The sequence below is a fragment of the Eriocheir sinensis genome, unplaced genomic scaffold, assembly GCF_024679095.1.
Source record: "Eriocheir sinensis breed Jianghai 21 unplaced genomic scaffold, ASM2467909v1 Scaffold1596, whole genome shotgun sequence".
NCBI classification, from domain to species: domain Eukaryota; kingdom Metazoa; phylum Arthropoda; class Malacostraca; order Decapoda; family Varunidae; genus Eriocheir; species Eriocheir sinensis.
The window spans coordinates 1-52,702 of NW_026110957.1; the positions used below are offsets into that span (position 1 = coordinate 1).

The following is a 52,702-nucleotide window of genomic DNA, read 5'->3' on the forward strand; positions in this document are numbered from 1 at the left end:
CGACTGTACTCCCTTGTTGTCACAATATTTTCGACTTTACTCCCTTGTTATCTCAAAATACGTACCTTGGTAATAAGCAGCAAATGGGAAGTAAGAACAGGTCGTTTTGAAGCCGCAGTTGAAGGCGGCTGCCTTACAATTGGCTGGCAGTTCTGAGAACACCCTTGTGATCCACGTGCTGTCGTCTGCTAAAGTAAGGGCGGTCGCTCGCGGTCACCCGTGGGACAGTTGGACAAACCTATATTTTTCTGGTAGTTTTCTGTGTGTTATGAATTAATCTGCTAACTCTTTCTGTTAAAAATCACGAAATCACTAATATAATGATTGACTTTTCAATGCCCATTGAACGTCAACCGCTGCCGCCGCTGTAAAATAGCTCGCAGACAGATTCAACTTGCTTTCTGTTTCCATATTTCCCTCACCGCTCACAAAGATCACAAGCGGACAGACTAGAACAAAACCAGGCGAATTAACACTTTTAATGCTGGTATTCCCACAGCGCGCATGAGTGGTGGACATCAGAATGACTAATTTCAGCGGGGAGATATTTCTCGTGACACCGGCCAGTGTAGTGGACCTCCTTCTTCTTCTTTTGACCTGTAACACTTTGTATCGCTCCTTAGGTCCTCCTTATCCACACTTTTATACTTCACAACATGCATTAAGGGGCGCTTTCACAGTCATTTTGTTTGTTTTGATCGTTACCAATGGCGGCGATCGCCGCTATGGTATTTTCACTTAAAACTGGCCGATGGGGTAGTGGCGGCTGCGGAGTTAGCCGCCACTACCCCATCGGCCAGTTTCACGTGAAATACTAAGCGGCGATCGCCGCCATTGGTAACGATCAAAACAAAGTGACTGGAAAAGCGGCCCTTAGTTACTTAACAGTGCGCACTTGTACACTTCACCCTGAACTTGGGTGTTTTTCTGTCCTTTTCTTTCCCTGAATTTGCTTTTCTATGTCCTTTTGCTATTTTTTCACTATTACTTTTCACCGTCGCTGCCATGCATTACAGGTCAAAATAATAATAATAATAATAATAAGAAGAAGAAGAAGAAGAAGAAAAGGAAAACAACACCGAGAGTTCTACAATTTTCATAGACTTGAGAAAAAGTTTTTTTGACAGTGGTTCCACAGCACCGGGTGTTCTCTTATCTTGTTAATCAAGTAGTAAGCAAAGCAGCTCTGCCAGTCCACTTTACGAGTCTCTTGTTGGGCCATCTTCCACTGCTCCTCACTTCTCAGAACCTGCCGTCGTCTGTTTGTTTACATGCAGCCGTTCGGTACCCACGTATCCACGCTCGTACTCACAACCGTTTTCCATTCATAAGGACAACCAATATCTCGCTCCCGGTTGGGCATACGGGCAACCGCGGTTGCCCATGGCCCCAATGGTTGGACACCGCCTTTTAAGGCAGCACGCATGACGCCGACGGTAGGTAGACGTGACCCGAACATGTCAAAGCAACGCGAAACTCGTGGCGGTAATGCGCGAAAGTCGTGGTGGTAAGAATTCAGGACTAAGCGCTAAACTCGAGGATCGCGAAACTCGGATAGCGCGAAACTCGAGAGGGTACTGTACATATATATATATATATATATATATATATATATATATATATATATATATATATATATATATATATATATATATTGCATTATACAAATATATACCATGTAAACATTTTTTTTAACGTTTTTTGCTTCGGCGCCGGTAGGCTTACTAGGAAGGGCCTGATTGTCGGCCCCAGCCCATTGTGGTGCAGGCAAGTGTTTATAGTGACGCCATCTTGCATCTTGCTGGTCTTATTCATTATGTTCAATACACCAATCCAATCATACACACTAGTCCTCAACGACAGACCGACTTGGTCGGCTCAGCTGACGTCAGCTGATAAGAGTTGGTCTGTCGGCACCTTGCTACGGGCTGCCATTGTCAAAGGCCCGTGCTCCTCCCTATAGGAAGGGAGCAATCTTTGAACAACAATCAATCCAATCCAGTGAATAAGTACTTGACACACCGAAACCAAACTAAGCAAAGCTGAGTAATGATCACTTCAAAATGCTACTATTGCTTAAGGAAAAGAAAAAAGTAATAATACAGAGGTAAAATGTTGTTTGCTTTAATATGTGGAAAATCGTATAACAATGTGGAACCATTTCTTGTAATAAAATATATATGGTAATAGTTTTTTGTGTAACATTTTTTTTTAATAAAATATATGGCAACAGTTTTTAAAATTTTATTATTTAATCCATTAAGTCCCACCTATTCTCACACTAAGACTTTTGCACAGGCTAGGTAGAGGGAAGTACCGCTGGTACTTTTCAATAGTTATAATGATATCACTGTCTTCGATACAATTTTTGGCAAATACTGTTATCGGTACCACCAGTACTTTAAAAGTACGCTACTACTGGCCTACCCATACTGTGGTGTCCCCTAGGGCAAAGTCTTATCCCCAATATCAATCACCATATACACACGAGACATCCCCAACCCATGCATATACGTATGCACATTTATATATAATTAAAGTATTTGGTGAAAAACACAAAAAAAATAATGGCACAATATTCTTTTCTTCATCCTACTTTCACATAGATTGGAATGTATGCAATATTTCTAAGTTTACTAAGTTTTACTCAGAGTGTGATAAAGTGATAAATGGTGACCATATCAAATGGCACCTGTCAATCTAAAGAGTTAAAATTGGCCTCCCTTATTAAGCTAAAAAATCATCTGAATTATCATTATTTTAAAATTATGTAGTACTGTATTATCTTGGCTGTTCTTAATTATACACTTATCTATAAAGGCATAGTTGATGCAATGTGAGTACAACAAAGCTTTGAAAAGAAATGTTAATGATACAATTGGATAATTATGATTAGCTTAATTTGACATGACTACCAAAATTATAATATAATTAAAAATAAGTATTAACACTTTTACTTTTCCTAATGTTTATTAGTGTTCAACAATCACCTGCTTGTCATACTGTCTTGGGTTTCAGTACAGCGTTTTGCCACTCTCTGCAGGAAAAAAATTTAAAGTTATCTAATGTTCATTTATCATCATATATGTCAGGCTAACAAGGCGAACTATAATTGCTGTCAAGTAATTACTATGTACATATTCATGAACACAATGTTTGTGATTCCCTTTTGTGCCTTCTGAAGTTCATAATATAGCAACTAATACTTGCTATAAAACTATAAAATTCATCATTACTAATAGAATATTATGTGTAAGGCATAGATACATGAATCATCAGGAATAAACAAAGTATGCTAACAGAAAATTAAGTAAAAGTGTCATCATATTTTTTCTATTGAAAGAATATTCGTATATAAAGCAACTGATAATGAGATACAGGGCAGCAGCCCAAAAGTACGATTCAAGCAGGGTTTCATATGTCCATGCAGATTTATTGATTGATTACTGATTACAAGTAATATTTGTTAAGTTGTTAGGTAATGTTAGCTATTTCTCCTTAAATCTAAGAAAGCAACAAAAATATTCTTGCAATCAGATATTTTGAAGAATTTAAAATAGTATATGGATGTCGAAAAAGAACATAATGGGACACAGAAGTAAACGTTTGGGAAGTTAAGCTAAACTAAAATATATAAAACTTTGTCATAATTTCTAAGAAACACAACAAAAACATATATGAGTTATATTATGGAGGGGTTTAGTCACATTATTAATTACTGTATAGTTGAATAATTGGGCACTACTTGGGTTCAAGGGTAGCCTACACAAATATTTCTCACTTTTTATCATAACTAAATTGTTTTATTCACTATATTTTAGGCTTTGATTAGTGTCATAATAAGTCCACATCAGAAGTGAAAGTAAAATAGCATCTTATGACCATTTGAGAACGTGACATGCCTTCCATAAGTCAAAAGGAAGTATTTTCAAAATTTTGGAATCTTCACACTTAAAAACATTATGTGTAATCTGCCCATGGAGAGGATTCACCGCAAATCTGTAATTTTCCCCAGTAATAAAACATATCCTTAGGTACGTCTTGCTAAAATGTGGAGCTTCTAGATACAATAATAATAACAATAATAATAATAATAATAATAATAATAATAATAATAATAATAATAATAATAATAATATACGGTTTATTCAGGTATACGGCAGCCGTCAGGCTGAAAATTTACATTTTATAAATACATTTAAATATATTTCGTTAACGAGAACAAGTATAAAAATAGAAGGGGGATGGAAAACGGGGGTCAGACTTGTCTCTGGGAAAGGTAGGGGTGATGGGAGGGGTTGGGTGGGAAGGAGTGCAGTGGGGGTGGTGCTGGGGGGGCGAAGGGGCGGATTCTTCCAGATGACGGTGAGGTCAAGTGCGATGTTAATCCTCAGGTAGGATACTGGGTTCAGGTGCCAGGTCCCAGAGGGATGCAGGTGGGCAGTATCTGGGAGGTCACTCAGGGATACCCAGGCTTAGTAAGGAGGTGCTAAGCCTGGGCCGGCGAGACACAGGTGGTGGTTGCTGGCCGGTTGGTTGTCATATCTGTTTATCGGAACAAGTGCACAGAGTTGATGAAGTTGCCGTATATTTTGCTCCAGACCTGAGTGACGAGGCTGCCTCACTGCCTGCCACCTGAACTGACCTTCCTCTGCTGCTGGGTGATTTCGTCCTCCAGAGCTTGAGCGTGTCCTTGGTGTTGTGTTGGCGACACAGCTCTCACTACCCTTCCAGCACCACTAACCACTGCACTCACTGTATGTTTGTATAATGTCACAACATTTCACGAGTGTTCTTTGTAATAATGACTACCTTAAAAACAATGGGAAGGGGCGGGGGAATGGAGAGCGAAGGAGAAGAAAAAGAAAAAGAAAAAGAAAAGGGGTCAACAAACTGACCCCGTGGCTGCTATGGGGAGCGCCAAGTGACACGTCTTGATCCCGTGAGGGTCAAGAGCATTAATCAGCAGTGGCTCCAAAATCAAGAGTCGAGGAACTGGACAATATTTCTTTGTGTAATTAGGCATTACCTGTTGTCATCACTTTTGACTTACAATTACATTTTTTTAAGGTTTGTCCTATAGCACCAATAGGCTTTCTTGATGTGACCTGTTGCTCGGCCCAAATCCATGGCGCAGGCAGGTGTTTTATTGCGGCATTATTCTTGCTTGGCTCGTGTTGCTCCCCCGAAGCTCCACTTGATCTTCTTTATAGAGAGTTGCAGCTTTACATCTTTATAAAACCATATTCTAGGAGCGGCTGTAACATGTCAGGAACTGAATACCTTTATTTCAAGGAACCATGGAATGGAGACATCTTTCAGACGGAAGTGCACTGTATTGTCATGCTTACCCAAGCCTGTGATATTAAAACATTAGAATATCAGAACGTATGAAGTCTGCAAGAGGCCAGAAGCCGGTGCAAGGCAGCTCCTGTTAACCTAACAACACCTAATCCCACTCTCCATGAATTTACTTAATCTTTTATAATGTATAATGTTTTATAATGTATAATGTTGCACTCACAAAAGGACTTCCAAGCAAGCCTGTGCCACTCTATCACTCTTCAGGCAAACCCATTCTTACCAATGTCTTTGCTGAATCTAAGTTTATCCCATTGAAGGCCATTACTACATGTCCTACCCGGCTCTCTTGTCATGAGAAGCTTATTAATATCACACTTATTGATTCCCTTCATCCATTTATAAGCCTCAATCAAGTCTCCTTGCACCCTTTGCCTTTCAAGAAAATGGCACGTTTCTTAGCCCGTGAATCATCTTTGTCATTCTTCTCTGTACCAACTGTAACATTTTGATATTGAGATGAACTAATGCTAAATATAGATTGAAGATGAGTTCAGCACTTCTATTGCTCATGCTTCTTGAAATGAATCCCAGTACTCTATTTGCACAATTTCTAGCCTGATGCACTGTGCCCTTGGATGGAGATCAGAGCTCACTAAGAGCCCTAAGTCTCTCTCACACCTAGACCTGCTTAGGGGAGTGCCATTTAAGCAATAATTATGTGAAGGGTTATTCCTACTTACAGTCAGAATACTGCGCTTCTCAACATTGAATTCCATTTGCCACTTCCCCGCCCATTCACAAAATCTGTCTATTTCAAGTATAAACTGTGTTTCCATGTTTCTGAAATGGCTAATATACTCATATGGTAAATATATGACCAGGAATGTTTACAAGAGTTTTCCAATGAGAATTAAGAATATTCAAACCTTTTTTTTTTTTTTTTAAACCAGCACAAGTAAAGGTTATTGAGTATTTCTTGAAATGGCAATTTAGTATTATAAATCATCTATAAAAAAATATATTTCCAATTAAGTTCTACAACTCTTGTTGATTAAAGAACCTTTAGATAATGGAAAAAGTGAGTTGCCCATTTTCCCATTTTGGGGGGTAAACAGGCTAATGTCTGTCTTGCCTAAATGCTCCCACAGGATAATTTAAAAATAATTTATATCATCCAAACTGTAGCGCAAACAATTAACATTAAATATGTCTCGCTTATTTATATTTCTTCTGCAACTTTTTTTATGTTTGGCTAAGAAATGGTGCCCAATTAGCCCTCTATAAGGAACCTCCATATGTGGAAAATGTAGCGTACAGTCTCAAATGATAATTCATATATTATTTATTGCTAAAATCTCTATTATATTAATATATCGTATATTAGTAAGATTACAGAATATATAACTAAGTTTTTAAAATAAGTGTATGTTACCATATAATTTATGATTTCTTGTATAATGTATTTACGAGTTTCATGAGCCAAAACAGTACCGATTGAGAAATGGGATGTTGAATTATTACATATGCCATTTATTGCAACTACTATTATAAAATACCCTACTGCATTTCTTCTCTCCTTAAAGACAAATATACAAATTTTGAAAGATAATGGTTGATGTTCACAAAGGGTTGGAAAAAATACAAAAAGAAACGTTTGAGTACCAAAGTTTTTTTTTTTGGGGGGGGGTATCATTACTTTTTTGTTATTCTTCATATTTATATAATGATTAAATGAAATAGCCAATTAAAACGTAGTTCAAAGTGAAACAAAATTTGGAACAGACGCACGTTTAAGACCTGGTGTTTCAGGTGCATCCATGTTAACTTGTACTGTACAGGCATTGGACGGTTGTGGCAGGCTTGACTACTGCTGACTCAGTACTCAGTGTCTCAGTCTGTTTAAAATAATGATTTCAATATATGTATGTAGAGCACATTCATCAATATGGTGTAAAACTACATCTTTTTTGTAATGCAGAGCGGCGTCACACAGGGCAAATTTCTCCCAACATGTTGCCCGTTTTTGTTGGCGGCTGGGCAAAATGAGCAACCACCAACAAGATTAGGCGGATCAGGAAGGATGGACAACGGTTGGTTGGTCGGTTGGTTGGGAGAAATCAGGATCAAATGACATTCGTGCTTTAAGCTGTAAATGTAAATTGAAAATCAATCATCGTACATATTTACTCAAATTGTCAACTGTAAAACTCCAAAGACCGATGTACATGTGCAAGTATGTGTTTGTGATTTATTTGTCCACTGTGTAAAGTTATTTATAACACTCAACTGACTGTGATGGTATGCTGGGTGGAGTCTGTGTCTGGCGTGAGGTAAAACTGTTGAGATGGAGAACACTGCTTCTTCTGGTGCTTCTGCAGTCGTAGCACATGCTTTCATTACGTGCAATGCAGCAGCACAATCTTCTAAAACCTCAATATCCTTCCGATTCATGGTAAAGTGTCTGGAGAGATGCTGGCGAGATGTTTGTTGTTGTTGGAGCGCGGCGTCAACACAACAGTTCAGAGTCAGTACAGTGTGATGCACAACACTGTTGGTTGGCGATAATCACCAATAAAAACGAGCAACATGTTGGGAGAAATTTGCCCTGTGTGACGCCGCATTAAACAAACAAACAAAAAAAGTTTTGCGTGTGGGGGGAGGGGAGGGAGGGGGGTATACCAACCCTGTGTTCACATAACTGCAACTTTTTATTCCACTAGTCCATCAACATGATCAACTGATTTCAAAAGAGGATTTTTATCTTCAGTGACCTCTTTCATTGCATCCAATTTCGATACCTGTAAGTACATTTCCTTGATAGCAGCTGCCAGAGCAGAAGATATTTCTTCAGCTGTAAACTTTTGTAGAGTAGGTACATGGATGAAGGCTGATCGAGATTTGTCTTCTTTCAAAGATAAGTAGTATGTGAAATCACATAAAAACCTGAAAGAAAATTACATGATTACATGCACTGAAAGAAGAAAATTCTTGTATAATATACACATTTCATAAATAAATTTTATTATATCTGAAGTTCCAAGTTACTCTTTTCTCTTTAGTAGGTTTTGTCATGTGGCTTATGCTAAATGAATGTGGCTTATCAGCGAACCCTACACTATGGACTGGAAACTTGCCCCAGCCCTGTCATTAAGCCGCGAATTTTGGAAAATCAACCGCTTTGGTGCGAATCGCCATAACTCCCTTATTTCTGGGGCTACAGAAATGTTTTTGGTATCAATTGACGGAACAATGAGAGGGCCATATTTTTAAATAAACGACCGGCATAAAAAACGACTCGAAAGGGTAAAAAATCGAATAAATTCGCAAAAAATGACTGAAAAAAACCTATTTTTGAGTTCCCAACCTTGAAACCCACTCATTTTTTGAGAATTTAAAAAAACTTATTTAACAAATACTTTAGCCTCCACACAAGACTTGGATTCAGTACAGTTCTTAGCCAGAAGGAGGTAATTTAACTATTGGGTTTTGCAAAGAATATTACATTTCAAAACGTCACTAATGTTTTTATTATTTCTTTTTGCACAAAACATTGAATAAACAACAGAATCAGAATACGAAAATAAGTTCATATTTTCAACGACAACTGCGGCTAGGCACAGGAAGCTAGCGTCAAAACCCAGCCACGAATGTTCTACACCAATGGTTAAAGACCTGATTTGCATGCCATTCTTCATTCTGAGTGTGGTTGCTCTTCCCCAGTAATAGTAAGCAAAATATTCTGGGTATGGGTGTGCTTGGGAAATGCCATTGCTTGAAAAGTTTGGGACAGACATGTGAAGGTTTTGTTCTTCTCCAAGCCACACATCTTTTTACATTTGTTTCGCATGATTTTTGTCTCCATGGATGTGTTTTCTGGGATGGAAGTGTTGCCAGCTGAGGTAAGGTGGGGTTGAGTGTACAGGAGCTGCCTTGTATAGGCAAACCGGTCTCTTGCAGACTCCTTACGTTCTTATGTTCTTATGTTCTATTTATACATGGGTATCTGTCTACTTCTTTCCTTGAATAAGACTTGCAGTCGTCAAGACCCCATGTAAGCGCAGACATGTTCTTAGCATCAGCGTTTTACATCCAAAATCCCCGCGCTAAGTCACGATGTTTTCGTATGTCTGGCAGCTGCCCACGCCGTGTTGCGGGTATCAGATTCATTAAATCAGCATGTTTTTACTACACAAAGCAGGTGATGTCACTTATTCTGACTTTCGTGAGCTTTCATATTTATCTCTTTACGTTTATTTCATGGAGGCATAACTTACATTATTAGAGATTTTGGGTGTTTTTTACACTAGAATTTCACTCAGTTCTGTGAATCAGAAACCATAGAAATATTATCAGAGTGTGTATGGATGAATATAAAGATTAGAACATACTTTGATTTAACTCTAGTATGTTTTGTAATTCATGTTTAAATAATCAAAAAAACTCGAGGCTACTCTTTTGCCCACTACCCTCACTCGAGACACAAAAACAGTCCCTCCACCAAGTTTGTACTGAACGAGTGGTGTTGTGTAGGTGTGCCTCTTATCGACCGGCCCATTAGGAAGGATTAAAAGTTGAGTGGGCTGCGCGCCAATTCCGTGAGCTAGTATTCGAACCTAGTCCAGCGGATCCGTAGCTAGATTTTGTTAACCACTTCACCATTTATTTTTTATTTTTTATTTTTTTACAACAAAGGAGACAGCTCAAGGGCACACACAAAAAAAGAAAACAATAATAAAAAAAAAGCCCGCTACTCGCTGCTCCCAAAAAAAGAATCAAAAGAGGTGGCCGAAAGAAAGGTCAATTTCGGGAGGAGAGGTGTCCTGATACCCTCCTCTTGAAAAAGTTCAAGTCGTAGGCAGGAGGAAATACAGATGAAGGAAGATTATTCCAGAGTTTACCAGCGTGAGGGATGAAAGAGTGAAGATGCTGGTTAACTCTTGCATAAGGGGTTTGGACAGTATAGGGATGAGCATGAGTAGAAAGTCGTGTGCAGCGGGGCCGCGGGAGGGGGGGAAGCATGCAGTTAGCAAGTTCATAAGAGCAGTCAGCGTGGAAATATCGATAGAAGATAGAAAGAGGCAACATCGCGGCGGAATTTAAGAGGTAGAAGACTATCAGTATGAGGAGGAGAGCTGATGAGGCGAAGAGCCTTAGACTCCACTCTGTCCAGAAGAGCTGTGTGAGTGGAGTCTCCCCACACATGAGGTGCATACTCCATACAAGGGCGGACAAGGCCCCTGTATATGGATAGCAACTGCGCAGGGGAGAAGAACTGGCGGAGACGATACAGAACGCCCAACCTCGAGGAAGCAGATTTAGCGAGAGAGGAGATATGAAGTTTCCAGTTGAGATTTTGAGTTAAGGATAGACCGAGGATGTTTAGTGTTGAAGACGGTGACAGCTGAGTGTTGTCGAAGAATAGGGGATAGGTGTTTGGAAGATTGTGTCGCATTGATAGGTGGAGAAATTGAGTTTTTGAGGCACTGAAGGACACAAGGTTCCTTCTGCCCCAATCAGAAATGATAGCAAGGTCTGAGGTTAAGCGTTCTGCGGCCTCCAGTCTGCAGACTGTGATGTCATGTTCTGCCTGGGTTAACTCAACTTGTTTAAGTATGGCCTATATGTTATAAGAAATAAATGTTATTTTCTGCTACATTTATATGACTGTCTAATAGTCAACAATAATATACACCTAACTTGACTCTTTTTCTTCAAAGCAAAGTAAATCTACTCAGTTATTTCCTAGTACTAATGACTATCGACTCTATCTACATTAATTTAACTTCTACCTTCGCATAAACATTGTTTATCTCTGAAGAATAAATGATAAAGTGAATGAAAGGACTCCATACCTTCCTGGGTCAGTAGATTTTGCACAAGGGAGTTTGAGACAAGTAGCTTTGTTCAAGGTACTTGAAATCATATCCATCTGAATTGAAGACTGAATTATGTCAGTTCCATCTGAAAAATATACATTATTTGATTACTTAAATAAATATGTTTTGGATACTTAAATAAATATGTTTTGGAAACTTACCAACTGCTTTTGATTAGATAAAAAATTCAAAGGAATGAGTTTGTAAGTGAAGACTTGGATGAGAGGAGAAATTGACAAAATTAACAAATTTCAATTATTTTTACAAAAGTATTCTATTTTGCAATCCCTGGAAATTTGCTCAATATTTACCAAGTTATAACACTTTCAGTATAAATATCAGCTACCTAACAAACAAAGTCAACTCAGCTAAACCCAGACACAAACCAGTCCTCGCCGACAGACCGACTTGGTCGCCTTGACTGACGTCAACCGATATAGTCGGTCTGTCGGCACCCTGCTACGGGCCGCCATAAACTGGCAAAGGCCCGTGACCCCCCCCCCACCACCCCCATTAAGGAGGGAGCGATCTTTAAACAACAGCAAAGCCCAATCACGACTCAGGCAGTGTCATCTATAAAGTTGAGCATGGAGCTGCTGCTGGACGAGCAGCAAACTGCGAGCAACGCTAGAATTTGTTTGGATTTAGATTAAGCTGTTTAGAAGGCAAATCTATGTATAATGATCCTTTACTTCATAATCCTTTTTTTTTTTTAAACTAATATAATATATATGGGATTGCATCTTCTTCCACAACAAACCTGTTCTGTCACAAGTGAAGACTTGAACGTACTCTCCTTCACCGATCTCCTAAAGCCGATCTTGGAATGTTGACCTTTTCCAGCGTCATTCAATGCTGATTCCTCGGTAATCTTAAGATTTTAAAGTCTATAGCGTTTCACAAAACTATGGAATCAACTACTGTTAGATTAATATTATTTTCTCTAGCTCTATTCAATATCTTCTGAGAGGGGCTCATGAAGGGTAAACTTTTTTTTACTTACGCAACAGGTTTCTATCCACAAGAACATTTTTATGCACTATGTCTTCTGGTCAATTATTTAAAGCTTTTTTCTGGCATTGAAAGAGTTCTATCACTAAAGAAGCATATAATTTTTGCTGCTTCCGACGCAACACATACAACAACAAATATTTAGCAGTGTTGAAACAGGTTTCTTCAGGAAGATACTAAACCGTGTATGTATCACCAGATCAGAGCAGCCAACAGAATTTAAGGCATTCAATAATCACTTGAAACTGGTGTTATCTGCCAATCCCGCAGAAGGCATGATAAAAGAGGGCTTAGTGTACAAGACCCCCGCTAATCGAGAGACTTGCTTTCCATAGAAAGTGGTCAAACAATAAAATTGTCTAATAATGAGCCTATTTTACTACTTGATTACAAAAAATTAAGATAATTAGGTACTTTCTTGGCCAAAGAAAATGTTATAAAAAAAAAAATCTTGTATGCCTCTGGGAGGCTCCTGACTGCTGCTTCATCAGAACTGAGTACATCATCTTGTAAATGAAACTTGTGCAGCTGGGCCATCTCCCGAAACTGTCTAACCAGGAAGACAGGTAACATAAACTTCTCATGTGAACAAAATCAACACAGGCAGACGAAATATTCATTTTTACCAAACAATTTTGGTGAACAATGCCACCATTTGCAGTGGTTGGAGAGAAGAGTAGAAGTAAGGGAATTTAATACAGTGCTCTTATACATACAAAGGAACAGCACGTGATTTTTAAGAGGGTGAGGCGGGGAGGGTAGGCAAAGCCAACCTGGCTCCGCCTAGTCACCTTGTGGAGAGTGAGATCACATCTCCTCCCCTACTCTGTCTTTAAGAAATGAGGGAACTGAGGGGGTAAAAAAAGGTTTCTTCCCACTTCTTTAATCCCCCCGATTAGGTAATGACAAAGTAGGAGAGGGGATACGATCTGACATTTCCACTACCTGACTGCACGAAGAGAGAAAGAGATTGCTTGTTCTCACTGTTCCACTGTTGTTTGTATGTATATACAATGAACTCTGCATTATACTCTTCTTAATTCTCCTCCTCCTCCATTCACTATGCTGGGGGCAGGTCTATCTAAATGAGGAATGCAGTGTCCTCAACCTCCCCAAGCTGTTTTCTTTTACTCTCCTTCCAGTTAATAGTTCTTTCTTTAGGGGTAGCTGGGGGATTTATCTCATCAGGATTTCTTTGTCCCTGCCCAAAGCTTGCAATCAGTCCAGTCACGACCAGGGCTGTGTGTTCCTGGTCGTATTCCCATATAAGGAGTTGTAAGAGGGAGACTGTCCTGGCCTGCCTTAGGGTGGATCACACTCAGTATACACATGGCTTCCTCATGTCCCAGGGAGTCCAGCCATACTGTGATGACTGCTTGGTTCCCCTGACTGTTCGGCACTTGCTGGTCGAGTGCCCCAGTCTGGGGTACCTACGAGAGCGGTACCTTCCTGGTGTCGGGGTAGAAATGGGAGAGAGAGAGAGTCTCTCTCTCTCTCTCTCTCTCTCTCTCTCTCTCTCTCTCTCTCTCTCTCTCTCTCTGGTGCTGGGGGAGAAGGCACTCTTCCCAGGACATGAGGTCATCGACTGCTTACAGGATGCTGGTATCCTCCATATCCTGTAGGTATATTATCAATGGTAGTCACTTTTATATTGGTCTTAGATTTTTACTATGCACTTAAAATTTTACAGTTTTATTTTAATATAATTCTTCGATTTTAAACAAGGTGTAATACATGCAGCGCCAAATGACCACTGCAGTTGCGGCACCATGATCCTATGACTCAATCAATCAATCAACCTTGATCTGGATTGGTTGGGGAAGGACCAGCGACCCCTCCTCATTAAACTCTTCAAAGTTAAAAGCAGGTCAAAAAGTAGAGGTCAGTGTCGCAACACGTCTCGACCACGATCCAGTTCTGCTTGGAGTCTCAACCGCACCGCAAGCTTTCTTGATGCATACGCATCGGGCAAGCCTATCATTAGCGGCGGGTGTGGGGCAAAGCCTTCAGAAGCCCTGAATCTCGAAGGAGGAAGGGCTTCCTAACCCAACTTTCTGTTTTTTGGGTAGCAGTGGAGGTGCAGAATCGGTGCATGCCCGAAGAACCAGGCCACCTCAGAAATACCGTATTTCCCGTCATGAGATGCACTTTTTTTTAAAAAAAGAAGATTCAAAAAATCGCCCTGCGTCTTATACCCCGATGGTTGTTATAGTAGTTATAATTATATCAGTGTATTATTATTATCATTATATATTACCATGGATTAAAAATGCATGTAACAGTGGAAAATACCCACGGCAGATAGATCACGCCACCTTTATAGGAATGTCATCCGTCAGTGTTTATCGTCCGTTCGTTCTCGGTATGTGTACAAAGCATTTAATCAACCTTAGGGGTCACCTTGACTTATGTGACCAATTGTAACTTCATTATTTTCCAATCTGTAATTCTCACTCCTTCCTGAGAGCTTGACTGACACAGACCTATTGTCTCGGCTCTCTCTCCAATGCTCGCTGTATTTTTAGGTTAAGAATACATTTCACCTAAGGCAGCAAGTGTTTCCCTCACGCCCACCAAAACCCTGTCTGAGCTCCCCGCAACCAACCCATACACCATTACATGGTTAGGTTTTGGTAGGCTTAGGGGTTATTGTTTCTGGTATGAAACTAACAACTGAAACACCTCCATTTGACACAATAGTTCCCAGATGTCCCCCATAATGAAATATACTGTATTTTGTGGCACTTTTTCACTCAGAAAAAAGTTACCCCGCCACGGTATACGCCGAAGGTACAAATTTTGATTGATTTGAATAATAAATACGTAGTGTGAGGCAATGGAAAAGGAAAGTGTGAATAAGCAGAAGATAGAAGGAGGACATGTGAAACAATAAAACCATACAGGTCACAAGAGGAAGATGCGCCACGTGTGACGCAACGTAAACACATAACACAACATCGCCGCGGTGCAACAGTCACCAGTATACCGGGTACCTTGGTGGTGATGGTTGAAGTGGCTATTACAGGGGAACAATTTTGGTGGAGCAGGGTGCTGCCTGACGTGACTCCTCGGCGACCGTAGAGCAGACTTGGGCGAATCAGTCTGGGGGTATTTCTGCTGTGCAGCGGCCCGGTCAGCATGTTTTCTGTGATACATATTCGAAAGAACTGATATTCGTGGATGACTGAAGTGTTAATGGACCGTATTGGCTATACAGGCAGCGCCACATGTGGCCGCTCAACTCCAACCTGTCGTTTCCATAGAGTTCAAGTTATTGACTAGAGTGTGTCTGAGGCTGTCTCAGGGATACACGGCGATGAAGCCGCCGTCGCCGTGATTGCACACACTTCACTCCTACCCGATTTCAATTTTTCTCCATGTCATAGAGTAGTCAGGAAATCAAGTAGGAGTAAACTGTGAGCAGTCGTTGGCTTGGAGCGGTGGCGGTACCAAGGCCTTGTATCCTGGAGGCAGCCTCAGACGCACTCTAGTACAGAACTTGAGTTCTATGGAAAGTAGCTACTGCTTTGACAGTTCACCAAGTGGCCATGTTGCCACGTTGCGTTGCCACGCTGCCTGTTATAGCCAATACGGTTCATTGTAAACGCATTTTTGTTTTACATTGTAAAAATAACTATTAAAACATAATATGACTGAAAGTAATTAATCAACATCTATTTCTAATTGAAAGTAGGTATATAGTCCCTGAAAGTCAAGATCAAGACCAATTGCTTGCCCATCGAACGTAGCATCCCCGTGTGATTAGTTCCCTCAGTAGCTCGGTGAAAGTTACCGCCTGCACACTGCGCAGTGAGTGAATCTACCAACCAATGGTGGGTGAGTGGTTAGCATGCGGGCCCCACATCCACCACGCCATGGACGATGTCGGTTCGAATCCGCCCACTACCACCTGGGATTTTTCAGTCACCGCCAAGTGGCCTAAGACTAACCACATGCTGTCCTGAAGACCACCCATCAACCCAGACTCTAGAAGAAACCATCCAAGTGAATCAAGAATGAGTTCCGGGGGGCAGCATGAGCCACGCATAAATGGCGCCACTATAAAATTGCCTGCACCATGACGGGCCCATGAAGAAAGCCTACCAGTGCTACAGGCGAAGACGTTAAGAAAAAAAAACCAGCTGCTTGGGGTAAGAGAACTGTGAGTCGTCAAAGCAACATGCGATTTAATTGTAATAATTGTAAGTAAGGTGGTCAAATGTTATACTGCATATACATTAAATTCAGGGCAAATGTGGATTTTTTTTTCTAAATATACCTTGCCAAATTATAGGTGCATCTTATACTCCAGTTCGTCTTATATGGCGGGAAATACAATAGATATGTAAAATTAGCCAGACCTCTAAAGAAAAACACCCGCATAGCAAAAAAGGAACTATGAGTTTAAGGTAGCTAACAAAGATAAGTGTGATCCCAAGGAGTTCTTTAAGCTGTAAAGGAGATAAACAATGGAAAGCACTGAAAAGGTGAGCTTGTTAAGAATGGCGAGGATTTGAGTAATATCTTGAAGGACTACTTCCTCTCAGCCCTCACACAGGAAAATCTAAAAACTCTTCCAGAGAGAGTTCAGGTATGAGGATGAAGATAACGATAATTTGAGGGATGTAATCATCACTAAGCAGGTAGTCCAGGATGAGATTGATAAGTTAATGAAAAACAAATCGTCAGGTCCGGACAAAATATTTTTAAGGATTCTCGAGGTATGCAAGGATGTCCTTAGTGGCCCACTAACCAATATTTTTAAGATGTCAGTAAATTCTAGTCATATGCCCAGCCTATGGAGAATAGCTAATGTGATGCAGATTTTCAAAGAGGGGGACAGGTCAATTATCGTTCAATCAGCTTAACAACAGTTGTAGGCAGGATGCTTGTGTCGATAATACCTAGGAGCATTCGGGATCACCTGGAGAGGCATAGCTTAATTCTTGACTCGCAGCATTGGTTCACAAAGGGTAGGTCATGCCTCAGCAATCTTTTGTCTTTCTTGTATGTAAAAGTAATTGAGGCAGTGGACAGAGATGAACAATATGGTATAATGTATCTAGATTTTAGACAAGCGTTCGACAAAGTTTCTCACCATCGGTTGGTGCTAAAATTACAGACTCACGGAGTAGATAGGACAATACTGAACTGGATCAAGGAGTCACTTACCAGAAGGAAACAAAGAGTGCAAATCAGTGGTAAAAGATCTGACTGGGTCTGTGTTACGAGTGGGGTCCCACAGAGGTTGGTATTGGGTCCACTGCTGTTTATCACTTATATCAATGATTTAGATACATACAGGAATTATTAGTGATGTCAGTAAGTTTACGGATGATACATAGATTGTTGGATCAGGACGCTAGTGCTCTCCAGGATGATCTAGACACATTATACGATTGCGCGGGAAATGACAGATGGAGTTCAGTGTCGGGAAGTGCAGTAAAGTCATCTCTCAAATAGTATGGTTTCCAATAGTACAGTTTTGGTTTTATACGGACTGTCATAGATTTTTTTAGGATTTTTAAATTTCCAGCTTGTCGCACCAAGTAGCCATGGCATGAGTGGCAACACACACCTCAGTCCATGTGTGTGCACAACATCAGGAACACTGTTCTGCCAGATTGAAGCCTATGCGCTTTCCCTAAGTCCGTGTGTGTGCACAACCTGAGCTACGCTGCCCCATTACCACATAATATGAACATGGGACCCAAGAGACAAGCCAAAACACCTGCTGAAAGCACCCCAAAGCATTCAAGAAAGGTGTTCACCTTACAGAAGAATTCAGATTTCTGAGAAGTTATGTTTTGGTACGTGTTACGTTGCGGTTGGGAGAGCATACCACGTGAATGAGAGCAGTGTTCACTGAATCAATCATAGTGAAAAAGAAATTCTTGCTGCAGTAACTGCCAGTGCTCCAAGAGTGCTGCAAGAGTGGAGATAAAGGCCGTCCGGCACTCCTACGGAAACCGGGCTCCCACCTGCCACACGTCATCCCCTTCCTCTCTCTCCTTCTTCCACTCCTCCTCCTCCTCCTCCTCCTCCTCCTCCTCTTCCTCCTCCTCCTCCTCCTCCTCCCACTCCCCTGCTGCCGCCCCTCCCTCTCCTCCTGTAGCGGCTTCCCTTCCGTCTACTGACAAAGTTAATAAGAGGAAAGTACTGGTGGTTGGGGACTCTCAAGTCAGGTTCATTGACAGGTACTTTTGTTCAAGGGATAAGGAAAATAGGCTTGAGTGTGCTTTCCAGGCAGGCATCCAGCACGTATCTGACAGAATGGAGACAATGTTAGCAGGTGAGTGGACTCAGCCAAGCGTCTTCTGCAGTTACGGTGGGAATGACATCGGTAAGGTGGGTAGCGAAGAGATATTTAAACTTCAGGAATCGTTTGCTAAAGTGAGGGACTTGGGGTGCCGGCTGTTTGTGGGGTTTTGCCGAGGTGGGGTTGGGAGAGGATGGCTTTCAGAGCCTTAGCAGTAAACAGCAGGCTGGCGGCCCACTGTAAGCGAAATGGTTGGCTTTTCCTTGACAATTGGGACCTCTTCTACAATAAAGGCACCTTGTATGCCAAGGATGGCGTGCACCTGTCACTCCAGGGGTGGAGGTTCTCGAGACTCCTCGGCGATCACTTAGCACCTACAGGATTTTTAGAGTAGGCGAGGGGGAGGCCTGTCAGTGCATCGCAGACTGGGACTAGGGGCGCAGGAGAAATCGAAAGGATATAAGAAAGGATGGGCTAACGTATTATTAAACCAACAGTAGGAGTCTCATGAACAAGATAGATCTACTGAGGGGAAAGCATGTGTCGAGAAATTGACATTATAGCTATCACGGAAACATGGGTAGATACTGCCAACAAAACTTCATGTCTGAGTATGAAATAGATGGTTACCAGATGTTTCACAAAGATAGAAAGGGAAGAAGGGAGGGGGGTGGCACTTTATGTTAAAGACACACTTAAATGTTCCGCTAACAACTCTATTCAAACAAATGGCGACTCAGAATCAGTTTGGGTGGACGTCCACAAAGGGAAGGACAAACTAATTCTAGGGGTTCTTTACAGGCCACCCAACCTCAGCAGGCAGGACACTGATATATTACTACAAGAGGTAGGCAGGGCGAGCAGGAGCAAAAATGTCTGCATAATGGGGGATTTTAACTATAGGAATATAGATTGGGAAGGCGTGGTGGGTGATCTAGAGTCTGAGGATTTTCTGAAAGTAATACAAGATAATTTTCTCAAGCAGACAGTAACAGAGCCCACCAGGGTAACTACATTCTGGACTTGGTCTTAACTAAAACATAGTATATGATCAGCGAGCTAGATGTTGGGGGAGAATTAGGTGGCAGTGATCACAAGGAAATTAGGTTTAAATTAGACTGGGCGGTGACCCATGAACTCAACCCGGTGTTGGTGCCCGACTTTAGAAGAGCTGATTATGAGGGGCTCAGAAGACACCTTGAGGAGGTAAATTGGGAAACCTTAGGGCTGGATGAGGGCCAGATCTCAGGGCTGGAACCGGAAAGACAGGGAACCATGTAGAAATGACCTACAATAATTTAGTTAGAGAAATTGCAGAGGGTCAGAGACAGCATATCCCTTACCAAGCACGTGGAAGGAAAATAACGACCCCAAATGGATGACCGCAGACTCAAGCATGAAATAGGCTTGAAGAGAGGAATTTATAGGAAAATAAAGAACGGAGAGATCCACCTCAGGGGTAGGTATGTTGAGCTAGCCAGGTCGGTGAAGAAGAACACCCGCCTTGCAAAAAGAAATTATGAGATTAGGGTAGCCAACGAGGCCAAGAGCGATCCCAAGGGCTTCTTCAAATTGTACAGGACGAAAACAAGGGACAGAATTGGACCGTTGAAAACAAACACGGGCGAGCTCGTTGAGAATGGAGAAAATATGAGCCAAATGATGAATGACTATTTCCTCTCAGTTTTCACGCAGGAAAATCTAACAACCATTCCGGAGAGAGTTCAGATATATGAGGGTGACGAGAACGACAAGTTGAGGGATGTGATCTTCACTAGGCAAGTAGTCCAGGATGAGATTGGTAGGTTGAAGAAAAACAAATCGCCGGGCCCAGACGAAGTATTCCCAAGGGTTCTGAAAGAGTGCAAGGAAGTCCTTAGTGGCCCTCTTGCCGATATCTTTAAAATGTCGGTAAATTCTGGGTATGTGCCCAATCAATGGAAAGTAGCTAATGTGACGCCGATTTTCAAAAGGAGACAAGTCAGCCACCTCAAACTATCGCCCAATTAGCTTAACATCAGTTGTGGGAAAGATGTTAGAGTCGATTATAGCCAGGAGCATTCGGGACCATCTAGAAAAGCATAATTTAATTCATGACTCACAACATGGGTTCACAAAGGGTAGGTCTTGCCTTACTAACCTGTTGTCCTTCTACACTAAAGTAATCGAGGCGGTTGACAGAGATGAAAACTATGACATATTGTATCTAGATTTCAGTAAGCGTTCGACAAAGTCCCTCATCACCGGCTATTACTAAAATTACAGGCTCACGGCGTAGATGGGAAAGTTTTGAGCTGGATCAGGGCGTGGCTTAGTGGTAGGAAGCAGAGAGTGCAAATCAATGGTAGGAAATCTGAATGGGGCAGTGTTACGAGTGAAGTCCACAGGGTCGGTGCTGGGTCCTCTGCTTTTTATTATTTACATCAATGACTTGGACACAGGAATCAGTAGCGATGTCAGTAAGTTCGCAGATGATACCAAGATCGGTAGAGTAATCCAATCAGACAGCGACGCTACTGTTCTCCAGGATGAGCTTGACAGACTATATGATTGGGCGAGGAAGTGGCAGATGGAATTCAATGTCGGGAAGTGTAGCATTTTGAGTGTAGGTAGGAATAACCCCTTACACAATTACTCCTTAAATGACACTCCTCTAAGCAGGTCTGGGCGGGAGAGAGACTTAGGAGTCCTAGTGAGCGCTGACCTCCGTCCTAGGGCTCAATGCATTCAGGCTAAAAATCGGGCAAACAGAGTACTAGGTTTCATCTCAAGGAGCGTGAGCAATAGGAGCGCTGAAGTCATCCTCAAACTTTACTTAGCACTAGTTCGACCTCATCTCGATTATGCAGTTCAGTTCTGGTCCCCCTATTATAGAATGGATATCAAGATGTTAGAATCTGTACAGAGGAGGATGACGAAGATGATTCAGGGAGTGAGGAACTTGCCTTATGAAGACAGGCTAAAGCAGTTAAATCTACACTCTCTAGAAAGGCGAAGGGTGCGAGGAGACTTGATCGAAGTTTATAAATGGATGAAGGGGATGTCAATAAAATTTTGAGAGTGAAAGAGCCAGGTAGGACGCGTGGCAATGGTTTTAAGTTAGACAAATTCAGATTCAACAAAGACATAGGCAAGAATTGGTTCACTAATAGAGTGGTGGGCGAATGGAACAGGCTTGGGAGCCATGTTGTGGGTGCCAATACCATAGATACATTCAAGAAGAGGTTAGATAAAGCCATGGATGGTGAGGTAAGGTGGGGTTGAGTGTACAGGAGCTGCCTTGTATAGGCCAACCGGCCTCTTGCAGACTCCTTACGTTCTTATGTTCTTATGTTCTTCTATCCGTGGGCCAAAGTTGCCAGTTATGCATTTTCTGCTGTAGTGTTACCAAGCTGGACAAGTGAGCCATCTTGGCAGCGCTCCCTTCCACACTGTCAGCGAGCGAGCCTTGTCATACACTCACACTCTCTCTTACTCTCAACCACAGTTTATACAGTTTATACAGTATATATATATATATATATATATATATATATATATATATATATATATATATATATATATATATATATATATATATATATATATATATATATATATATATATATATATATATATATATATATATATATATATATATATATATATATATATATATATATATATATATATATATATATATATATATAAAACTTAGTCTTAACATAGAACTTATTTGACTCATTTAATGTCTTGAACGAAAACTGTATCAAAATGTTTCAGCAGAGCTGCTTAATATATCGCTATAAGGTAAAAACTTCAACTCTATTGAATTTATTTCCTTTCTCAATATCATATTTTGTGTATCTATAACAAAATCACTCCTAAACATCCCCTCCCTTCGAATAATATTATGTATTATTTGAACAAAAGTTGTTGCAAACTGTCTCAACACTTCGTAGCACGACTGTACGTACATACTAAATGGGAACATAAACTAACTTCAATATTTTGCAAGATAATCACATCCCTAATCCACTGATTTTTCTTTCCTTACATGTTTATCTGCCACTGACCAGCACTAACATTCATAGTATTCCTACTTTGAACAGCTTTTAGAGCAGTGTTTCTCTCTGTAAAATGTTTTCCAGAATAAGAATAGCCATAGGTTTCAGCAATAGCTTTCATTAGCACTACTGATGGTATTATAGTTGAACTAAAAATGAGTCTACCATGGTCATTCTGCACCGCAGACAATACAATAAACTATCAACAAAACAACTCAGGTGGAGTGTGACCTTACATGACAGGTATCTGCCATCTTGATGGCAAGAGAAATTACAGTTCGGCTGCTTCGCTGGTCAGGTGCTAATGTCGACTACACCCTTTATACCTCCATGGTGATGGGTAAATGAACGATATGGGAGTTAATTAATGGTAAATATTTATCATAGATTTATACGAGTGGTCCCTATGTGGTGACGGGACAACTTACAGAGCCACCGATAGGGGGAGCCACCATACTTTCACTTTCATCAGACCATTCATCGCCAGAGTAGAAACCAGACTACACCTACCAGTCTCCTTTGACTTAAATTTGAGCCAAGTTTCTCCTTCGTGAGAATTGAATATTAAACTAAGGCCGAGTTCCATCTAGAAACACCCAAGTCCGTGCTTGATCCGAATCACCGAGCAGAGTTGTCCAGTTATTCACGCTACCTGTCGTTCACTTTTTTTTTTTTTTTTTTTTTTGCCTATAGCACCGGTGGGCTCCCTTCTCTTGGACGACTCCAGCCCGTTAGTAGCACTGGGAACTTTTATTTATAGTGGTTGCCGTGATATATGATTCTTGCTCCAACAAGGATTATTTCACGTATTCCTGCAGACCTGTCAATTACAACTAAGTACCTTTAGTTCTGGTCAGATCCTATGTTCAGCAGTGGAGTGAAATCTAGGGAGTCTGGAAGGTTAATGAATGCTTTTGACCTACAGTACCCTCTCGAGTTTTGCGCTATCCGAGTTTCGCGATCCACACGTTTCGCGGTTAGTCCTAAATTCTTACCATCCCGACTTTCACGCATTATCACCCCAAGTTTCGCACTGCTCTGACACGTACGGGTCAAGTCTACTTACCATCGGGGTCACAAACACTACCTTTCAAGGTAGTATCACACTGGACGTTTTACTCCAAACATTGTGGCTATGGTAAGAGAGAGAGAGAGAGAGAGAACGGGTCGTTTTGAAGCCGCAGTTGAAGGCTGCCTTACGATTGGCTGACAGTTCTGAAAACACGCTTATGATTCGCTGAAAGTCCGATGACATCATCGCCGACGCTCACCCTATCAGCGGCTTCACTGCCTTAAGGCGGTGTCACAATGGCCGTTTTCGTCCGACCGTTGAGGCTACGGGCAACACCCGTACGCCCAACCGGGAGCGAGCTCACAGTTATCCATAAGCTGGTGTCACACAGGGCTTTTATCTTCCCACCGCGTTGGCACCACCTAGGGCAACCAGCAACTCCAACTTTTCCAGGTGTGCGTCACACACGGCCAAGGTCGGTTGCCCGTATCCACATCCACAACGTAAACAAAGCACTTGCCCTGTATCAACATGGCGTCGTCTGCTAAAGTAAGGGCTGTCGCGGATTGTGCTGCCATTCCCCAAGTTGTGGACTTGTTGCTGAAGTTAAATGGAAGGAAGAAACAGTTGTGGGTGTGGCATGCCTGTGGTTCCTCCATGCCAGTTCTCATTGTCACCACTGCGCGTGCACGGCCACCCCACCCATCTTGACTCAACCACATAAACACATGGATCGAATAACCACACACACACACACACACACACCAGACTCATTAGGAACCACTGCAGATGTTTCTGACAAACAGAAACGACTTCACCATTTCTTGTTTGTGTTAGAGCGTATTTGGTGAGTGGCTCACATGAACCAAACCTAGCTCTTGGCAAGAAGAGAACAGTTGTCTTAACACTGCTCCCTTCTTGCCATTGGGTATGTTTGGTTTGTATGAACCACTTACCAAATAAGTTCAAACACACTCTAGGAAATGGCGAAGCCATCTGCCATGGTTCATGATGACTCGATTGATGAGCCTGGTGTATGTGTGTGTGTGTGTGTGTGTGTGTTGTTACTCGATCCACGTGTTTATGTGGTCGGAGTTAAGATGGGTGGGTTGGCCGCTCTCGCGCAGTGGTGACAATGAGTACTGGCACGGAGGAACCACAGGCATGCCACACCCACAACAGCTTCTTCCTTCCATTTAACTGCAGCAACAAGTCCATAACTTGGGTAATGGCAGCACAAGCCACGAGAGCCTTTACTTTAGCAGACGACGCCATGTTGATACAGGGCAAGTGCTTTGTTTATGTTGTGGATGTAGATACGGGCACCGATTCTTGGCTGTAGTGACGACACGAAAATTTGGATTTGCCGGTTGCCCAAGCTGCCGCCAAAGCGGTAGGAAGAAAAGGGCTCAGTGTGATACCAGGTTACGGTCAACCGACAACTCTCTCCCAGATGGGCGCTCAGGCATTGCCAATAGCCACAACGAATAGAAGAAAACGGCCAGTGTGATACTGCCTTAAGGTAGCGAGGACGCTGACCGGGTGAGAGCCGGCGATGACATCATCGGACTCCCAGAGAATCACAAGTGTGTTTTCAGAGCTCAGCCAATCGTTAGGGTTCATCTGTGGCTTTCAAACGACCCATTTTCTCTTCCTGTTTTCTTCCTTTCTCCAAGGTACGTTTTTGAGATGGCAATGGAGTGAAGGAAGAAAAAAAGTGAGCTCCGGGGGGCAGCACGAGCCAATTATAATGGCGCCACTATAAAAAATTGCCTGGGCCATGACAGGCTCGGGGCCAACCATCAGGCCCAGATGGATAGTCTACCGGTGCCATAGTCCACATGTATTATAAAAAAAAAAAATAAATAAATAAAAAAAAATCCACGGGTAGGAACAGATAAGCGCTTTTTTAGTGTTTTCAATATCTCGAGTTTCGCGATCCTCGAGTTTAGCATTATACCTTCGGCACGAAGCGTGTGCGAAACTCGTGAGGGTACTGTATTAATTTTGTGTCAGTGTGTGGTTCACGTGTTCTCTCATATTCATTTCTACACACTTGAGATCCCCACACATAGTTTTGACATCAATATTATGATAACTCAAGTGATAAAAAAAAACAATTGTGTACTTGCCTGAATGACACAAGCCACCGATAGGTACACATCCACAGTTGTCTTCCTTCTCATATCCAGTGTTATGGGCTAGTTGTTCCAGTGTTAGAGTTTCTGCTAAATTTGACACCCCTACATGAACTGTCAACTGAAAAAAATAATTTAATGTAAAAATAATATTATCAAAAGAAAAATCAATTAATTTGATCACTAAATCATATCAAATTGAATAATTATAATTGATGCATAACTATACAAGATATATAGAAACCATTGACTGCACTTTAACACAGAAATCTTCAATATGTGACAGGAAAAGGGCAGAACAGGAAATGCTAATATCTTAATCTGTGGGTCAAAAGTAACGAACATTTTTTGGTATATTTTAATCCATTATAACTGCAAAGTCTCACCTTATTATAGCTCCAGCTGCATTTAAGGACCCATTGTTATTTTAAAGTTTCAACAAGGCAAGCGTTTTATATATATATATATATATATATATATATATATATATATATATATATATATATATATATATATATATATATATATATATATATATATATATAATCCTATCTATCGGGGTTAGGTTCCAGAACCCCCTGATAGGCGAAAATCCTAATGATGACATTGTATTTTTTAAATTATTTATATCTATTTTAAGGCTTTATAAACCCTCCCCACACTCTTGCAAATCTTTCACACACTCCTATTGACCTTTCCCACACTCTTATAAACACTTCCTACAACATTTCTTGTTACAACACGGTCCCAATAAATTATACTATCATTCTTGTTTCGACTTTCGACATTTGCTTCGTAAATACGAACTTCGCGCAGGAATTAGTTTGGTGGGGCGGAAGAATACTCAGAGAAAGGACAATATGAGCGTAGCTCACTTCTTTTGTATCACCACCACCTTACACAGTGGTGGCTGCTTGGGTCATGGTCATGGAGACTAGCCGATCGATCTTTCAGGGTCAGGAGAGGCCGTCCGTCTCGGCTGGAATAAAGGACCTACAAGGTGTGTTGCTAGCTGCACCACACAACTATAATATCGCTCAACTTAGAGGACATCCGTCTCCTAATCTTATATTTTATATGGACACCACACACGGCAAATATGCAGGAGTACTAAAATTAAGGGTGTGCCAACCCGTCCTCAGGGTTTGGTACGTCCAATAGTGAGAGGGACTGATTATTCACAAAGAGGGACAGAAGGATACATCTTAGAGTGGTTGAATGCGCTGCGTTACTCAAGATAGGCTTAAGGATAAAAAAAGAATTCTATAAACAAGATGACTACACTGACTCAAAGTAATACGGCAGCACCATGTACAGGCAGGATAAGGTTTGGCTACTACACAGACAATGCCTTTGGTAGTCCTCTAGGTGCTGTAAGCTACAAAAGAATCTGACATTAGCTTTACACAGGGTTATATTTAACATGTAGCCTAAATGGCCACAATACTACCACTGCACAAAGTCAAGTTGCAAACAACAAGAAACTAGCAATAAATGAAGTGAGCATGTAAAACCTCTGCAAAACGAAGCATTATAGATGAAGAATTACCCTCCAACTTTACACAGTTATACCTAAAAGTACACACCTAATTTAGGAATAATAATATTTATTACTAAGAAAATCCATGAACATGTGACACTACCACTGACATGTCTATGTCTTTTTTGCAACAAGTACTGAAAAAAAATAAGTATACCTTTGGCATATACTTCTTCCATCTTTGAGGAATAGTCTTCTTAACGTACTCATATTCCACTTCCACTATTTCAGTGATCAGCCTAACTCCAAGCTTTTCTTCTATATCTTCTCTGGGGAGCAGTTCAACAGCTAACTGGCTTGCATTAATGGCATGGCCAGAAAACGGGCCAAAACCAGTCACATATATAACTGGTCTGAGGTCTTCAGCACCATGTACATCTTCCATTCCTGTAAACATAAAATAATCTTAGAGCATACACACACACACACACACACACACACATACACACACACACAATATATATATATATATATATATATATATATATATATATATATATATATATATATATATATATATATATATATATATATATATATATATATATTCAGCATAAACAAAATAAATTTGACGGTGCACGAAGTCAAAAAATGCCTTGTCGACTATTGTCGACACCCGCAGTTTGAGCCCAGGCACCAGCTGTCAACTACTGTCGACACCCGCACTTTAAGGGTTAAAAAGGAATAAATGCATAATTTATAGTTTCAAAAAATTATATTTTTACAAGAAAAAATACATTTAAAGGTGAGTAAAACAAAACAAAAAACATATGTAAAAGATGAAGGTGAAAATTAAATAAATATAGCTCTTTATTAATGTTTTGGATGTCATAAGCTACATTTCTGTGGAAAAAAACAATTGTTGGTGCAAAGGTTTAAAAGTACAATTAATTTTAATAACTCTAGATCACCACTCTGGAAAACAGTACCTTACTACCCCCCAATGAAAAAGATCTTGTACACACTTTAGAAAATTAAATGAAAATATATGCATTGAACAAATCTTAATTCTATTAATTTTCTTCAAACCAACAATATATATTTTTTTAAGTACCAGTATGGAGAAAGTTGTACAAAAATTTGAAAATCTGAAAAATACAATGCAATTGTAAAAGTGAAAAAAAGGTAAGAAAAAAAAATTCATTACTGGTTCACTGCAAGGACTGTGTTGATTAGAGGTAGATCCTGCTTGGCTCACATGGAGTCCAGATGTCTCTGGGATGCTCTAGTCTCCCCCAGGGGGGTGGGGGGTCCTAATTGGAAAACCACATTTGGTCAATATGTTGCAATTTACTACTACAAATAGAATGAAAGGGAATGAGCCAAATGAATCCAACTCAAATGGGTAGGAGACAACTAGCACTGAACACTGCTGGGACAGGTAGCCATAAGCCTGTGTGCTCGCCAGTGCAAAACAAGATCCTTCGCAAGGGTGGTGATCTCGGGTTAATTTAAATTTTCCCATATACATTTTTTTTTCATTCATCCAAATCTTGAAACTTCACATATCTTTCAGAGTTAAAACATATAAGATTTTTTTTTTCTACATATTTGCCTGTGGCGCTGGTAGGCTTTCTTGATGGGGCCTGATGGTCGGCCCCAGTCCGTCGTGGTGCAGGCAAGTGTTTATAGTGGCGCCATATTGCATTGGCTCATGCTGCCCCCCAGAACTCATCTTTAATCCAAGAATCTAGAGTCCGGGTTGATAGGTAGTCTTCTGGACGACATGTGGGTAATCTTAGGCCACTCGGCAGTGACTGAAAAATCCCAACTTGTGTCACCGGGCAGGGCGCGAACCTGCGTCGTCCTGGACGCGGCACCGTCACGCTATCCACTCAGCCAACGCCTCCCTAAGTTTGAATTTTGTAAAAAATTTTTAGTCATGATAAATCCAAAGGATGGTTGCCAGGGAATAAGGAGATTAGTGTAGCCCCTTCCATTCCCATTGACAATACTGACATGGTGCATTGTATATCACACATATTTATCATGCACAACTGAACCTAACAAAATTCTTTTCATCTATATCTTCGACGCCCTGATCCCTCACAGGAATTTCCCTCCAGAGGTGGCCGCAGCAGAAGTGTCTCCATCTCTCCCTGTTCTAGCGCTCCCTCTCAGCACACTCAATCCTGCTACTTTCAACTCTCTCGCTCCAATACTTGCTCATCCTATTGATCCTCGATCATTCCCTCATAAACTCTCTTAACAAATTCATTCTTCCTTGTTCTCATCATGTGTCCAAACCATCTCAGCGCACCATGCTTTGCCCACTCGACGACTCCACAATCCACTCCTTTCGCTGTCACACCCATACCAGACCTCTCATAGACGCTTTCATAACTTTTGCCATCTCATCCTGAAGCACCACCGTGCTGCTCCTCTTATATAACTTATTTCTCCCGCACATATTCTCGATTACCTGTGCTGCATTCCATGTCCACATCTCTGATGCATACGACAGAGCTAATGGGTCTTCATCCACCATAGGCTCAAGGGCCTATATGAGACGAATAAAAGCACCGATGCCATGCACATATATAACGTTGGCCCCTACCTTGACCTTTACCTGGGTAAGTTATTATAGGCAGATTTGGTTGGTTTGGCGATGGCACATAACTTGAAAACCCCTCATTTCCAAAAAAGAAACCATTTCAGATTAACAAAATTGCACCAGGAAAATTTCTCGTAAAAAAAGTTGTGAATCATTTGAATAATTACAATGATTTCAACAAAATGTAGTTCAGGGGCCGTATGCACTTACTTTCCTGGGTATGTTTCTTGACGCCAGTGACTCCTACTTGGCACTGTCTGCCTTATTGAATGACACCCCTTAACGTGCTGGCGCTAGTGCTCATGAATGGGTGTCCTTTCTCACTCTGCTTGCTTGCCCGACCTCTCTTCACTGACTGCCACTTGTTGATACCAGCAGTGCCTCTCCTTGCCAGTTTGCCACCGTCTTGTAGTCCCTTGATAGAGAGAGTCCCGACATAGGCAGGCCTGTGTATAAGGCGCGCCATTATTGGCCCTTGAGCACCGCGCCGACTTTGAACTGAGGTATTAAAAATATAATTTTACCCATTTTGGAAGCGGATTCTGCTGCTTTTTAATGTAACAATGCCTTGCTGCCTAGCCTTCGGGTGTAGCAACATGCCATAGAGGGGATACAAAGTTTATGAATTAACTGCAAGGCAGCTGAGAAGACAGACAGAGGTGTGGTAACAGTCAGTCGTCTTGGGAGGAAACCATCGGTAATGACAGCCAGACACACACCCTGCCACTGTGTGTGTCTTGCTGTCATAACCGCCCTCCCTTTGTACTGTCTATGGAAACAAGTGTGAGAGAGGCACGTACAGCTACAAGGACTGATACAATCGTTCACCTCAGATCCAGACATTGATTGATAGTTTATTGTTGCAAGTAAACAACAAAGGAGAAGGGAGGAGCATGCCATCCCAACCCCCAGGCAGTACAGAGTGTGATTATACAACCAAGGATACATGTGTAAGTAGCACCAAGAAACTAAAAAGATACAATGGTGGGGGACGAGTGATAAAAAAAAAATAATAAAGGCCTTGATTTAGTCAAGGGAGCAGACATAAGGGACTGTACATACGGACTACAATCTAGGAGCAAATGCAGGATACTCACTAAGCACAGCTGAAAGAATATTATTGTTAATGAACGAGCCCACCAGCTCAGGCAGGTCCCAGTGGCCCTGTGGGCGGTAGGCACTAATAGCAGAACATTGCAGGACATAGTGTTTGAGCGTGTGACCCCCTGGCCTGGCACACAAGCGGCAAGATACAGGGTCAGCCCCACTGACCTCCCAGTAATAGCTAAAGCCCAGCCTCAGCCGCATCACCACCGGATCATAGCTAGGATGCACTAAGCCTACCATAAGTGTGGGTGCAGATATTTGATACCTGGGCATAGTGAATGCTGGAGGGACTACCATCCTGACACCTCAAGGCAAGCTGATTGCTAACAGACTCACTAACAAGGGATCTAAGTCTATTCTTAACATATATAATTATAGGTGTATTCAACACCTGGGTTAAGGTCTCTCTCTCTCTCTCTCTCTCTCTCTCTCTCTCTCTCTCTCTCTCTCTCTCTCTCTCTCTCTCTCTCTCTCTCTCTCTTCCTTTCATTCTTTCTTTGTCTTTCTTTCCTTTCATTCTTAGCCACCCGTTCACTCATTCACTCTTTCACTCATCCACGCTCCCACTCGCTCACACTTACTCACTCTGTTACTCACTGACTTACTCACATTCTCGTTCACTCACATTCGGATCGTTACAATAGTTAGCAGATAATATTAAAATAGACGTCTCTACATATCACGTGACGACCCTCCAACCAGCAATTTATATACACAATACCGTACAAGGGGTTATATGTACACACACACACACACACACACACACACACACACATTAACTAGCTCGTATAATGGTCGAAGATCCCCGACACACACACACACACACATTAACTAGCTCGTATAATGGTCGAAGATCCCCGACACACACACACACATTAACTAGCTCGTATAATGGTCGAAGATCCCCGACACACACACACACATTAACTAGCTCGTATAATGGTCGGAGATCCCCGCCGCCCACACACACACACACACACACACACACACACACACACTGACAGATAGATAGATAAATAGATATTTATTGACCACAAATGTACATAAAACCAAAACATCAAAAATAAATCGGAAGTTATTTAAGAATGCTAATTGCGTTTAATATTATAAGAACATTTCCAATTTGAAGTCCACATTCAGCACTTAAGTAAAATTTTTATATAGTCACTAAAATATACAGAACTCTGGTGTCGCTACTGGCTTAAAAATAGTTAAAAAATATATTGAAACTTTACAAATTTTGATAATGATACGAAACTACAAAATACCTCTCTCTCTCTCTCTCTCTCTCTCTCTCTCTCTCTCTCTCTCTCTCTCTCTCTCTCTCTCTCTCTCTCTCTCTCTCTGACAAAAAAAAAATAAAACAGAAACCCTGAAAGATGACGAGTTCTCTAAAATAAATATACTGAAATGTTAATAGCCTGGACATTTTAAGACGTCCAGGACATTTATAATTGTAATGAGCTTGTTCGGATCGGCCTCGTGATCAGGACATGATAAATGATTGATTGATAGTTTATTGTTGCAGGTAAACAACAAGGGAGAAGGGAGGAACATGCCATCCCAACCCCCAGGCAGGACAGAGTGTGATTATACAACTATTAATACATGTGCACACACACGTTTATCTAGCCCGTATAATATTTTGAAAGCCCCTGTGGTGTGGTCATCTGCCATCCGATATCGTGAGACATCCCATATCTTTATTTAACCATCGCGGAACCCAAAATTTATTATGAAAGAGTGACTAAGTGAAGCAGCTAAGTGTAAAGAAGTATTAATGAGGACTTAAATAGCGATGCAAGGCTTATTATTAGGTCATAAGAAGAAGAAGAGTGATGGTTGATATCCTCGTTATACACACACACACACACACACACACACACACACACACACACACACACACACACACACACATACTTCATCATTTGCTTTCATAATAAAATAAATAAACTTGGGTGGGACATACCCCGACAAGCAGACGACAAAAGACACGGTACCTTGTCGAAATGATCAGGTATGTCTTCAGGATATGGGATGTCTCATGATACCCGGATGTCTCATGACGCCACACCCTGGGCTTACACGACAAAGTGGCCGTTAACACACACACACACATATACACACAACTATTACTATTACTACTACTACTACTACTACTACTACTACTACTACTACTACTACTACTACTATTGCTATTATTATTATTATCACTATTGCGTACTACTATTATTATTACTACTATTACTACTACTACTACTATTACTACTACTACTCCTACCACTAATAATAATAATAATAATAATAATAATAATAATAATAATAATAATAATAATAATGCTACAACAACTACTACTACTACTACTACTACTACTACTACTACTACTACTACTACTACTACTACTACTACTACTACTACTATAACTACTACCTATTACTTCTATAATGTTACAATCTGTATTTCACCTTTGTATATATAACCATAATTAGATACTATTATTATTGTCTAAGTTCACGTCTCATCCATAATTAATAAATGTCCGTCAGAGGAGCTTTGGCTGGACGGACCGTGGCTAACGTTAACATGAATTTGTGTATACGTATGATAATGTAATATGTATGATTAGCAATAAACGTTAACTTACTTGAAACACACACACACACACACACACACCTCTCTCTCTCTCTCTCTCTCTCTCTCTCTCTCTCTCTCTCTCTCTCTCTCTCTCTCTCACACACACACACACACTGCCTGGAGGTTAGGATGGCATGCTCCTCCCTTCTCCTTTGTTGTATACTTGCAAGAATAAGCTATCAAGCAATCTCTCTCTCTCTCTCTCTCTCTCTCTCTCTCTCTCTCTCTCTCTCTCTCTCACGTACACACACACACACACACACACACACGACCCTTAACAACAGGCTTGCTCCGCCCCTTCCAAATGGCCGACAAGCGAACTACACGCAACAACTATCACTCACACACACACACACACACACACACACACACACCACTCTCTCTCTCTCACACACACACACACACACACACACACACGACCCTTAACTAGAGGCCTCCTCCGCCCCCACCTACAGGCAAACAAGCGAACTACACTGGACAACTATCGCTAACTATCACTCACACACAAATATCATAACTATACGTGCATAATCGTATAAGTATGATAGGTTGTACATATTGTATATAATAATGGTAAGAAGGGAATTGGCAATAGTGGTTAGTCAAGTACCATAAGTTAAAGGGTGAAACGGGTTCGACCAAGGCGTTCGACGCAGTGGGTTCTGCGTGTTAGTAAAAGTTGAGAAGGGAGGCGCCCGATATCCACACGGTTTAGTCATCCACTGACCACCACAAGTGATAGAAACACCGCTCTCGCTGCTCGCCTCACCACACCATCCACGCCCCGTCTTCATCATACCATACACATAACATACATAACAGTGAACTAGAAAATTTAACCCATTTTTTGATCCAGTGCCCAGCTTATGCAAATGAAAGACAAAAGATATTGCAAACAGAAAGACTCACTACAGAGGAAGGACATAATTGGAGAACTATTATTTAAAGAAGAGCTGATCGAAGAAACCAAGCCAGTGATATATGAAATGTGGAGAAAGAGAGAACAACAAAGAAATTCTAGACACGACCAACTGAAGAGCTGAAAACTGACCAGTGAAGATCATCAGGGAAGCGCCGATACAAAGGCCAAGCTACCCGAACGACACCTGACCTGACCTGACCAGCAGTATAGTCTGAGTCGCCGGCCACCATACCAGCAGCTCATTAACTTGAGTATATATCTTACTAGGAGGATCTTTAGTTTGTGTATACTGGAAGGGTGGCCAGCTGCGGCATACTGTAGTATATAACATACCTACTGGTGAGTCGTCATCTATGTTTTTTTCTGTTACACTTGTCTACCTGTAACACGGCTCCCTTAGGGGTATACAGTTACGACAAAGTGATGGTGCCGTGACCAGGATGCGTAAAGTAAAGTAAAGTAACAGTGAAAATACCTGGGTAATTATGTGGAGTGGTGCGCCGGCGTTAGCAGCGAACGGAGCGAGTTTTTTGGGGGGTTGTTGGTCATGCCGGGTGATATCGCCGCAATATTTTTTCATTCCTACGTGTCTCTTGGTGTACAATACACGTATCAGTGCCGACCTATTTTTGTGTAAGTTAAGGGAAAGCCAAGGTAAGCACCACTGAGGGAGATTCGTTATGGGGATTGGCGTGCGTATCAACCTGCGAAGTACCCGGGCCATTAACCACCCACCCCGGCAGAAGTTAGCTTGGCAGTTGACTCGCGAGGACTAGTTATCTTATATGCCGGTGTGTGTCTAAAAGAAAAAGTAAAGTGAAACAAATGAAACTTCAATAGTTCTTAACATTTAATTTTGTGCATCTTTGTGGTAATGGGCACTCAAAAGTAAAGATTAAAGTTAAAGAAAGTATGATGGAGGAACATTTTGAGATCAACAAAATTTCACTACTTCTTAAACTTCTTTTTCTAAAAATATTTTTTCTAATAAGTGTCCGAATCATACCGGCTCTCTCGTACCCGCCCACGTAACTGCTGGACTCGGTTCGAATCCCGTGGTGGTTGTGGTGACTATATATAGGGAAGTGTGGTGGTTGTGGTGACTATATATAGGGATGTGTGGTGGTTGTGGTGACTATATATAGGGATGTGTGGTGGTTGTGGTGACTATATGTAGGGATGTGTGGTGGTTGTGGTGACTATATGTAGGGATGTGTGGTGGTTGTGGTGGCTATATATAGGGATGTGTGGTGGTTGTGGTGGCTATATATAGGGATGTGTGGTGGTTGTGGTGACTATATATAGGGATGTGTGGTGGTTGTGGTGACTATATATAGGGATGTGTGGTGGTTGTGGTGACTATATGTAGGGATGTGTGGTGGTTGTGGTGACTATATGTAGGGATGTGTGGTGGTTGTGGTGACTATATAGGGATGTGTGGTGGTTGTGGTGACTATATATAGGGATGTGTGGTGGTTGTGGTGACTATATATAGGGATGTGTGGTGGTTGTGGTGGCTATATATAGGGATGTGTGGTGGTTGTGGTGACTATATATAGGGATGTGTGGTGGTTGTGGTGGCTATATATAGGGATGTGTGGTGGTTGTGGTGACTATATATAGGGATGTGTGGTGGTTGTGGTGGCTATATATAGGGATGTGTGGTGGTTGTGGTGGCTATATATAGGGATGTGTGGTGGTTGTGGTGGCTATATATAGGGATGTGTGGTGGTTGTGGTGGCTATATATAGGGATGTGTGGTGGTTGTGGTGGCTATATATAGGGATGTGTGGTGGTTGTGGTGGCTATATATAGGGATGTGTGGTGGTTGTGGTGACTATATATAGGGATGTGTGGTGGTTGTGGTGGCTATATATAGGGATGTGTGGTGGCTATATATAGGGATGTGTGGTGGTTGTGGTGGCTATATATAGGGATGTGTGGTGGTTGTGGTGACTATATATAGGGATGTGTGGTGGTTGTGGTGGCTATATATAGGGATGTGTGGTGGTTGTGGTGACTATATATAGGGATGTGTGGTGGTTGTGGTGACTATATAGGGATGTGTGGTGGTTGTGGTGACTATATATAGGGATGTGTGGTGGTTGTGGTGGCTATATATAGGGATGTGTGGTGGTTGTGGTGACTATATATAGGGATGTGTGGTGGTTGTGGTGACTATATATAGGGATGTGTGGTGGTTGTGGTGACTATATATAGGGATGTGTGGTGGTTGTGGTGACTATATGTAGGGATGTGTGGTGGTTGTGGTGACTATATGTAGGGATGTGTGGTGGTTGTGGTGACTATATGTAGGGATGTGTGGTGGTTGTGGTGACTATATATAGGGATGTGTGGTGGTTGTGGTGACTATATATAGGGATGTGTGGTGGTTGTGGTGACTATATGTAGGGATGTGTGGTGGTTGTGGTGACTATATATAGGGATGTGTGGTGGTTGTGGTGGCTATATATAGGGATGTGTGGTTGTGGTGATGTGTCCTGTCCCCCACACCCAGGAGCTGCCGTGACGGAGGCCTGACTCGGCGCCTGTGTCCTGTCCCCCACACCCAGGAGCTGCCGTGACAGAGGCCTGACTCGGCGCCTGTGTCCTGTCCCCCATACCCAGGAGCTGCCATGACGGAGGCCTGACTCGGCGCCTGTGTCCTGTCCCCCCACACCCAGGAGCTGCCGTGACGGAGGCCTGACTCGGCGCCTGTGTCCTGTCCCCCACACCCAGGAGCTGCCGTGACGGAGGCCTGACTCGGCGCCTGTGTCCTGTCCCCCACACCCAGGAGCTGCCGTGACGGAGGCCTGACTCGGCGCCTGTGTCCTGTCCCCAACACCCAGGATGATTGAATGTTTCCTTCCTTCACTTTTCATTTTCTTGTTTTCTATTTGACCCATCTCTCCTCCTCCTCTTCTGTCTATCTTCATCCCTTCCTTCCTTTTAATAATTTTTAATTTAATAATTTAATAATTGCGTGACTTTCTTTCTGGTGGTCAAATCTCGCATCCCATTTCCTATCGTCCATTCTCTCTCCTCCTCCTCCTCCTCTTCCTCCTCTCTCTATATATATCTTCATCCCGTCCTTCCTTTTAATTAATGTCTAAGTTATCCTTTGAGTGACCTTTCTGGTGGTCAAATCTTGCATCCAATTTCCTATCGTCCATTCTCTCTCTCCCTCCTCCTCCTCCTCCTCCTCTGGCTATCTTCATCCCTTCTTTCCTTTTAATTAATGACTAAGTTATCTTTTGCTCAATGTTCTTTCCAGTGTGCTTGCTAGTTTGTTTTGTCACTGTATAATTGTCAATCCTAGTTTTTGTCACTGTATAATTGTCAATCCTAGTTTGTTTTGTCATTGTATAATTGTCAGTCCTAGTTTGTTTTATCACTGTATAATTGTCAGTCCCAGCCAGGCGCCTCTTCCATGTAAAGATATCGGCAGCTTCAAGCCTTGCCGATATCTCAATCCGTACGTGAATGTAAATTAGCCGAAATCCTTATTACTAAGCCCTGCACGGTGCTCTCTCACATAATGCTTCTTTAAATTTTCAGTCTCACTTAACTTCCGGGGTTAGTAATATATTTTGCCATGAGTTAACTCCCCGTGATGGCCAGTTTCATGTACTATATATAAGTAATTTGCCTTTTGCATGGCTATAATTCTGCATCCGTGTCTAAGGCCCAGTTTCACAGTTCCTCATGATGGGTTAGTAAGCTCCGAAACCAATACCAGAGCCTTCGAAATTTCCTTGTACGGTGTCTGGAGTTTATATTCAAGTTCACAAATTTGATGAGACTATACAGGAAAGGTCTTGTGTGTTTATGCTACGAAGGAAAGGGAGGAGAAGGGAGATGAGATTGGGAGACGAGTGAGCCGAGATCCTGTTTATATTCAAGTTCACAAATTTGACAAGACTATACAGGAAAGGTCTTATATTGTCATGATACGAAGGAAAGGGAAGAGAAGGGAGATGAGATTGGGAGACGAGTGAGCCGAGATCCTGTTTATATTCAAGTTCACAAATTTGACAAGACTATACAGGAAAAGCTGTGTTTATGATATGAAGGAAAGGGAAGAGAAGGGAGATGAGTAAGCTGAGATCCTGTTTATATTCAAGTTCACAAATTTGACAAGACTATACAGGAAAAGCTGTGTTTATGATATGAAGGAAAGGGAAGAGAAGGGAGATGAGTAAGCTGAGATCCTGTTTATATTCAAGTCCACAAATTTGACGACACAATACAGGAAAAGCTCTTTGTATTTAGTGTGTCATCGAAGACCGCGCCATTTTGAACAGTATGGGATTCTATAGCTTGGTTCGGGAGTGTTACAAAGATTGTGATGGACTGTGGAAGCGGCCCTTAATGTTCCCTTTTCTAATATGCTTCTCTGTTTTTGCAGGATGCCGCGGACGGACCATGCAGAGGACTCATCGCGACGACACCAACGGTTTGGTTAAGTGGGTTCTCTTGTGTGCGTCTGTGTGAATGGCAGGCCTGTCTTATGATTGTTTGTGTGTGTGCGTTGGCGTTATGCCTTCGCACTATTATTTTGTTAGGATGTATTTTTTGTGTGAACTTTTTGCACGTAATCTTTTTTTATACCCATAGCTAGCGTTTGTTTGTGTGGCAGTGTTCCGGGAGATGGACGCCGGGGGACATGGGCTTGGGGAGGCGCACATGACCTCCTCTGTCCGTGACCTCTTCAGCTGGGGAGACCGGTAAGCATTTTGATATAGTTGTGTGGATAATGGATATTTTTTTACAGCTAAAAGAAACCACTCTAGGCAACAAGAATAGGTTTTTAAAGCCCGTTAACCCGCAGCAGGGCTTTTCCACCAAGTTTAGTAGAAAACACTCACTTGTCAATCCTGTGTTGTGAGAATTAGTGTTGGAACACTCATACACGGGAGATTTTAGTGCGGCTGGAGGTCGCAGTGAGCATTTAGCACCACCAGCAAATACGCCTAACGCCCACTGCAAGCGTTTAGCAATGAAAGGGTTAAGTTAGAATGGTTATATGTATATTGATACATTCAAATGAAGGTTTAGAGTGTAACCACTGATGGTACACGAGTCAGGATCATCAAAATCATCCAAAAAATCAGCATCTATATCCTCAGCTACCAAAGGAGTCATTTCCTCCGGCTCAAGAGGTCTCTTTCTCCCTGACGTGATAGACTATAATAATAAAAGAAACTAGGAAAAAATGCAAAAATTCCCAGTGTCAGCTGATGTGCGTTGCATATCCGACAAACCACAAGGGTCTAATAATAATTTTTGTTCATTTTGTCAGTAGTAAGGAATTGTCTATTTTTGGGGGGGTCGGCCCAGCCCGTTCTGGCGCAGGCGAGTGTTTATAGTGGCGCCATGCTACTATCTAATGTGGGCAAATGAGAGCAAACGTCTATATACAGACGCGCCGACAAAAAGTCCCAATTTCTAAACTTCTCTATATAGATCCTCCGCCGGGAAGGGCTTAACCCGTGGGCGTCGGCAATGGGAAAGCCGAGAAGTGGCCGGGAAATGGCAAAATTACACTGCATTTTGAGACTAAGAAAAGAGCATGGAACGTACTTCAGAGTACCTGCTACTCTCATAACCATAAAGCCGTTAAGAATATTTACTTTTGCTCAAACTCCACTCTGTTGTGTGGTGTTTGTCACAAAATAAAGTCTCATGGCATCTAGTCGAGTCGCTTGTTGTCTGCTATAGAGAATTTGACAAGTGATTACTGTATGGATAGCTAATTCAGTCTGCCATGACCTTACAGCACCACCCATGACAAAAAAGCCCACCTCAAGATCACTCACCCACCACAATGACCCAGGGCATGCATGGTGGGTTGCTCTATACCACCACCGCCTACAATACCTCCAATTATGGGTTTTATGGCGAGCCCTTTTTAGGGTCCACCGTACCACAGCCATGACTTGTGAAACCCCAGAAAAGGGTCTGCCGATGTTCTTGGGTTAATCGTTTCTCCTTCAGAGACAAAAGTTATGAGCGGCCGAAAGGGAGGTCAGTTTCGGGGGGAGAGGCGTCTCGATACGTCATCCCTCGTGAGAGAATTCAAGTCAAAGGCAGGAGGAGATATAGACACAGGAAGGCTGCTCCAGAGTTTACCAGTGTAAGGGATGAAAGAATGAAGATGCTGGTTAACTCTTGCATAATGGGTTTGGACAGCACAGGGATGAAAGAATGGAGATGCTGGTTAACTCTTGCATAATGGGTTTGGACAGCACAGGGATGAAAGAATGGAGATGCTGGTTAACTCTTGCATAATGGGTTTGGACAGCACAGGGATGAAAGAATGGAGATGCTGGTTAACTCTTGCATAATGGGTTTGGACAGTATAGGGATGAAAGAATGAAGATGCTGGTTAACTCTTGCATAATGGGTTTGGACAGCACAGGGATGAAAGAATGGAGATGCTGGTTAACTCTTGCATAATGGGTTTGGACAGCACAGGGATGAAAGAATGGAGATGCTGGTTAACTCTTGCATAATGGGTTTGGACAGTATAGGGATGAAAGAATGAAGATGCTGGTTAACTCTTGCATAATGGGTTTGGACAGCACAGGGATGAAAGAATGGAGATGCTGGTTAACTCTTGCATAATGGGTTTGGACAGTATAGGGATGAAAGAATGAAGATGCTGGTTAACTCTTGCATAAGGGGTTTGGACAGCACAGGGATGAAAGAATGAAGATGCTGGTTAACTTTTGCATAAGGGGTTTGGACAGCACAGGGATGAAAGAATGAAAATGCTGGTTAACTCTTGCATAATGGGTTTGGACAGCACAGGGATGAAAGAGTGGAGATGCTGGTTGACTCTTGCATAATGGGTTTGGACAGCACAGGGATGAAAGAGTAGAGATGCTGGTTAACTCTTGCATAAAGGGTTGGACAGTATAGGGTATATGTAAGAGTAGTATTTGTATATGTGTGAAATTATTTAAATGGATATATAATGTTAGGAATTGCAAAAATGATTATATATGCATAATAGAGGAGATCGGTGATGATTTGACCATTTTTAGTTTAAGAAAAATTCAATTAGTACGGAAGAGAAAGAGATGGAATTTATACATTCTTAAAAATACTTAAAACTACTTATCCTCCCTAATTTCTATCTTTCCCGTACTTAATTAAATTTTGGCATTACAATTTTGTTGATCTTAACCCGGTGGTGGTGGTAGCAGCGGGGGTCATGTTTCTTAATGGTCCCTCCAAGCGAGAAAAATGAGAAAAATCACCTCATACAAACCAGTTCATAATATATATATCAAAGCATTTGTGATCAGTTTATATATCATCTATTTTGGGGAGTTTAAATCATGGCACAAATTTGGCCCGTCGCTGCTACACGGTAAAGCCACAAATTTGGCCCGTCACTGCTACATTGTAAAGCCACAAATTTGGCCTGTCGCTCCTACACGGTAAAGCCACAAATTATAGCCGGGAGCATTCTGGACCATCTAGAAAAGCATAATTTAATTCATGATTCACAGCATGGGTTCACAAAGGATGCCTTACTAACCTGTTGTCCTTCTACACTAAAGTAATCGAGGCGGTTGACAGAGATGAAAACTATGACATATTGTATCTAGATTTCAGTAAAGCGTTCGACAAAGTCCCTCATCACCGGCTATTACTAAAATTACAGGCTCACGGCATAGATGGGAAAGTTTTGAACTGGATCAGGGCGTGGCTCAGTGGTAGGAAGCAGAGAGTGCAAATCAATGGTAAAAAATCTGAATGGGGCAGTGTTGCGAGTGGCGTCCCACAAGGGTCGGTGCTGGGTCCTCTGCTTTTTATTATTTACATCAATGATTTGGACACAGGAATTAGTAGTGATGTCAGCAAGTTCACAGATGATACCTAGATCGGTAGAGTAATCCAATCAGACAGGGACTCTACCGTTCTCCAGGATGAGTTTGACAGACTATATGATTGGGCGGGGAAGTGGCAGATGGAATTCAATGTTGGGAAGTGTAGCATTCTGAGTGTAGGTAGGAATCATCCCTTACACAATTACTCCTTAAATGCCACTCCTCTAAGCAGGTCTGGGCGTGAGCAAGACTTAGGAGTCCTAGTGAGTGCTGACCTCCGTCCTAGGGCTCAATGCATTCAGGCCAAAAAAACCCTCACACAAACCATTTCATTATATATATCAAAGCATTTGTGATCAGATTATGCATCATCTATTTTGGGGGGTTTAAATATCATGGCACAAACTTGGCCCATCGCTGCTGCCGGGTTAATGGAGCAGCTACCTGTCTGAGCCAAGATGTCTGGATGTCTCCGCCGCTGCCTCTCCGCATGTCTGAGTCTCCCTGTACTTCCAGCGTGTTGCCCCGGCTGGAGAGACACGTTGATGGAGAAGGCCGCGTGTGTCATCCCTTGCCTGTATCCTCTGGCGCCCAGGTAAACAATGATAATGATTATGATAATACCAATAATAGTAATGAATATAATAATACCAATAATAGTAATGAATATAACAATACCAATAATAGTAATGAAATGATAATCAGTCAAATAACGAGATCATTAAATACTGTTGCTCCTGTATAATTTTCATCTTGTGTCTAATTCTCCGTCACTGTCTCCTGGGTTGTGTCTAAGTCGGTCTTGTTCTTTCAGAGGCGCGTAAGTGGAGAGCATCGGCGCAGCGCGGGAGCAGCACGTCAGGGTGTAGGGTGTTTGTTTAGCTGGTGTAGGGTGTTAGGGTGTTAGGTGTAACAACGGTTGGCTCTTTCACAGAACGGGTGTGATTCCGTTCTGCGTTTGAGTCTTCCACCTTCAGACGGTCTCCCTCCGAGATGTCTGAAGTTTTTTTTGTCGGTTTTCTCCGTAGGAGGAAGCCGGCTCTAGCTACTCTGGCCTCTCTTCCGGGGGTCAGAGCGGTCGGGCTCTGCTTGGCCAGGCGTGTTCTTTCGCGTTGTCTCCGCCGAAGTTTTGCCAGACTCTTCCGTACGGTTGAGCCTGGCTTTTTTATTAGGTGGATCAGGCTGCCTTCTTCCAAGGAGTCTGATGGGAGTGGAGTCTTTTTTTTGGTGTATGTCTGTGGGTGCTCAGTGGGTAAGGGCGGGTGGGGTAGAATGGTTGGTGGGCTGGAAGTGGGTTGGGGGATGAACCTTCTGGGATTTGGGTTGTGTCGAGCCTTACCGCCTGGTGTGTTGGGTACACCTTCACGCCAGGGGGGGGGTGCCAAGACCATATCCATTTCCTGGGGCAGGGCGATTCCCCTTTCCCATGCTAACTGGCCCTCCTCCGTCTGCCTCCCCAAACCCCCGCTGAGTGCTTGTGTGTTATTTTTATTTAGGATGTCTTTTTTTTGTATGCCTTTTTCCCGTGTGTTTATACCCAATAGCTAGCGTGTGTGTGTGTGGCAGTCCGGAGGCGCGAGGCAGCGAGGACATCACTTCACGTCACTACGGTATATCCACGGTATTTGGTTTAGTGTGTGCTGTGTGTGTTTGTGTGTGTGATGGCAGGCCTGCCGTGTGTTTGACCTTTTGCTGTGTGTTGCTGTGTGACTGCTAGGATTTCATTTCTATGCATGTTTTTTTTCCCCATAACCCCCTTCCTCCCTAGCTCTTTAGCTGTTGTCCCTGGCGAGGCGCTGGGTGGATGCTGCCGGGCGATCAACGGCGGTGGCGGTGTGCAACGCGGGAGCAGCTGAGGTTTAGGTAGCACTACGGTGCAGGTTATGTAGGGTGTGTGAGTTTTTTTTTTGTGTGAGTGTCTTTTTTTTGTGTGGGGTGTTGGCGGGGGACTTAGCTAATCACTGTGTCAGGAAGGCATGGGCGTGGCCGTCTGTCCATCAGGCCGACGGGCGGGTGTGCCACCTGGCAGTCAGGCTAGCAGGTGACAGGCAAGCTATCTGGTGGTCAGGCTGTCAGTCGGGCCATCAGATAGGTAGGCAGGCCACCTTGCGGTCGGGTTGTCGGGCGGGCACCCCACCCTCGGTCAGGTAGGCAGGCAGCAGCGTCTACGCTGAGCCGTACGGCCACACGTACGAACGCACGGAACCCGTACGCTACGTTCCGCCGCACTGACGCTCGTCGTACCTCTGCTCGCACGCTTGCGGGCGGGTGGAGGGCGGGGGGCGGATGGGCGGACGGGCGGGCGTACGTGGGAACGGGCGGGCGGACGGGTGGTCGGGCGGTTAGGGAGTCGGAGCAACGCTTGAAAGACGCGCAGATAGATGTCAGATTCTCCCGTAGGGAGGTCTGGCAAGGTGATAGTTTAGGCGGCGGAGTTGTACGCGGGCCAGTCTGTGTTACAGCTTTGCCGTCAGGGTAGCTCCTTACGAGCTGCCCAAACTGAGGACCAGTTTTCCTCACAGGAGGAGGCTGGTGGGGCCTAGGGTGTTAGGGGTACAACGGTTGGCTCTTTCACAGAACGGGTGTTTTCCGTTCTGCGTTTGAGTCTGCCGCCTTTGGGCGTCTCCCTCTGAGATGTCGGTTAGGATTTCTTTTTTTTATATGTCCGTGTGTGTAACTGTTGCCTTTTAGCCTGTTGTGTTCCTGAGCAGCAAGAAGAGGAGGCTGTGGTGACCCGCCCGATGCGGAAGGCTTCTGGGCCCTGTCGGCGGGGGCGCACCTCTCTGACTGACTGGTTGAGGGAGGGCTTCCCGTCTGGCCGGCTGCAGGTTCGGTCCCAGGATTGAACCCACGGCTTGCCAGATGGAGGGCTGCTCCTTTGACCAGGTGGCCAGGGAAGCGCATCCTCGCTGGGCGGGGTCTGGGGGCCCTCCGTCTTGGGGAGGTCGCTGCAGCAGGAGGAGGTAACTACTGCTGGTTTTGTAAGGCATTGTGGTTGAGAGCACCTTGCAGCTGTAACGCGAATTTCGTTCCGTAATAAACAATGTACCGCCATGCTGCCTGTCCTTCCTCCCTCACTGCACTGTGCGTACGTGTGTGTGTGTGTTTCTCTCTCTCTCTCTCTCTCTCTCGTTAGTAAAGAACAGGCAACAAGAAACCTCCACGGCCGAGCTTCAGCAACAGAACACCTCGTCACCGTTGATGAGGCTCCACGCCCCGGCCCACAGCCATGTTAGCCTCGATAATAGTCCTCGGCGCACTTATTCTGAGATGTCCTGGTGAGTGAGTGTCCTAATTGCCTTCATGGATAATGTCACAGGTATCCAATGGTTCAGGTGTGATGTCAGATATTTTTGTTATTGTGTCGTAAATATCCAGTGATTATTTCAGAGTCGCTGAATGTTCATCGCACACAGTTTGTCTTGAGTAAAAACACTGATTAATATCCATGATCAGTTAGGTTACGAACTCCCTCGATTTCAGGCTGAAGAGCTACACAACACCGGTCATCCGCTGAGTGGTTGAATTCCTGGTCTACCGGCCCCTAGAGGAGTGGTCGATTGCCTGGTCTACTGTGGATATGAGTGGTTGATTGCCTGGTCTACCCCTGGATGACGCGGCTGTTCCTATGCAGGGGAGGACTCTCACAAGCGATAAGGTAAGGTTTTAATAGCTGGGTTTACAAGAGGTTTTAATAGCTGGGTTTACAAGAGGTTTTAATGGCTGGGTTTACAAGAGGTTTTAATGGCTGGGTTTACAAGAGGTTTTAATGGCTGGGTTTACAAGAGGTTTTAATGGCTGGGTTTACAAGAGGTTTTAATGGCTGGGTTTACAAGAGGTTTTAATGGCTGGGTTTACAAGAGGTTTTAATGGCTGGGTTTACAAGAGGTTTTAATGGCTGGGTTTACAAGAGGTTTTAATGGCTGGGTTTACAAGAGGTTTTAATGGCTGGGTTTACAAGAGGTTTTAATGGCTGGGTTTACAAGAGGTTTTAATGGCTGGGTTTACAAGAGGTTTTAATGGCTGGGTTTACAAGAGGTTTTAATGGCTGGGTTTACAAGAGGTTTTAATGGCTGGGTTTACAAGAGGTTTTAATGGCTGGGTTTACAAGAGGTTTTAATGGCTGGGTTTACAAGAGGTTTTAATGGCTGGGTTTACAAGAGGTTTTAATGGCTGGGTTTACAAGAGGTTTTAATGGCTGGGTTTACAAGAGGTTTTAATGGCTGGGTTTACAAGAGGTTTTAATGGCTGGGTTTACAAGAGGTTTTAATGGCTGGGTTTACAAGAGGTTTTAATGGTAATGGTAATGTTATGTATCTTGACATGCTCTCGGGGCAAGGAGTGTTCTGATATGGTGATTTCCCCCCCCCCCCCAGCACCCGTCAGCCCAGGAGACTCCCCCCTGAGCCTGACGGTGGAGCTGTGGGCCCTGCACCAGACCCCCACCCCCCCCCCCACACACCCCCACACCACCCACAGCAGGGGCAGGGCGTTGAGACTCCCCCCACAGGCTAAGACAGGGAGGGACTTCAAGATCCAGGCTTTTGTCATCTGCACAGGAATTGACACATGGTATTTGGTAGCAGCGAGTAGCGGGCTTTTTTTTTAATATAGTGTCATTTTTTGTGTGTGCCCTTGAGCTGTCTCCTTTGTTGTAGAAAAAAAATACTTGACAAGGCTTTCATAGGTGTTTGGGGCATTTCCAGGGGTAGTTTAATGACCCTGGTGGTAGTCTGACCCTTCCTCTGCACAATGAACTTGAAAAAACGCTCAAAAACATGCTTATTAACCAGGTAGCAGCGGGGATCATGTTTCTTAATGGTCCCTCCAAGCGAGAAAAATGAGAAAAAATCACCCCTCACACAAACCATTTCATATATATCAAAGCATTTGCGATCAGATTATGTATCGTCTATTTTTGGGGGTTTATATCATGGCACAAATTTGGCCTGTCGCTGCTACACAGTAAAGCCACAAATTTGGCCCGTCGCTGCTACCGGGTTAACCTCATTATCGTGTTAAAATCCCTGTATCTCACTGTTATCTTCCTCTCCCTCTATATTATTTGTCAATCTCTCTCTCCCACAGATGTCTAAGGTTCCGCCCATGCAGCTGAAGGGTGCCAATGCCTACACATGCATCGACCACAGGTGTGTGCTGGACATTGCCTACAATTCATGGTTCAAATGGTATGTTGGAGGAATTCTTTGATGTATTTGAGGGACTGGGATGCCTGCTGGATGGTACAGGTAAATTACTTGGATCACAACTGAGAGAGCCCGGGTTCGATTCTCAGGCAGAGTGGAAAAATTTGGGCGGCTTTTCCGATATCCTACGCCCCTGTCCACCCAGCAGTGAATGGGTACCAGGTATTAATCGGGGGTTGTGTCCCGTCTCCTGGGGTCTGCTCCCTTTTCCTATAACTCTTTCCCCTTCTGTCTCTCTCCGGCGTATGACCACAGATGTTGCGCCCACTAAACAAAACTTTCCTTCATTCCCCTTCTGTCTCTCTCCAGCATATGACCACAGATGTTGCGCCCACTAAACAAAACTTTCCTTCCTTCCCCTTCAGTCTCTCTCTGGCATATGACCACAGATGTTGCACCCACTAAACAAAACTTTCCTTCCTTCCCCTTCTGTCTCTCTCCGGCATATGACCACAGATGCTAAACTAAACTTTCCTTCCTTCCCCTTCTGTCTCTCTCTGGCATATGACCACAGATGTTGCACCCACTAAACAAAACTTTCCTTCCTTCCCCTTCTGTCTCTCCGGCATATGACCACAGATGTTGCACCCACTAAACAAAACTTTCCTTCCTTCCCCTTCTGTCTCTCTCCGGCATATGACCACAGATGTGCCCACTAAACAAAGCTTTCCTTCCTTCCCTTTCTGTCTCTCTCCGGCATATGACCACAGATGTTACACCCACTAAACAAAACTTTCCTTCCTTCCCCTTCTGTCTCTCTCCGGCATATGACCACAGATGTTGTGCCCACTAAACAAAACTTTCCTTCCTTCCCCTTCTGTCTCTCTCTGGCATATGACCACAGATGTTGCACCCACTAAACAAAACTTTCCAACAGTTGAATTACAGTTTGGTCCTCCTAGAGAAATACCTGTTGCTCTGAGAGGTAAACTTAAGAAGGAATTAGACCATATGGAAAGACTAGGTGTCATTGTTGAAGAAAATAAACCCACAGATTGGCTCAATAGTATGGTTATTACTTGTGACTGAGTTTTTTTTCCCTTTCCCTAGTTTTCTATTTGAGCCAAGCTACTAACAAGGCTTCAGTTCTTCCTGAGTGAAGTGATAACTTGTTCTCTGGCATCCGTTTGTTACAGGAGTCCAGTTCTTTTCCCTGCTTGCCTGAAACTTCCTTGGCATCCTTGTGTGTTACAGCTAATATATATACTGTGTCATCTACATATAGAAGTAGTGGATAGGAAACACTAATTGACATACCATTTACATAACAACAAAAAAACAGGTCCCAGGATTTGTATATATTTATTTATTTTCTTTTAATCAAGGTTTTAGTAAGAAGAGGAACCCTGTACCCTGCCTTCCACTACACACACACACACACACACACACACACACACACACACACACACACAAACACACACACAAAAAAATATATATAAAAAAATGGCCCAGTGATTTTTCCATTTCTTTACTTGCCTCCTAAAACATAACCCACCCTCGTTTGACCCCACCATGACCTCTCACGACCTAACCTAACCTGACCTGACCTTTCCCAGGGAGCGTCGGCGGAGATCGAGCTGGCTGAAGGTTGGCGGCCAGGTCAAGCTCGCCTCGGACAAGGAGTTCTGTGAGATGTGCTCGGCCGATGTTGTTGACCTCGGCCACATCAATGTTACTAAGGTGGTGAAATTGTGGAAACTACATCTACATTGACGACGGACTCAAGGAGATCGCTGAGACTACTACTATTACTATTACTATCCTCTATACTGATATGTGTACTATTAAATCCTCTTTACTGCTACTATGTGTACTATTGAATCCCTTATATAGTACTTCCATGACAGCTGATGAGTGATACTACTTCTACTACTACTATGACCACTCAATCCCTGGTAAGTACAATGTCATTATCATCATCATTATTTAGGTTAAGGTCCATTTAATTCAATCTTCCTGAGCGGTTGGACGCTTTATGGCTCTCCTTCATTCTACTCTGTCTTCCGCCCAATGCTTATACGGTCCTATCAATCCCAAGTCTTCCTGTACACACCTTCTCCATGTTTTCCTAGGTCTACCAACTGGTCTCCCGTCTACCTCCATTCTACTCGGTCTTCTACCCCATGCTCATCCAATCCCATTACTGCAAAGTCTTCCTGTACACACCTTCTCCACGTTTTTCCAGGTCTACCAACTGGTCTCCTTTCTTCTACCTCCAATCTCTCCAACACTCCCAGCACTGTATCCTCCCCTGCTCTCTTTACATGTCCAAACCATTGGAGTCTTTCCCTTCCGAGGACTGTTTCCAGGTCCTCTACTAAAACTCCCAGCACTGTGTCCTCCCCTGCTCTCTCTACATGTCCAAACCATCGAAGTCTTTCCCTTCTGAGCACTGTTTCCAGGTCCTCTACTAAAACTCCCAGCACTGTGTCCTCCCCTGCTCTCTTTACATGTCCAAACCATCAGAGTCTTTCCCTTCTGAGCACTGTTTCCAGGTCCTCTACTAAAACTCCCAGCACTGTGTCCTCCCCTGCTCTCTCTACATGCCCCTGTCCCTGCCAAATCACTCTCTCCCTGCCTGTGTCCCTGCCATCTCTCTCCCTCCCTGCCAAATCTAGCCTCTCCTCCTTACCTAACTTACCTTACCCTACCCTAAGCTACCCTAACCTCCCTCTCTCTCTCTCCACCAGGTTGACAATCCCGTCCATGGTGAAGAAGTCTTGTCCTACCCGCGCTGAGGTGACCCATGTGGGCAACGCTACCATGGACGGAGCAGTGGGGGAGGCGGTGGCTGAGTGGATAGCATGACGGCGCCACATTCGGGACAACGCGAGTTCAATCCCCGCCCGGTGCCACCAAGCTGGGATTTTTCAGCCGCCGCAGAGTGGCTTAAAACTACCCACATGCGAGCAAAATCTGGAAACTTATCTTCGTTATTGGGGCTATTTCCTTGCAAATGGGGATATTCCTGGGAGAGTACGTCACGGCAAAGCCATTTCTGGTCTCGAAATTGCAATACAGCGCCTACCGGTCGAGATAGCCTAGTCTAGTTCTGTCTCTTATCTCTGTGTTGTCTTTACCTTAGTTAATTAATTCTTTCTCATATTTATATCTTGATTGCCCTCTCATCTTTTTAATTAATCCTCGATATCACTCTCTTAATCATCCCAGCCAGCTGTTCCTCATAGTGGCACTCACACACTTGTACACAATTTTCCGTACATACCAAGATCCATTTCTAATCGTCGGCCAACTCTAATATAAATTCTTTCTCCCACTCCTCTTTATAATTGTTCTGTCTCTCTTATCTCTGTGTGTTCTGTCTTTTACCTCACAGTTCATCATTTCTCTATCTCAAAATTCTTGCCTTAATTATGTCTGGTTCTGTCTCTATCTGTGTGTTCTGTCTTTTACCTCACAGTTCATCATTTCTCTATCTCAAAATTCTTGCCTTAATTATGTCTGGTTCTGTCTCTATCTGTGTGTTCTGTCTTTTACCTCACAGTTCATCATTTCTCTATCTCAAAATTCTTGCCTTAATTATGTCTGGTTCTGTCTCTATCTCTGTGTTCTGTCTTTACCTCACAGTTCATCATTTCTCTATCTCAAAATTCTTGCCTTAATTATGTCTGGTTCTGTCTATCTGTGTGTTCTGTCTTTACCTCACAGTTCATAATTTCTCATAATTGTTGCCTTGTGTCTTGTTCTGTCTCACTTATCTGTGTGTTCTGTCTTTACCTCACAGTTCATAATTTCTGTCTCATAATTGTTGCCTTGTGTCTTGTTCTGTCTCACTTATCTGTGTGTTCTGTCTTTACCTCACAGTTCATCATTTCTCATAATTGTTGCCTTGTGTCTATTTCTGTCTCTCTTATCTCTGTGTGTTCTGTCTTTACCTCACAGTTCATCATTTTTCTCTCTCATAATTGTTGCCTTATGTCTATTTCTGTCTCTTATCTCTGTGTGTTCTGTCTTTACCTCACAGTTCATCATTTTTCTCATAATTGTTGCCTTATGTCTATTTCTGTCTCTCTTATCTCTGTGTGTTCTGTCTTTACCTCACAGTTCATCATTTTTCTCTATCTCATAATTGTTGCCTTATGTCAAGTTCTGTCTCTTATCTGTGTGTTCTGTTTTTACCTCAGTTCATCATTTCTGTCTCATAATTGTTGCCTTATGTCTATTTCTGTCTCTCTTATCTGTGTTCTGTCTTTACCTCACAGTTCATCATTTCTCTCTATCTCATAATTCTTGCCTTATGTCAGGGTATTAGGCTTTATTAACAGGACGGTAACCAACAGGAGTGCAGAGGTCATCCTCAGACTCTATTTAGCGTTAGTTAGGCCACACTTAGATTATGCTGTCCAGTTTTGGTGCCCACACTACAGAATGGACATCAACTTACTAGAATCAGTTCAGAGGAGGATGACCAAGATGATTCAGGGGCTGAGGAACCTCCCATATCAAAATAGGCTGAAACATCTAAACTTACATTCACTAGAAAGACGAAGAGTGCAGGGAGATCTGATAGAAGTATTCAAATGGGTCAAGGGTTACAACAAAGGCGATATAAGTAAAGTATTGAGAATTAGCCAGCGGGATAGAACACACAGTAATGGATTTAAATTAGAAAAGTATAGATTTAGGAGAGATATAGGCAAGCATTGGTTTAGTAATAGGGTGGTGGGGGAATGGAATAGACTCAGCAATCACATAGTTAATGCAGTGACGATAGCTTGTTTTAAGAGTAGACTGGATAACTACATGGACAAGGATGACAGGTGGCAGTGAGGTGTGGGTGCAGTAAGGTGACAGGGTACTGGAGAGTACGCCTGCACCGAAGGTAAACGAGGATCAAGCCTCTCCTGTAATCCCTGAAACTACACCCGGCCTCTTGCAGTTTCCCTATGTTCTTATGTTCTTATGTCTTACAACTCACAAAGCCTAGCTACCATCTGCCTGGAAAACCGCTGCGATCATTTCCATTCCTAAGGGTGATGGTAACTTTAGACCTATTTCCTTAACTAGCTGTCTGTGTAAGATGACGGAAAGGATACTACTTAAGCGCTTGACTGTATAAGTGGGAGATACCACGTTACGGAGTCTGTCTGGCTTTATGAAGGGACTGGTGACTGCTTGATTCAGTGCTTGAGTTCTGTTTGTCGTGCTTTCATTGACCTCAAAGGTGCCTTGGACATAGCCAATAAAGAGGTTATATTGGAACAACTTATTTTAAAGGGCGTTAAAGGG

General features: G+C 42.8%; 1 protein-coding gene and 1 long non-coding RNA gene across 3 annotated transcripts; one reads left to right on the forward strand and one right to left on the reverse strand.

The window, feature by feature from the left end:
* Positions 1–2,108: 2,108 nt before the first annotated feature.
* On the reverse strand, positions 2,109–30,159 carry LOC126990371 (pyroglutamyl-peptidase 1-like). 2 transcript variants are annotated; one of them, XM_050848993.1, is made up of 6 exons: positions 29,951–30,159; positions 27,344–27,573; positions 25,641–25,767; positions 11,157–11,265; positions 8,103–8,247; positions 2,109–3,037 (listed from the first exon to the last, which is right to left on the reverse strand). In XM_050848993.1, the coding sequence occupies exons 2-6, from the start codon at positions 27,569–27,571 to the stop codon at positions 2,987–2,989; spliced, it is 660 nt and encodes a 219-aa protein (XP_050704950.1). In that variant the 5' UTR covers positions 27,572–27,573; positions 29,951–30,159; the 3' UTR covers positions 2,109–2,986. The 2 variants fall into 2 exon arrangements, with proteins under 2 accessions (XP_050704950.1, XP_050704949.1); XM_050848992.1 differs by having other exon boundaries at positions 2,109–8,247.
* Positions 30,160–36,324: 6,165 nt separating this feature from the next.
* On the forward strand, positions 36,325–38,600 carry LOC126990372 (uncharacterized). The gene is made up of 2 exons (XR_007744305.1): positions 36,325–38,460; positions 38,561–38,600. It is a non-coding gene; the product is annotated as an uncharacterized LOC126990372 (long non-coding RNA).
* Positions 38,601–52,702: the final 14,102 nt, after the last annotated feature.

Coding starts and splice junctions, on each gene's coding strand:
- LOC126990371 (XM_050848992.1), bottom strand. CDS start 27,571: ATGGAAGATGTACATGGTGCTGAAGACCTCAGACCAGTTATATATGTG. Junction 11,266..25,640: donor CGGTGGCTTGTGTCATTCAG/GCAAGTACACAA, acceptor TATATTTTTCAG/ATGGAACTGACATAATTCAG. Junction 8,248..11,156: donor AAATCTACTGACCCAGGAAG/GTATGGAGTCCT, acceptor ATTTTCTTTCAG/GTTTTTATGTGATTTCACAT.